Source organism: Amblyomma mixtum, chromosome 4, assembly GCF_055824585.1.
Source record: "Amblyomma mixtum isolate Tamu chromosome 4, ASM5582458v1, whole genome shotgun sequence".
In the NCBI taxonomy this organism is placed as follows: domain Eukaryota; kingdom Metazoa; phylum Arthropoda; class Arachnida; order Ixodida; family Ixodidae; genus Amblyomma; species Amblyomma mixtum.
The window spans coordinates 22,683,738-22,734,866 of NC_143015.1; the positions used below are offsets into that span (position 1 = coordinate 22,683,738).

The 51,129-nt window shown below is 45.7% G+C and overlaps 1 protein-coding gene, 1 long non-coding RNA gene and 3 pseudogenes across 2 annotated transcripts; 2 read left to right on the forward strand and 3 right to left on the reverse strand.

The window, feature by feature from the left end:
• Positions 1-4,126: 4,126 nt before the first annotated feature.
• LOC149345862 (uncharacterized) lies at positions 4,127-7,361 on the reverse strand (annotated as a pseudogene).
• A 1,666-nt stretch (positions 7,362-9,027) lies between these two features.
• On the forward strand, positions 9,028-11,011 carry LOC149345863 (uncharacterized). The gene is made up of 4 exons (XR_016292341.1): positions 9,028-9,334; positions 9,643-9,729; positions 10,688-10,779; positions 10,874-11,011. It is a non-coding gene; the product is annotated as an uncharacterized LOC149345863 (long non-coding RNA).
• A 6,240-nt stretch (positions 11,012-17,251) lies between these two features.
• Positions 17,252-19,082, reverse strand: LOC149345864 (uncharacterized; annotated as a pseudogene).
• A 5,270-nt stretch (positions 19,083-24,352) lies between these two features.
• On the reverse strand, positions 24,353-25,968 carry LOC149345865 (uncharacterized; annotated as a pseudogene).
• Positions 25,969-27,504: 1,536 nt separating this feature from the next.
• Positions 27,505-33,310, forward strand: LOC149345866 (uncharacterized). Its single transcript, XM_089586260.1, has one exon. The coding sequence runs from the start codon at positions 28,074-28,076 to the stop codon at positions 29,271-29,273; it is 1,200 nt and encodes a 399-aa protein (XP_089442386.1). The 5' UTR covers positions 27,505-28,073; the 3' UTR covers positions 29,274-33,310.
• The last annotated feature ends 17,819 nt before the right edge of the window (positions 33,311-51,129 follow it).

Here is a 51,129-nt window from a genome sequence, read left to right on the forward strand (position 1 = left end):
GCTCGTCCTTAGACTATGGATGTATAGTATACGGGTCTGCGAGGCAATCGTACCTTAAAAAGCTGGATCCAGTGCAGAACCTTGGTTTGCGCCTCGCAACTGGGGCATACAGAACATCCCCTGTAAATAGTCTTCATGTAGAAGCAAATGAGCCACCCCTCAACATAAGGAGAACAATGCTTACCTGTGCTTATGTACTTAAAATAAGGTCGTTGCCAAAGCATCTGTGTTACGCCATAGTTACCAAATGCCCATCCAGAATACTCTTTACCAATAAACCTCAAGTTGTCAGACCACTCCTGCTCCGCTTCGAGGAAAAATGTCAAGAAATAAACATACTAGACGCACTTCCCGATCCTGCATGGAGACCTGAGCCGTTGCCACCGTGGTACACGTTTCCTGATGTATGCGATTTCACACTAACACACATTCACAAGAGGCATACCCCACAGGAATACATACAGCAAGAGTTTTGTGCAGTACAAGAAAAATACAGGAATTATGCCGATTTCTACACGGACGGTTCTAAAACAGCACTATATGTAGGGAGTTCGATAGTACAAGGTAAATGGGAGAAAGTAGTCAGGCTGCCCCAGTGCGCTTCAATTTTCACAGCAGAATGCTTCGCCATTGCTGTAGCAGTAGATCACATAATCAAGAAAAACATAAAGAACAGTGTTATCTACACTGACTCCCTCAGCGCAATTACAGCAATAAACCCCAAGAATGCAGTCGAACCCATAATAGGAAACATAATACACAATACGATAAAAGCTCACACACAAGAACGTACAATAAAGCTATGCTGGGTTCCTAGTCACGTCGGAATCAGCGGAAACGAGAGAGCTGATGCATGTGCCGCACTTGCCTGCAATCGTGAAATAAAACAAGTAAACATACCGCATAGGGACTGCATGAGGTTGGTTCAAAATAAACTTAGAGGGAAATGGCAAGCTTCATGGGACAACGAGGTTCACAACAAGCTGCACTTGGTAAAGCCCGTCTTGGGTGAATGGAAGACCTGCAGGCACCAGGAACGCTTTATGGAAATAATTTTATGTCGTCTCCGCATTGGTCACACACACATTACACATAATTTCTTACTAACGAAACAAGACAAACCACTCTGTGAAAGATGTGGAGGCGAGCTCACAATAAATCATATTTTACTCTCATGTCCATACCTCGGAAAACTAAGGAAGAAACACTTTATTAAGTTTTATAAAGAATGCATTCCTTTACACCCTGCGTTGCTCTTAGGTGAAACTGCCATTGTTAACCCGTCTTGTGTTTTTAGCTTTTTAAAAGAAGCAGGTCTTCTTGAGAAACTGTAAATTTTAATCGATTGTTTCGCTTTTTACACAATACACTTCAGCCTTGTTCTCATCCTCGAGAAGAAGTCTGAGGTCTTTATTTGATTGGCTGGGAACCTCAATTTCCTTGCCCAGCCAAGGACCGCTGATGAGGTTACCCGGCCTCCTTACAAGCTTTTACTTGTAGATCTAAAATTTCTTCTCTCTCTTATTACTCGGTACAAGAAACTTTATACCCTGTACACCATTTTTTCACATAACAGCATAAATCTGCATAAAAGAAATATCCTATACCTTGAGCTTGGCGCATGATAGCCTTAGCTGCTTATGCGCCATTAAACCCAACACAACACAAACCAAGTTTGAACGTACGTCGAACCAATAGGAAAGGGTGCAACCAACTCTATGGCCGCCTCATATCCACTTCCGAAAAATTCTGCATTTCTGGAGCAATTATAATAGCAGATATTACCACTTCGACTATATCCGCACTGTCAAGGCATAACCATGTCTGATGACGTGCATGCAAGAAATAAAAACCACATGCTTGATTCACTATGAAGGGCTCCTTCAAGTACACGAGAGAAACTAGAACCTCTGGTGCTAACTAAAAGCACACTTGGTTTTTGCGTCATTTCCGGGCTTCAGCCGTGCTTGAGCAGTTCAAGAGCCGGGCGAAGTAGGTCAAGTTTTTCACGTTGACAGTGAAAGGCCGGAAGGCTCTGCCGGTTCAAGCGATACGAGTGCGCTCATGAGTCAGTGTGCCGACCTATGCACTGTGGTGACTCAGTGGTTACAGCGCTCAGCTGCTGACCTGAAAGACATGGGTGCGATCCCGGTCGCAGCGGTAAAATTCCGGTGGAGGTGAAATTCTAGAGGCTCGTGTACTGTGTGATGTCAGTGCACGTTAAAGAACCCCAGGTGGTCGAAATTTCCGTAGCCCTTCACTAGGGCGTCGCTCATACCCTGAGTTACTTTGGGATGTTAAAGCCCCATAAACCAAACCAAACCATTTCAGACTAAGAGTGCTGCCACCTGTGCCAAGTCTGTGCTGTGCATTTCATTTCAGGGGACATACTCTGTTTTGTACTAATGGCTGTCGTCGACAGTGAATGCAAGTATATTCTTGTGGATGTCGGTGCTGAAGGCCGGCTTAGCGACGGCGGCACATTAAAGAAAAGCGACTTCGGGCGCGACCTCACCGAGGGACGCCTGGACATCCCAAGAATGGGAAAACTGCCCGGGACGCAAGAGACTGCGCCCTTCGCTTTCGTGGGCGACGAAGCCTTCCAGCTTCGAGTCGACTTTATGCGCCCTTATCCATCAAGGCAGCTAGACAATCAGAAGAGGGTCTTCAACTACCGGTTAAGCAGAGCACGGTATGATGTGGCATTACTTAATCATGGTTGACAAGTTGTTAGTGAAAGAAGGTGGTAGAAAAGAGGCCTAATTCGAAAGAGGTAATTTCAAAATAACTGCAAAAAGTTTTGGAATTATTCAGGGATCGAATTATTGAAAGGTTATTCGATAGACTTTACATTAACGAGACCAAAGCGTCGCCTTGAATGGGACGCTCAAAGCAAGCAGGTCTTTAATGTTTTTGTTACTGTATCTCTATCCCCCTGCATGTGTTAATAAATAAACGCACTGGATATGCTACAACCCTTTTTTGCAGATTGTTATCCTTTTTTTTTTTTCAGACGCTGTGCAGAGAATGCCTTCGGCATTACAGCGGCCAGGTGGCGCATCCTGCTGCGCACTATCCCCCTGCACCCAAGTAATGTAGACTACATTGTCAAGGCTACCTGTGTTCTCCACAACTTCCTAACTGTCCGAAATCCGCACTCTTGACGGACAGGGAAGACATGTCTGGGAATGTTGTGGAAGGGCACTGGCGGCAACGCATGCAAGGGGTGTTGGGGGAGAACTGTGCGGAACGTCAGTACTTCCCGCTGGCTCCAACACGAGCATGTAACCATCCCACTGATGCTGCTGCGGCCAGGGACCAGTTTGCTGCGTACTTCTGCAGCACGGCTGGTGAAGTTCCCTGGCAGTGGCAGCAACCAGGAATATCAAAGGAGGCAGTAGACCAGGGTGCAAGACCAATCAGTGAAGGTAAGGTACTGTAGAGTATAAGAAAAATTCACAGGAATTCCTTAATGCGTTAGCTTTGGCCATGCATGAAGCTGTTTGCTGCCCTATCCAGACCCGATACCTGCAGGTCTTGCTATTCGGGAATGAACACATGAAAGCACTGCACTGACAGGAAACACAGTGAAGCCCACTTATAACGGGCACTGTTATAACGAACGCTGACTTACTGCGAACAAGGTTAGGCTACTGTCGAAATATGTATTGGGGCATTGGTGCTGTGTCTGAGATAAAACGAACAACCATGCTGGCAGCATTGAGAGCGGAATTTCTGCACACCGGCGATTTCATGAGACTTGCATAACAGATTGATGCCTCTTTACGCATAAAGTGCTTGGGCAATCAACAGCATGGCATCTGTGGTGCCTGTTACAAATTGTCTTTCCTCACGGGTAAAGGAGTTGTCTATATTTGTGAATCCCACAGCGTGTGTGAGGCACATAACCAAGCTGATGTTCCTGGCCATAATCTGTCACTCATCACAATTCTGCATTTTGTCATAAATGCAACGCTATTTTGGTGTCACATTTTAAGCATTTCAGAACCGAAAGAAAAATGCCAGACACTGCAGCTTCAATCCAGATCGCATTCATTGAAGAGTTGTAGTATTTTACAACGCATATCAATCTGTTGATGTTTGGGCACTCGCCTCAACATTTTTCCTACAGACAAACCAAAAAGGTCGTATTCGTCTTGTTCTTCGCAGCTCTGCAACACATTCGTGAGCCTTCCAACATGCTCTACTAATGCGTGATCAGCACCACAATCTCTTGGCCTTTTTTTTCTTCTCTGCTGTGCAGGCGCTGGTGACGGCACCGCTGCTGTTTCAGGCTCCAGCGAGCTCGCAGGCATCTGGAGGAATGACACCGACTGGCTCGATGCAGGTGATGCCAGTGCCTCGACGTGACGCGGTGCCAGTGCTTCATCAGTCACTGACACCTCGTGCACGACTCACGCCTGCAACGAGCTGTCCAGGTGCCACTCCTCCAATTCAATAATGGCCTCCGATGGGTCTGGAGCACTGTCACGATGCGCCGGCGAGCTGCTTGGCTCTGGAACAACGTTGCTCGGCCCTTGCTGACTCGACTGCTTGTAGTTTCCCGAGGTCCTGTATATAAAAGTGTACATATATATGCACCATGATGAGTTGTGTTTCAAGTCACTGTGTGCAAGAATGTATTGATACATGCTTAACAAGCTTTATTACATCTATTTATCATTTTGAGGCCATACAAAGCTCTTTGCTGAACAGACTGACCCTATTCACGCTCATGAGAGCTGTATATACTGTGGCGTCCTCATATACGGTTCCCTCTTGTGTTACATACCATTTTTTGAGCATAGTGCCTTGTGTATCCTTGCCTTTTTGCATTTTTACTGCTTTGAGACATTTGCCCCTTTATGTGCCCGATATGTTACTTTCGTTGGGGGCCTGTATCGTAATGTTATCCAAACTTTTTGTTTCGTGCACCATTGTTGAATCCTTTCGCTGGTTTTGATATGCATTAGTAATCTACTCACCTCTCCATGAACACGCGTATAATAGTAGCACAAAGGCGACAGAGTGCTTGTGGTGGCCACTGGGGTTTTAGTGTGCAAGCAATGCGACAAAAGTGGTGCCATAGTTAAACTGCCTGGTTGCAGGAAAACTTTCCTGCCAACTGGAAGTCCTATGAAACAAAGTTTGATACATTTCAGTTACATATGCATAGTGCTGACCCAAAGAACTATACGTGTAGAGTAGTTGCATATTGTATTGAAAATAAAACATGAATGTTCCTATTGTGATTGTACTTAGTTGTTGTCTCGCATATTAAGCATATTGTGCAGCTCATCGGCTTCTCTATACACTATCTGTATAAATAAAGGAGATGTGCACTATAACATGGCATTCCTGTCTCATTGATTAAATAATGAGTGTTTGAGTGAATAATGGCGAACCGCTCGTTACATTGCCTGTGATACTTAGCTTAAGAAGGGTGAGGCTTCAGGGTAGTCGGTAATTCACGTGCGATTCCACAGCGCAAAACAGGGAACAAGTACTTGTGTCTTTATCTTGTTTTGTGCCATGGAATCTCGTGTAGATCTTACCTGTGACAGTGCACATGATAAAAAAACATTCTCTCTGCAATATACAAAGAATATTGCAAACAGTGGTGCTCCTTTTGTACAAAGGGCCCAATTTTCCCTGATGACTATGCATAAGCATGGAACCTTCTTTAGGCCTTTGGGTGCGCACAGCACGTTCAGTATGTGTGTTATAGTCGCATACTAAATATATTATACGCCTCAAGTTGATGCAAAGCGGTGTTATTTTCTTGCAGAGTACAATATGTTCTGCATTTTACAGTGCCATTTGCTGAGTTTCTTGCTCTTAATGAACTGGTGTATGCGGCTCCTTCATTTTAACAGTATTTCACTCAAAAGGCTTTGTACTTGAAGTGCACAGGCAAGTAAGCCTGAAGGTATCTATCTTATTTCTGGTCATGTTGCTTTGTGTAATTCTGAATGTGATCTACACTATTACACTTGCAAGTGTGACTGCTTAAGCAGCCAAGAGTCAAGCTGTGATCACTGCAACATTGTTAACTGTCATTCCGGATTATTTGTCACATTCTCTTTACTACTAATGGAGCTCATATGCCCTCAGACATCTTTTGAGCACTTCTGCTTGGCTAAACATATCCACAAGGCCTGTCGCGTGCATTTCATGGGGAGGGAACTGTTTCAATACAAATGGTTGGCATGTTCATTCCCAAAACCACATAATAGCTACAAATTAAAAATGAGATCTTTGGATTTATTTCAGCTACCTGGCATTCCTGATCATGCACTGGAATCTGGGTAAGAGGGTATCCTTTTAAATAGAATGGCATGAGCCTTGGCTATGTCGTTAAAAGCACAAAGTACGCTGCAAAGAATTCCTCATGGGTACTAGAAAAAAAGGCACTGAAAGGAAGAATTCAACCAACAGCAGCAGTAAAAATTCCAGCTGCGATGTAGTAAACTGCCAACACTCGGAAATAAGACATCAGTGGTATTCAAGTTGCATGAATAGCCCAGTTACACAAAATGTATCTTGGATATTTCGGCTGCCTGTTAAAGATTACACATGAAGTACTGAGCAATTGAGACAGCATATGAACTGTGGGTGCGTTTAAGGTGCCCTGTTTTCATACACATATCGTTCGGTCACGGTGGCTCGGCATTCTGCCTGTTCAGCGGCGCAAACATGACATGGTGCAATCAGCAGCAATATGCTCATCTGCAGCTTTGTCACACAGAACATGCCGCATTTTATTGCAACATTAAGAACACGTCCGCTTCAGATGTAATCGCATCATGGTACAAATGCCTTCTTGCCGGTACGTCTCATCAATAGCGCTTGCTCCACGCATGCAGCGTTCCCGCCACGGCACTGCATGTGATCCTTATCTCGACCAGCTAGTTATGGCAATAAAAATATCGATGAACTTACGGCCTGGTGTCCATCGTGTCCCTCAAGAACAGCAATTGCTCATAATGAGCCCACACAACTTCCGTGGGCTCGATTTCGTCGGTGCCAGCGCCGCTCCTCCGTCCCAACTGCTGCGCGGTATACAGGCGGCGGAACTTGTCCCGCAAAGACTTCCACCGTTTTTGGACGGGGTCCAAGTTTTCTGCACGAGTGAGACGCGAAAAGTTTCAAGCACGTTTCAACTATGAAATCCTCATCATGAGCAAAAGCGTATGCCTACCTTTGCACGATGCTCCCGGCAGTACTTCCGCCACCACCTCATTCCATTGAGCTGCTTTCACGTGCTTGTTCTTGTGGAGGCGATCGCTCGCGAGCCACAGCGAGCGCCGCCTCTCAACGGCAGCAATCAGGCTTTCGTTATTTATTATATTTTGAGCCATCGCCACAGCCGGAGGTACAGCACTCGCAAGAAAAAACGAAGAAACAGCGCGAAAGGCCGTACCGGATGTTGCGTGAACTGCGCTCTCATTGGTGCACGTCGGCCACAAACCGGCAAGCCACTTCCGGCGCGCGCGAGACGCGGGCGCAAATATCTGACATTGTCAAATATCTGCGCCCTGCTCGCGCCTCGCTCGCGCTGGCGCCTCGCGCATGCGCAGACCGGTTTTGCAGACGCCCGTGCGCGTGGGCGCTTGGCGTGTACGCCTGAGAAGTGTCCATCGAGGTGGGGCTTTAGGTGATCGAGCACTGGTTGACATTTCATGTATTTTTAGGTTTCTCAAGGAAGCCAACGTTTTAAACAAACTCTAAGTACTTTTAAAAAGCTTCACCATTAACAAAAACTCTAACCTTGTGTTTGGCGCAGCATAGCCTCAGTTGCTTTTGCGCCATGAAAATCAATATAACTAACTAACTATCCTTCTTGCTTCACTACAGTCTCTTTGAGGCTTGCAATCATCTCTTCCTTCTGTTTTAATTCGCTTTCAGCCCACTCAATCTTCGCCTGCATCCTTTCCAGTTCTCCATTTCTTGCCGCCTGTTTCATCTTTTTCTTCTTTCTCTCAATAATTTCAAGGAGGTCACTTTTTGGCATTTTCCTCTTTTTGTTATCCTTTTCTTCCTGCAAAGAGAATGTTAGCTGCTCTGTACGGATCTGAATTGATTTCACATATAGCCATCATAGTATATAGAAAAACAGCCGTACCTCATGAGGACCCTCCTCACTGGTGCTCGATTCAATGCATTTCTGCACTCGGAGCAGCTTACTTTGAAGTTTTCTTTCGATTTCCATTTCGGAATGTGGAAATAATTATCTGGCAGTTTTAGACACGCATGCACAGTTTAATCTATGACATGTGCGCGCGGTAGCAACTCCAAGTCGGATGCCACTGCGCACTGCACCAAATTGAAGCTTGCTGTGATGATTATCGCGCAGCACAGGGTCATGCAATTAGGCATTTAATTTTCACCGTAATGCACTGGCCACAACCCGCAAACTTGCGCGGTTATTCTGACTGATCGATATATTAAATGAGTACGGCATTTACACACAGCTAGCAAATACAGCATGCCACCACCGTGGCTACATGCAACAATTAAAAAATGATACTGCGACAGCATAACTAATTTTTGGGCGACATGGTTGTTTTCAGAAACTGTGTCAATCGATCCACTGTTCTGCTATGCATACATATATGTATACGCGTCGCTGTGAAGATCACGAAGCTCTCCCGTACTACTCACCTCCAAGGGCCAAGATCCTTGCGGCGTAATAATCGCTTTCACACCATGGGTATCCGTCCACTTCACAAAATACGTCCGCGCTGTGAAGTCACTATTGCTTTGAGGGTTAAACCCTTTCATGTCATCAACTGGCAAAACTGCGCAGCTGTTGTTGTCTTTGTAGCGAACGCATGCATATGACGGCATACTGCACTGACTCGCACAACAACCACGACAAAAGAAAAACTGCCGCGATACCCACGTGCTTGGGTTCGAAATCAAGCAGGCCGGTCGAGGCAGGCGTCGGTGTGTACGCAACTACGGCACCAAGGAAAAAGTTAGTCAGCACAAAAAAATGTTTGACGTACTAAATTAACACCACTAATTTTAACGTTATTTTTGTCTTGAAAACTTGCAAGCATTTTGAAAAAATACGTAACTTTCGATATAGTACGGCCATGCGGCCATTCCATAGCTCTATGCCATGCTCTGCATTGTGGCCATGCCGAGTATGACGGGCAACATGCGGCTTTAGCTGCTTCGTGTATGTTTGTGAACTCCCGCAATGGAACGTGCGAAAAAGCGAACGTGAGGGCCGTACAAGACGTACTTGAACCCAAGTTCGCAGCACTGCCTGCCAAGAACAACGGCCCAGAGGCAGCAGCGAAGGGAGCCCGAAAGCGCCAACTTTGTAAGTGCGATATTGGCAATTGTGCGTGCACATAAACATAATTCTGCGCACCTCTGTAATTGCTTTTTGTCAACCGGAATTAAATTAAAAGGTTCTTTGCAGAGCGGATCTGGCACAGCGGATGTATTGTGCGCACCAAATGCCTTGACTGCACAGCCAGACTTGCCGGGAGAGGAGAGATCATCTCTGCAGGAGCAAACAACTGAATGCTTTCTGCAGTGCACTTGCATCATGTTCGTGAAAAGTAAACCAAATTGTGTGTACCTCTGTTCGCTAACGCTCTTTTTTACTGTGTTTGTGCTTTGCAGAGTGCACCTTGCATTGCAGATTCGCAAGAAACTCCATATGTGACCACGGGCTGCCTGGAACGTGTGAACCAACCGGCAGAACCGTTGGTAAGCAGATTGTGGCGTCTAATTTTAGTGGCATTAGTCTCATGATTCATGGACTTGTGGTAAAGCGAGAGCAAGTTTTCTGCTTAATTATTAACGACTTGTGAGTCTCCCTGCAGTTTATTTTTTAGTCGCAGCTGGTGGAATTAAGCACGAGTGACCCGGCCGGCACTTTCCGATCCTCAGGGCTACAAGTACACTTCGAGAGTACGTCTTGATATATATGTCGTTTTTCACGCGGCTTCTGAGAACTTCGGAGTCCAGAGCTTAAAAGATCGCAGTTCGCGTGGCTGGACATATATCAGAAAACGAAAGCAGTGAAGAAAGCTTACAAGTGGTCTGCAAGCCGCGCGCGGCTTCTTGCCTTTCAATAATTTATTTTGGGGGGGGGGCACTTACTATAGTCTTTACTTAGTGGGATTTTAACAATGCCAGAATTTCACGCCGTGATCTGGACGCATTTATTCTGAGTCTTATGAACTGAAAAGCTGGATATTAGTTGTCTTGCATAAAGAAATCTGGCCTTATGCCCCCGTTTTCAGTTGCTTGCATCCCAAGCAGCATTCGGGTTTCGTTGATAAATATTTGTAACATATGCATTGTGGCAGGCAACATCTGGGGTGCTTTCTTTCCTGAAAGACATTAGTTGTCTTGCATAAAGAAATCTGGCCTTATGCCCCCGTTTTCAGTTGCTTGCATCCCAAGCAGCATTCGGGTTTCGTTGATAAATATTTGTAACATATGCATTGTGGCAGGCAACATCTGGGGTGCTTTCTTTCCTGAAAGACTGTGTAAGACTACGAAGAGAATAGCTGTTTTCATGGAAAAATTTGAGTTTTCTGTAGCCAGGCAGAGACGGGAGGTCGGAGAATTTGAGCTTGGAAATTCTCCGGGCTGCCAGCAGAATAGATACTGCCTTGCATTATCCTAGGTCTGAAAGGCAAACATCTCTTTTGCACAGAGTGGACATTGTGGTGTCCATGAAAGCACCAGTTCGGAACAGCCGTGCCAGATGACAACCTGGCATATATGCATGGGCAGCAACAGTTCCCGGTAAGCAGTGCAAATATAACCTTATCTTGCAGTATATTTGTTTGATGCTTCAAAGTCCTTTGTACGCTCATAAATACTATGCCTGCATTTCTAGGAACCTCTTCTCGAAAGGGAGCTCCTGCCAAAGTCCCCAGATCATGTTTATGATCATGATTCTAATATCTCCAGTGTTTCAAGTATAGAAGACCTACCTGCATGCAGCCCCAGCTCCCTCAAGTGTGGAGGACCTGCCTAATCAAAGAATTTTATCCCCGCAGGGGGGCGTCTGCAGCACGCAGACGTTGGTGAGTGGCGACACCACGGGGTTAACCCGAGCATCCGCAGGGACATCCCCGCAGGGGGATGATGGTGAGCAATGCGTCACCACGGACCCGAGCATCCGCGCCTGGCCGTACGTGGCATCGCCGTCTCCGGGGAAAAGGGGATCCTGGTGGTTGAGCCGATGCCGAGCGTTTGGACCCTTAAGGCCCCTCGGCGGAGGCAACACACCACTTTGGCCCCAACTTCCTGTAGACGGCACCTCCGGCCTGACCCGACCGGGGGAAATCGGCAGTCGCCTTTTCCTGTTCTCCTCTCCATCTTTCACTGTCCTATCTCCTTTCTTACTACAACTTTCCTGTATCCTCCTCTGTTCTTTGCTTTTCCTTTTTTTCCTGGCGGCGAGGGTTAACCTTGTGTGGCCAACTACCCTTAGTTGCGTCATATTTGGTTATAGTTGAGGTGTACAGCTGGCGTGGGCAGGACCTGCTTGCAAGTTCCTGTCCCGTCCCCTGGTTGGGCTCCATGGTGGGTGGCTGACACCATGGCCAAAAGACTAGAATTTTTTATGGCTCCCCCTTTTTCCAAACCAGATCGCTCTCTCAAGAGAGGGTGGAACGAAGCAGAAGAGTTTTTTCAAAAAAGAAAAGTCAGTTTTCCTAAGTACCATGTGATTCATAGTGAAGTACAAGATAAGCAAGCTAGAATCCTGTCTCCCTTCCTAGTCTCAAAGCATTTGACAGAAGCCTTGGGCATTGGCTACAAGGTATCTAAAATGGCCAGCGGTGACTTACTACTCGAACTGCGTGACAACGTCCAACACTCAAAACTCGTAAACATTGTATCTGTTCGGGATATTCCTGTCTCCGTGACGTCACACCGATCTCTGAACACCGTCCGAGGCGTTATATCCGAAAATGACTTTGTCCGCATCACTGAAATAGAGGTGCTCGAAGGTCTGAGTGACCAAGACGTGATAGATGTTCACAGAATCAAGATCTGGAAGGATAATAAGGAAATAGACACAAAACACATGATTCTGACGTTCAACACCAGCACACTGCCCGACACAGTCGAAGTAGGATATCTGAAAGTTAACGTAAGAACATACATTCCCAACCCTCGCCGATGTTTCAACTGCCAAAGGTTCGGCCACGGCACACAAAGTTGCTGGGGTCAGAAAACGTGCACGAAATGCGCCTCAAAGGATCATTGTGATCAATTTGACGCAGCCCCGCACTGCGCAAACTGTGAAGGAGACCATGCCGCATACTCCAGGGCGTGTCCATCCTGGACAAAAGAATAAATCACCATAAAGACAAAGGAAAACATTTCATTTCAGGAAGCGAGAAGGCGTTTTGCACTCACCAACTCATTCTCCTTCACAACAAAACAAAACTTCGCCGATGTGGTGTGTGGGCGCGGCGCACCACACCAGGCTTCGGCACCCGTCCAGGTCACACGCAGTGAGCCTGTGGCGGGGCCATCCGCATCCCAAGGCAGAGCAGCTGACGCTACTCCGCCAACTGCAAGTCAAACTGCGCAGACCCCCGGGTCGGCGGGCCTCAAGACCTCTTCCCACAGGTCGAGGTCAAACTCGAACGTGAACGTGCCGTCTGCACGTTCGTCCAGCGCCTCCGCAGAGGCGATGGACACGACCCCGGGCAGCCCCGCGCCGTCCACGTCGGATGGTCGGCGGAGCTCCCTGGATCGATTAAAAAAAGACAGTCCCCGAGTCATGGGGCCATCAACAACTTGATTTACCTTTTCACCCTATAGAAACACAAAATTAAGATGGCTTTCATAATACAATGGAACTGTAGAGGACTTTTAAAAAATTACAGTGACATCAAAGACATATTAGGAGCACACGCTCCCGTCGCCTTATGTCTACAAGAAACAAATTTAAGTCCCTAAAAAAATAACTTTCTTCAGAATTACACTGTTTTCCGCCGCGATCAGGAGCAGACGAGCCGGCTGTCGGGAGGCGTAGCCATCATAGTGAAAAACGGTGTCCCGGCTCGAGAGCTTGAACTAAAAACAAGACTCGAAGCTGCCGCAGGCACTCTGGTTGCTCATAAAACCATTACAGTGTGCTCACTATATGTCGATCCGCACTTTAAATTAACACTACATGACTTGGAGGATCTTTTAGAACAGCTACCAGAGCCATACCTGGTAGTTGGAGATTTTAATGCACATTCATATTTTTGGGGAAGTGAGAAAACTGACGCTAGAGGCCATCTCGTAGAGGATTTTATTTTATGCAAGGACGTCTGTTTACTGAACTCTAATAAACCCACATACTGCTCCCCAACCTCGGGGAAAATGAGTGTTTTAGATTTGTCTTTTAGTTCACCGTCTGTTTTTAACGATTTTAACTGGAGTGTTTTAGACAATCCATATGGAAGTGATCATCTCCCTGTTGTAATAAGTCTCTCATCATCGCCAATAGTCGTTCCCACAAAACCACGGTGTTGGAAGCTACATTTAGCTGACTTGCAACGTTTTAATGCAGAAGCCACATTGGAGAAAATAGTTTTAGAAAATATTGACATCAATGAGATCAATGAAAAGTTAACGAATTGTATCTTAGCTGCCGCACGTTTAGCTATTCCTCAATCCTCTGGAATAGTAAAACAAAATCACAAATACTGGCACACAAAAGAATGTAAAGATGCAAAAAAGAAACAAAACAAAGCCTGGGGCATTTTTCGGAGATATTCAACACATGAGAATTTCATAAACTTTAAAAAGGCAAGAGCAAAAGCACGATACATCAGATGCAACACAGAAAGGGCATCATGGCAACAATACATATCCTCGATAAACAGCTCAATATCATGAAAGAAAATGTGGGAGCAGGTGCGGAAATTCACTGGAAATTTTACTCCTTTCACATTTCCAATGCTAACAACACCCGGTACTCAAACAACATTAGAAGAGCAGGCCAACATATTGGGTGAGCATTTTTCTACAGTTTCAAGAACTACACACACTCCTTTCAAAAGCACAAAACAATAGTAGAAAAACAAAAACTTCCCTTCAGAACATGCATACATGAAGACTACAATCAGCTTATTACAATGCAGGAACTAAACACAGTACTAACATCCGGTAAAAAGACAGCACCAGGCCCAGACAATATACATTATGCCATGCTTGCTCACCTCTCTGAGACTGCCATAGAGGCTCTCCTAAAATTTTTCAATAAAATATGGATGAGTGGAGAAATCCCCCAAGCATGGAAAGAAGCAATCATAGTACCCTTCCTAAAACCTGGCAAACCACCAACTAGCACCACCAGTTACAGGCCAATAGCACTCACTAGCTGTATAGCAAAATCATTCGAAAGCATTCTAAACATCAGACTAACCTTCATACTTCAGTCCCGGCAACTTTTAGATATACACCAGTGCGGGTTTAAAAAGACATGTTCCACAACCGATCACCTCGCTCGCTTTGAGAACACAGTCCGGGAAGCGTTCATCCACAAGCAACACTGTATCGGGGTCTTCTTAGACCTGGAGAAGGCTTGCGATACCACGTGGAGGTTCGGTATCTTCCGTGACCTAGCGGACCTAAGTATCCGCGGCAGGATGCTGAGCTGTTTGAGCGACTTCCTAACCAACCGCACGTTCAGAGTCCGCCTAGGTGCAACCTTCTCCAACACTTTTATTCAAGAAACTGGCGTACCCCAAGGGTGCATCCTCAGCATGACTTTATTCATCATCAAAATGAACTCCATAGGAAAATTAATCCCAAAATCCATAATGTACTCAGTTTAGGCAGGCGACCTCCAAGTAGCATGCATGTCTTCCAGCATACCTGCCTGTAAGCGACAGATACAAATAACAATAAATAAACTGGCCATGTGGGTAGATAGAAACGAATTGAGATTTTCCCCTCAGAAAACAGTAACGGTTCTGTTCTCTTTGAGATGAGGCCTACAGGCCGACCCCACACTATATCTAAACCAAACCCCATTACCTGTCAAACAAGAGCATAAATTTCTAGGGATAACTTTCGATAAAAAAAACTAACTTTCTTGCCACATATAAATAGCTTAAAGAAAAAAGGTTCCCAGAGAGAAATTCTCGTTCGCCTACATGAAAGGCACCAAGAAATAAGCATTGCAGAACTAAAGCCAGACAGTCTGCGGACTAGCTGGCATTACCCACTGAACTGCGCCAAGTCGTCTCTAAGTGTGAAATCTGTGCTAAACCGCCCCAGCAAAATGCTGAGCCTCTCCTGCCAACATCCACTCCCAAGCTGACTTCGAACATGGTCGGTGTACCTATCTTCCAACTTCGTCGCAAGCAGTATCTCACCTGTGTAGACTACCACTCTTGGTACGCGATATACTGCTTCTAGCTTCCACAACAACAGATGCAGTCCTAAAGAACTTCAACGGCTTTTCCGTTCATCATGACATTTCTGTGACTGGTTTGGGACAAAGCCCCTCATTTTTCGCGCTCGGATTGCATGAAATGTCATGACCCACATCACGAGCAGCCCGTTACATACATAAGCCAACAGGGAAGCAGAGCAAGCAGTGGAAACTGCTGAAGAAGCCTGAAGACCCCTATAATGCGTTGTTGGCCTACAGAGACGTACTGGGACGAACAGTCAAAGAGCAATACAGGCGAAATTTCAACCATTGACAGGCTGCCAGTGAGCTACCAATTCTCTCGCCCAGGACCTGACTTCGGGACACAGACTTCAGCTGCGAGGAAGAAATAATGCAGCAAGGCGAGACCGCGCGATCGTACTGGGCCCAAACAAGCCGCAGGAACGTGCGCCAAAATCAGTTGATGCTCACTTCCTTGAAGTCATCGCAAAGTCGAATGACGTCGCATCCATCTTCCAATTTCCTGTCCTGCGATCAGAGCACAGTTTGTGGCCGCCGTTGAAGTTCTTGACATTGGCACTGTCTTGAGTACAGTTACATTGGTGTGAAGCTGGTTGCTTTTGCAGGCTGCATTCACCTAAAACCCTTTGACTCTCCACGGCACTTTAGCGGCTGTGGGCACTTGGCTACCGGTCCCAATATCACAGGGCCGAATCTCGTTTGTGGTAGTGCGGTGCCGATGCTGGCAAAATGTACTCATATGCAGTACGATGTGATGCACGTTAAAAACCACAGGTGGGCTAAATTATTCTGTATCCCCTTCCCTATGGTGCCTGTCGTAGCCCATATCCAACTTCAGGTTGTTAAACTCCATATACCATGCCAAGTGACATATCCTTAGAGCCATGGCAGTGTTCTCTTTATGTAAATATTAGCTTCTTCGTTGTCTTCAGCTTATGTTTGGTATCCTCTTATTTATTTATTTATTAATTGGTCCTCAAAGGTCCCTTTCGGGACATTACAAAGGTGGGGATAACACAGCAAAAAAATATACATTAATGCAAAATGGACAAAAATTACATTGATGAATAGGCTTCCTCAATAGTGGTCTTGAACAGTCGATGATTCATGATGGTGGCCACTTCAGCAGAGAGGTCATTCCAGTCACGGGTAGAGATGTGATGGCCTGAAATAAACACTGCAGTTTTGGAAAAAAAGTTTTTTTTTGTTTTTTTTCAGACAAAAATGGAAGGAAACAGAAAATTTCAGAATGCAATTTTAAGGTTTTAAGATTGCTTGCTTTCAGTTTAGGTTTCCGTTTTTGCTTTGAAAACCATTACAGCGTGCATCGTTGAACGATTGGAGAGCAGTCGTCTTCGCTGGTGCCAGGAGTGCTTTTAAAACGTTCGTGCTGCGAGTACGCGAGTTGAAGGCCAGGTCACATATAAGATCCAGGCTTGACTTAAAAACACACCTTTAAGACGAACTCACAGCTGAAGTAGAACAAAATGGCTGCAAATTCTACACCGCGACACGTACGGCATAAATAACATAGGCTGCTGTGCACGTAAGCAGTTTTAGCCAAATAAAAGCTTAGTTTCTTGGTGACAGAGATTGGTTAGTATGGCTACACAGTAGCACCTGAAACTCTGGTAACACTAATCGAGATCAAGCGTGATGGACTCGCACTGCCATCTAACGAAATGTAGGCGCAACCAAGCAGAACCATTAACTACTACGCCTACAGTGGACAGTGCTGCCATCTGTACTCTGACAAAACAAACGCAAGAACGATTACTCGGAGCGCATGCCACTTCGTTAGCATGGTAGACGGTTCTGGTTGTGACAATGGTTCGCCTGCGGTCGAATGTTTGGGTGCACTTTTTTGTGCGAAGATCAAGCTTTCTTGGTAAAGCAAGAAAGCAAGAGCTGATTGTGAACGTCGAGACCAAAGCCATAGCAGCTTGTAGCTCCACAGCTTTGTACATCATTGTGGACATGGCTTTGCGAAGTGCGTGTGGTCGGGTCCCTTGTGTGATGAGCTGTGTCATGCCATGAGTGTTTCCTCTATTCCTTCTTGTTCTGCTCTTGATGGCTTCGCCATTTTTGCATGTCCACTTGCACGTTTGCATTTCGTGAAGTTAACCGTTGCAGTTGGTAAATTTTTTGTTGGCTTGTTCGCACAACTGCGGCAGGTGACCTGAGGCAATGTTCAGCCTGTCTGCAGTTTTTTTCTAATAGTGGTTGAAGTCATGTGATGACTTCATTGGGTCCAGTCATTTTGAAGTGTCCATGTATAGCGTTCAACAGCAGCAGGCAGCGTGCTGGGCTCTTTGTCGCTTTTCCCTTCAGTGAGCCAAGGGATATTAGTGATGCCATCAGGGTGTCCTGCACTTCTTGTGCAGTGGGGTCCTGATGAGGTAAGGCAGAAAGACGACATTGCAATGTGATCGCTGTCTCAACACGAGCTGAAGCATGGAATATAATTATAGATAAAGTACGAAATTTACCTTTCCCGCATTGTTAAACAGTTTTTCCCTTTCCTTATCTGTCATTTATAAGGTAGGTATGCATTTAATGGTTGCTTCATTTTTCGTGTCTGCCATATGCTGTCCATGTGTCTATACTTTTTATCAGTCTGGTTAAAACTCAAGAACGAAGCAACGGATGTCCTTCAAAGGAGGCTCTCCTGGCTATGGCATCGACCTATTTTCATGAAATTGAGCTTAATCTAATTGAGCCATGGTTAATCCCCTTTCATCTGCCACCCGCCAGGCTGACATCGTCAGGGGAGAATGATTCGACGGCACTGGTTGGAGTGCCTTTTTTGAGGTAATTTGGCACTCTGTTTTTGAGTTGTATATTAGACTATAGTAAAACTGCAGTAGGTCCACTCAAGTTAGGTAGCTCATATGGCTCCAATTATCCCACCAGCTGACGGACCGGTATTCTTAGAATGTGCGATCCCGCCTTTTGTCTGCTCAGTCTTGCACATCGCTTCCCCCTTGGCATGGGCAATTTTACCACCTCTAATCCTGGAAGTTGGGTAAGGTATGTGCACATCTCACTGCCATTACCACCTGCTACATATAGAGCAAGGAACAAGTTTGCTGCAACATGTCATGTTTTCTGAACTGATGAATATACAACTGCCTTCCACTTGCATTTGTATTGTACTGATTATTCTCTTGTACAGTTTTAGCCTTCTGAGAACGCTGCTTTGTATCACACCAACATGAAATCAGGCAACTTTTCCTCAGATATCATTTGCTTTGACGATCAGCTTAAATGGAAGAAAAATTCATAATGCATATGCTACAGCAATAATGCTGTTCAGCTTACAAGGAAAAAAGGTTGGCATGCATTCTGCATTTGCAATACTTTTGGGATGATTTTCCAGAAGGTTTGGCGGTTTTTTTTTCGCGTACTACAGAGATTTTGTGCACTGTCTGGACATACCTCAATTGGTGACGGTGTGTTCCTGGGGCCGTCTGCTGCACGTCCTCTGAATACGACATGAATATGTTTGCACGAATTTCTCTGCATAGTATTATCTGTGCACGAGCATGTCGCATCGTGGACACAGACGTGGCACATAGGGCATACGAATGTGCACTCTTGCTCCTTGCAGGTCCTGCTATGGATTTCAGTAACCACATAGCTGGTGGTTGAGGTTAACTGCGATTGCACTAGCCACTGTTTGATGCTGGCACATCCCACGAAATGCAGGTAGAGATCACTGACATCTTATGAACTTCTACATAAAAAGGAAAGTATAAAATAAGTTGTACTTGAGACGCTTGAACTTGAGAAAACGGTAATATGAGTTCAAGTCACTGGCTTACCGTAAATTGAAATGAAATCCACCCAGGAGGTTCTACATAAAAATAAAACATCACATAGCCTGCAGATACATATTTGTGCACAATGCACTCGCTTACCGTGAACTTGAGAAGCTAACCCATCCAGGGCATTTCCAAAAAAAAACCACTAAATGTCTCGAATGGCAGCAGACCAACGGGGAACAGATGTGCAGATGAGCTCCCGCAGAGTCATACAAAATTGCAAACAGCATAAAAGAACTCACAGCAGTCACATTACAAATTAAAGGCTATGATAGTCGCATGCCATGAAGTAAGCTGTTATTACTCCCATATTTTCACACTGAATGAAGTGCTACAAAATGAGCCCCAAACATATATTGTGAATGCGTTCTTCATTTCCTTTTTTGGCCGGCTCAAATTCATTCTTGACTTCTAGGTGCACAACCTCTTGAGTGGCGTGACCGACTCTGAATCACGCTGGTCGAGACCTTCCACGGCTGGTCCCCCTTCCACGAACACTTCACTGTCAAACAACCTCAGGTCTGGCGCGTGGCTGATGGCGGTGCGGAGCTGCCCCACTATACCTGCTTGCTCCGGGTGGCGCAGTAGAATGCCATTTCATGGTGGCACAGTTCGTGGCATTTGGAGTAGGGGAAGGAGGGATGTCGATGTTGATCTCTGAGAAGTCCAACTTGCAACTAGAGGGGCTGTGCTCTCCTTCATCCGACCTCACAGCCTGCGCGAATCTGTCTCAGCTGTGGTGAGGACATCTTCAGAGGGAGGTGCCCCGCCCCAGTCTTCCTCTTGTGCGCCCTGGGCACAGAAAAGATTTTGGGCACGCTGGACACAACCGTGCTTCTTTTTGTCCTTCTTACTTCCCAATCCTTCCGGGAGCTCTCGCCCTAAAAATCACTTTTGCCCGGCCATCATTTGGGCCTTTTTATTTTTCTTCTAATTGTTTTATCCTTAATCTTCTCTTGGGCATTGGCTTCTTTTATTTTCAACTGGTTCGGCTGCAGTAACTTCTGGTTTGGAGCGGGCTTCTCCTCAATGTTATTGTTTTTTTGTACTTCTTGAGAGCTTTACAATGATGAGAACCCTGGTCACATGGGCCCCAAAAGCTGTGATGCATGGATTGGTGCATCGTCTCCTCTGGTACACATGGTGTGCATAGTAGCGCCTTTCAAAATCGTGTGCCGGCAAACTTTGTCGGTACTGCGATCTACTGCGGCACTGTTCATTCGTATGCATTTCAGGTCTGTTTCACCATATATACATATGCACTGCAGTGAGAGGTAGTTACTTAATGGTCGCATTCAAATGCACGAGATACAAAAAAGGAGATTCATCAACGTAGTGGGCAGACCACAGTACAAAGAGCTTGGCACAAGTGGCAACACAAGGTAACAAATAAAGACGGCGAGCATTCACATGTAATTCACACATTACGCCTTGAGTCACACATTCACATTCATAAGAGGTTAGTTAGTTAGTTATATTGATTTTTATGGCGCAAAAGCAACTGAGGCTATGCTGCGCCAACCTCAAGGTTAGAGTTTTTGTTAATGGTGAAGCTTTTTAAAAATACTTAGAGTTTGTTTAAAACGTTGGCTTCCTTGAGAAACCTAAAAATACATGGAATGTCAACCAGTGCTCGATCACCTAAGAGTAGCATGGGGTGTAATGGGATGCTTTCCCTGTAAAATGTTGTGAAATATTTCTTTCTTAGTTCTTCTAATTTTATGCATGAAATTAAAATGTGGTTCACTGTGAGTTCAGCACCACACATTTCACAGAGAGGTTTGTTTTGTTTGGCTAGCAGAAAGTTGTGCGTGAGGTGGGTGTGTCCAATGCGGAGCCGACATAAAATAACTTCGGTAAAACGTTCTTGATGCCTACATGATTGCCATTCCCCTAAAATTGGTTTCACAGAATGTAATTTGTTGTTTACGTGATCTTGCCATGCGGCCTGCCACTTATTTCTGAGTTTACTGTTGATAAACTTTAAGCAATCCCTGTGCGGTATGCTCACTTGTTTTATTTGGCCATTCCGGGCTTGTGCAGCGCATACATCTGCTTTTTCATTACCTACGATTCCAACATGGCTAGGAACCCAGCAGAATTTAATGTTACGTTTTTGTTTTGTGATTTTAACAATGTTATGTATGATGTTACCTATTATGGGTTCAGCAGCATTTCTGGAGTGCAGTGCTTTGAGCATACTCAGGGAATCGGTGTAAATGATGCTATTTTTGATATTCTCTCTTACTATTTTTTCCACAGCTACAAAGATGGCATAACACTCAGCAGTAAAAACCGATGCGCATTCTGGTAGTCGCATTATCTGTTTGTTTTTTCCTTGGATTACTGCACTTCCAACGTGATTTTCTGTTTTTGAGCCATCGGTATAAAATTCAATGTAAGTGTCATACTTTTCTTGTAGTGCAAAGAATTCCTGTAATATGTACTCATTTGGCGTTTGCTTTTTATCTAAATGTGTCATTGTGAGGTCACATACTGAAGGCAGGCTGTACCATGGTGGTAAATATTCATTCCTTTGTGCAATATACGGTAGGGCATCTAGTATTGTTAGCTCTTCACATTTATCTTCAAAGCGCAGCAGTAATGGTCTGATAGAATGTGGTTTGTTGATGAATAATCTTTTAGATGGGCACTTGGTGACAACTGGATGACAGAGATGTTTCGGAAGAGAACGGATTTTTAAGACGTATGTGCATGTTAGTGCGATTCTTCGGTCCTCAAGAGCGGGCTCATTAGTTTCAACGTATAGGCTGGCTACTGGTGATGTTCTGTACGCTCCAGATGATAGGCGCAAACCAAGATTATGAATGGGGTCTAATCTTTTCAAGTAGGATGCTCTTGCTGAACCATATACTATGCACCCGTAGTCCAGCTTGGAGCGCACCAGAGAGCGATATATTTGTAAAAGGCTTGCTCTATCGGACCCCCACCGCTTCCGTGAGAGCACTTTTAAGATATTGAGGACTTGAGAAGCTTTCTTTTTAAGGTTATTAATGTGTGGTAGAAATGTGAGTTTCTTGTCGAAAGTTAGGCCTAAAAATTTGTGTTCTTGTTTAATTGGTAGCGCAGTGTGATTAAGGTATAGACTGGGATCGACCTGTAGGCCTCGTCGCAATGAGAAAAGAACAGCTACTGTTTTTTGAGGAGAAAATTTAAATCCATTTCTGTCTGCCCAAGAACCTAGTTTATTTAGTGTGATTTGTATTTGTCTCTCACAGGTTGATATACTGGAGGACGTGCATGCTATTTGTAGGTCATCTACATAAACTGAATACATTATGGACTTGGGTATTACTTTAGCTAAAGAATTCATTTTTACTATGAAGAGTGTCGTGCTTAGAATGCACCCCTGGGGTACGCCGTTCTCTTGGGTGAAAGTCATGGAGAGAGTTGCTCCTAGGCGGACTCGGAATGTGCGGTTAGTCAGGAAGTCGTTCAAGCAGTTCAACATCCTGCCGCGGATACCTAGCTCTGCTAGGTCACGGAGGATGCCGAACTTCCACGTAGTATCGTAGGCCTTCTCCAAGTCGAAGAAGACCCCAATACAGTGCTGCTTGTGGATGAACGCCTCCCGGATGGTGTTTTCTAGGCGGACAAGATGATCTGTGGTGGAGCATGTTTTCTTAAACGCACATTGGTGTTTATCTAGTAGTTGCCGAGATTCAAGTACGAAGGTTAGTCTAATGTTTATTACACTTTCGAAAGATTTAGCAATGCAGCTGGTGAGGGCTATTGGTCTGTAACTGCTAGGACTTGTTGGTGGTTTTCCGGGTTTGAGAAAAGGTATTATGACTGCTTTTTTCCACTCGTTAGGTATATTTCCAGTTATCCAGATTTTATTAAAGAATTTTAACAGTGCCTCTACAGCAGCCTCGGAGAGATGTGCAAGCATAGCGTAATGCACGTTGTCTGGTCCTGGTGCTGTCTTTTTTCCAGAACATAATACTTTATTTAATTCTTGTAGTGTGAGAGGCTGGTTATAATCCTCATGTACACCTGCTCCAGATGGAAATTTTTGTTTTTCAGCTATTGATTTGTGTTTCTGAAATGTGTTTGTGTAGTTGGATGAGCTTGAGATCTCAGCAAAATGCTCGCCCAGTATGTTGGCCTGTTCTTCTAAAGATGTTTGTGTCCCGGGTGCTGTCAAGAGAGGAAGTGTGAAAGGGGTATGGTCACCAGTAAATTTACGAACTTTTTCCCACATTTTCTTTGATGTTATTGAACTATTTATTGAGGAGACATATTTCTGCCAAGAGGTTTTCTCTGCATTTCTTCGCACATACCGCGCTCTGGCTTTTGCCTTCTTAAAGGTGAGTAGGTTCTCTGCAGTGGGATATCGACGCAGAGCGCTCCAGGCTTTCTTTTGTTGTTTTTTTGCTAATGTGCATTCTTTTGTCCACCACACTTTGTGTTTCTTTTGTGCAAGTCCTGTTGTTTGTGGTATAGCGAGTGTTGCGGCCGATATTATGCATTCAGTAAACTTCTCATTAATTTCATCTGTGCTAAGGTCGTCACAAAATTCCTTTTCCAGAGTGGCACTTTTTGTAAAAAGTGACCAGTCGGCGAGCTGAATTTTCCAGCGCCGTGGCCTTGTGGGGATGATTGGAGTCGACGATGAGAGCCTGATGATGGTAGGTAAGTGATCGCTGCCCATGGGGTCATTTAAAACATCCCATTTAAAATCGTTAAAAAGTAATGGTGATGCGAAAGCTAAATCGAGAGAGCTCATTTTTGCTGTGCTTGGACAGCAATATGTGGCTTTTCCCGTATTTAAAAGACAGACATTATTCGAAAGTATAAAATCTTCGATTGTTTGGCCTCTAGAGTCACAGCGTTCGCTTCCCCAAAACGGAGAGTGAGCATTAAAATCGCCAACTACCAGGAATGGCTCCGGTAGTTCATTTATCAAGCCTTCTAAATCTTGTATTGTTAATGTCATGTGCGGGGGAAGATATAGAGAACATATAGTTATGGTTTTGTAGCTCACGACGCTAACCGCAACCGCTTCCAGTTTTGTGTTAAGATTGATTTTTTTAGCAGGGACGCCGCTCTGAGTGACGATTGCGACGCCTCCTGAGAGTCTGTTAGTATGCTCGCGATCACGTCGGAATGTTTGATAATGTCTCAGGATATTCGTATGTTGTGGACCGAGGTTGGTTTCCTGAAGACATAAAGCTACAGGAAACATTGAGCCAAGAAAATGTGTGATATCATTGTAATTCCTGAGCAATCCTCTACAGTTCCATTGAAGTAGGAAAGTCATGTTTATATTTTTGAGTGAGGATTGAAGGGATTTACTTGTTTTCTGGGCCCGTTATTGGGGTCCTGTCTATTCTTCGCTCAAGAGAGCGGTTCCGCCGCTGCAAAGCGGGCGGATCGGGAGTTACCTCCATCACCTCACTAGAGGTGCTGGTGGACCGCGGGGAAGCCGCGGATGTGTTAGTGGCAGGCCTCCCCCGACGGGGGGAAGTCCTGCTGGGTGCCGACCCGTGAGCCGGCGCTCCCTGCTTTGGGGATGGCAGAGCAGCGTTCACTGTCTCTGCCTGGGGCGTTGATGGCACTGCCACAGGCTCCGTGAAGGTGGCCTGGGCAGATGCCGGAGTGCTGTGTGGTGCGCCGCCCCTGCGCACCACATCAGCAAAGTTTGTTTTTGTGGAAAAGTTGAAGCTGTTCTTTGCGTAAAACAGTCGTCGCGCTTCCTTAAATGTGATATTCTGTTTTGTTTTGATTGTAACAATTTCTTTTTCATTTTTCCACGATGGACATGACCTCGAATAGGCGGGATGATCGCCTTCACAGTTTGCGCAGCGAGGTGCTGCTCCTTCACAGTTGTCGGAAGCGTGTTCTTTTGATGCACATTTAGCGCAAGTTTCGCGGCCACGGCAGCTTTGAGACCCATGACCGTACCGTTGACATTTGAAGCACCTGCGTGGGTTTGGGATGTAATGTCTGACATTTATTTTGAGGTAGCCAGCTTCTATGGATTCGGGGAGTGTGCTTGAGTTGAAAGTCAGTACTAGGTGCTTTGTAGGTATCTCTTTGTTGTCTTTTCTTATTTTGATACGATACACACTTATGACATTCTGTTCTTTGAGGCCTTCAAGCATCTCTTCCTCGGTGAGGTGAATGAAATCTGCTTCGGATATCACACCACGGACGGTGTTCAGAGATCGGTGTGCTGTAACTGATACAGGGATTTCCCCGATGGACACTAGGCTGGAAAGTTTTGAGTATTGGGCAGTGTCTCTGAGTTCAAGGAGCAGGTCACCACTTGGCATTTTAGACAGTTTGTACCCGGGACCCAAGGCCTCAGTTAGACTTTTTGCAACTAAGAATGGGGACATGGTTCTTGCGGTTTTTTCAGTTTCTTCGCTATGAAGAACGTGAAATTTTGGAAATGGTTTCGGTTTTTCGAAAAACTCTGCAGTTGCCTCGTTCCGCCCTCTTTTATGAGGGCGATCTGGTTTGGAAAAGGGGGGAGCCATGAAAAATATGTGTTGTTCGGCCGTGGTGCCAGCCACCCACCATGGAGCCCAACGAGGGGACGGGACAGGAACTTGCGAGCAAGTCCTGCCCACGCCAGCTGTACACCTCAACTATAACCCAATATGACGCAACTCAGGTTAGTTGGCCACACAAGGTTAACCCTCGCCGCCAGGAAAAAAGGGAAAAAACTAAGAAGAGAGGAGGATACAGGAAAGTTGTAAGGAAGGAAATAGGGAAGTCAAAGATAGAGGGGAGGACAGGAAAAGGCGACTGCCGATTTCCCCCGGTTGGGTCAGGCCGGAGGTGCCGTCTACAGGAAGCTGGGGCCAAAGTGGTGTGTTGCCTCCGCCGAGGGGCCTTAAGGGTCCAAACGCTCGGCATCGGCTCAACCACCAGGATCCCCTTTTCCCCGGACACGGCAATGCCACGCACGGCTAAGCGCGGATGCTCGGGTCCGTGGTGACGCATTGTTCACCATCATCCCCCTGCGGGGATGTCCCTGCGGATGCTCGGGTTAACCCCGTGGTGTCGCCACTCACCAACGTCTGCATGCTGCAGACGCCTCCCTGCGGGGAATTCATAAGAGGGGTTTTCAATGAAATAGGTGTACAATCCGCCACACACACTGGGTCCGTATCAAATTAAATATGTCTACTTCACAGGCGACCTGAAGTGAAGGTCAGCATTTAACAGCTAAGACAGAGCACAATGTTTAATGCATGATTTCGCTCAGAGCAGACAACTGCAGGTTCAGTGTAAGTATACAAGTGCTGATTGAATGAATTAGTCGGAAAATTGCATACGTAGACTGAGTTTCAAAAAGGCACTAAGACACTTCGTTTTGGTGTCGGTAACCTTCCATGACTAAAGAGGTGGATCAGGTTCCCTCACAATGAAAATTCCCATTTCGGAGAATGCACAGGGAGTCGTGTACAGATCACTAATGACTTCAAGCTTCTTGCCAATTACCACTTTGTGTCCATGATCATCATGATACCAGCAAAGTTAATGACCATGACCATAGTTGAATCTGCCATGGTGCAAATGTTGTTGCCCAGTAACATCCTCAAAGTGACCAGGGGAAGACTTGTAAAATTAAATTGTGGCCACAGCACCGTTCTATCAATCACCACTGCTGTGCGTCTGCGAGTATTTTACTTCTTGTTGTGACTGCTCTCTTACACTAAAGAAGGTTACAGTAGACATGCGTGCAGCGATGCGATTAACCAGCTGTTCTAATGGCCTCTTAGAGTGCTTAACTTCTTTCGGTGGCGCACGTAATTCTTGGCAGGAAATGCACTAAAGTTATCAAGTGGACCATAGCTGATTACATCATCACTTAAATGGACCAATGAATGGATATTGTATCAAACTTTCTGCATTCCATAAAGTGGCTTGAATGTTGATAGCAAATTAGAAAGTCTTTTATGTAGTCACAGTACTGGTGACGTGTCTACACTTGAAAGAATTGTTATTTCAACGTGAAAAATAAGGAAATGACTGTAAATTTTTATAAACAACATGCCTCGGAGTACTTGCCTCCCATCTGCCAATGTCTGAAGGACCGTGCCTTGTGAGCAAACTCTTCGCACTGGGTGTCTGCCAGCAACAACAGCTGTTCTGAGATTTTTTCGACTGAAAAAGATAAACAATGTGCCAATGAACCTCATCCAAAGCAATATTAGCTTTTTTGTCACTTCAATATAAACCAAATGCATGTAGTGCAATTGAAATTTTGGAACTAAGCCAATTGGCAGTGTCCCCGCAGGGAGGCGTCTGCAGCATGCAGACGTTGGTGAGTGGCGACACCACGGGGTTAACCCGAGCATCCGCAGGGACATCCCCGCAGGGGGATGATGGTGAGCATGTGTCACCACGGACCCGAGCATCCGCGCTTAGCCGTGCGTGGCATCGCCGTGTCCGGGGAAAAGGGGATCCTGGTGGTTGAGCCGATGCCGAGCGTTTGGACCTTTAAGGCCCCTCGGCGGAGGCAACACACCACTTTGGCCCCAGCTTCCTGTAGACGGCACCTCCGGCCTGACCCGACCGGGGGAAATCGGCAGTCGCCTTTTCCTTTCCTCCCCTCTATCTTTCACTTTCCTATCTCTTTCTTACAACTCTCCTGTCTCCTCCTGTTTTCTTCGTTTTTTCCTCTTTTTCCTGGCGGCGAGGGTTAACCGTGTGTGACCAACTACCCTGAGTTGAGTCATATTAGGTTATAGTTGAGGTGTACAGCTGGCGTGGGCAGGACTTGCGTGCAAGTTCCTGTCCCGTCCCCGTGTTGGGCTCGATGGTGGGTGGCTGCCACCACAGCTGAATAACAATTTTCTTTTATGGATTCCTTTCCTCAAACAAATGATCGCCCTCAGAAACGAGGGCGGACCGATGTCACTGCGCAGTTCCTGCAAAAAAAAGAAGTCTTCCCCAGATACCATGTTGTACATAGTGAGGTAACAGAAAAGCAAGCAAGAATCATCTCTCCTTTCATAGTTTCCAAGTCTCTGACAGAATCACTGGGCCTTGGCTACAAGGTGTCGAAGCTAGCCAGTGGGGACCTACTACTGCAAATCAAAGACAAAACACAGTTTTCCAAGCTCTCAAACATAGCAACCTTTGGAGAAATACCTGTTTCCGTCAGTGCCCACAGATCCCTCAACACTGTCAAAGGTGTCATCTCAGAACAAGACTTTCTCACCCTGACTGAAGAAGAAATGCTGGAAGGTCTCAAAGACCAGAATGTCACAAATGTCCAGCGCATAAAAATCCGAAAAGATGACAAAGAAATTCCAACAAAGCACTTAGTTCTCTCTTTTGCGTCCAGCCAACTCCCCGAAACCATAGAGGTAGGTTATATGAAAATAGCAGTCAGACCATACATCCCAAATCCTCGCCGGTGTTTCAAGTGCCAGAGATTTGGCCATGGATCCCAGAGTTGTCGTGGCCGCCAAACTTGTGCTAAATGTTCATCACACGATCATGAGTCTGAAAATTGCAATGCAGCACCGCAGTGCCCTAACTGTGAAGGGGATCACCCCGCGTACTCGAGGTCGTGTCCGACCTGGAAAAAAGAAAAGGAAATAATAACCATCAAAACAAAAGAAAACATAACTTTCAAAGAAGCACGTCAACGATTCAGTCAAACACAAGGCACATTCCTCTTCACAGCAAGAACAAATTTCGCCGATGTGGTGCGACGGGGCGGGGCATCACACCAGGCTTCGGCACCTGTCCAGGCCACACGCAGTGAGCCTGGGGCAGGGCCATCCGCGCCCCGGGCAGATGCAGTGAAAGCTGCTCTGCCACTTTCGAAGAAGGGCCCGCCGGCCTCCGGGTTGGCAGCCCGCAAGGCTTCCCCCAGTCGGGAGAGGCCTACAAACCGCACACCCGTGGGTTCTCCGCGGACCTCCAGAGCCTCTAGCGAGGCGATGGACACAACGCCAAACTCGCCCCCGCTTCAGCGGCGGCGCAGCTCGCTTGAGCGAAAAAGAAAAGACAAGAGCCCAGTAATGGCACCCCCAAATCCTCTACTGTAACTTCCTTACGACACTCCCAAAAATCATCCAACATGGCGTTCCTTATACATTGGAACTGTCGTGGAGCATTAAATAACTATTCTGATATAAAAGAACTTCTAAACACATTTTCCCCTATGGCTTTATGCCTACAGGAGACAAACTTAGGTCCCAAACACCAGAATATCCTAAAGAAGTATCAAGTCTTTCGGTGCGACCGAGAGCAAGCTGATAGGCTCTCAGGAGGTGTTGCTATTATTGTGCAGAGTGGAGTTGCAACCCGTGAAATCAAGATAAAAACCAAGTATGAAGCTGTTGCAGTCACCGTCCTCCATTTTAAAACCATCACCATATGCTCGGTATATCTACAGCCGCATCTATCAGTAACACTGCATGACTTAGAAACACTTTTACAACAGCTACCAGAGCCGTATCTGGTAGTCGGTGATTTTAATGCGCATTCCTCTTATTGGGGCAGCGAACAAACAGATACTAGAGGCCGTATTTTAGAAGATTTTATTCTATGCAACAATGTCTGCTTACTAAATACAGGGAAACAAACGTATTGCAGTCCCAGCACTAGAAAAATGAGCTGTTTAGACCTGTCTTTTAGTTCGCCTTCTATTTTTAATGATTTTAACTGGGATGTTTTAGACAATCCGTATGGAAGCGACCACCTACCAGTTATCATTAACATGTCATCACCACCATCAGTAACCCTGACAAAACCACGCCGCTGGAAGCTTCATTTAGCCGACTGGGAACTTTTCCGAGCTGAGGCCAGCCTCGATAAAATATCCACAGAGTATTCTAGTATAGATGAACTCAACGAAATATTTACCTCATGTATTATTGCTGCAGCACAGTTAGCCATTCCTCAGACTTCGGGAACGGTACGACCAGGCCATAAACCCTGGTACACACAAACATGTAGAGAAGCAAAAAAGAAACAAAATAAAGCCTGGGGGATTTTCCGACGATACCCAACGCAGGAAAACTTTATAAATTTTAAAAAAGCGAAAGCTAATGCCCGGTATATACGCCGCATAGCTGAAAAAGAATCATGGCAAAAGTTTGTGTCATCAATAAAGAGCTCAATTACGTCGAAAAAAATGTGGGAACAAGTGCGTAGATTAAATGGGTGCTTCTCCGCTTTCACAATCCCTTTTCTGACAGACCCCGACAGACAAACAAACATCAAAGAACAGGCAGACATTTTGGGAGAGCACTTCTCTCAAGTTTCTAGTTCCCTCCACTATACCGACTCATTTCTAAAATACAAAAACACTGCTGAAAAACAAAGACTTCCCACGAATAGCAGGTTGAATGAGACATACAACAGTTTAATAACGTTTGAAGAAATCAATAGAGTACTCTGCACCGGAAAGCAAACAGCACCCGGGCCTGATAAAGTCCATTATGAGATGTTAGCCCATCTTTCAGAACCTGCCGTAGAAGCACTTTTAAAGTTTTTTAATAAAATATGGGTCTCCGGGAAGCTACCTGAGGAATGGAAGAAAGCAGTAATTGTACCTTTCCTTAAACCCGGAAAGCCACCAAGTTCCCCCGGTAGTTATAGACCCATAGCGCTCACAAGTTGTCTTGCCAAAACTTTTGAAAGTGTTCTTAATATCCGGTTAATGTTCGTCCTTGAATCCCGTACACTGCTTGATATACATCAATGCGGTTTTAGGAAAGCGTGCTCAACGGCCGATCATCTAGTCCGCCTTGAAAATACAGTACGAGAGGCGTTTATTCACGGACAACACTGCCTGGCAGTTTTTTTCGACATGGAAAAAGCTTACGACACCACATGGAGGTTCGGTATTCTTCGTGACCTTGCAGATCTAGGCATCTGCGGCAGGATGCTAAACTGCATAAAGGATTTCCTCTCTGACCGTTCATTCCAAGTCCGCCTTGGCTCAACACTCTCGAAAAATTTTAGTCAAGAAAATGGAGTGCCCCAGGGGTGTATTCTGAGTACAACTCTCTTTATTGTGAAAATGAATTCTCTTGCGAAAATAATGCCAAAGTCTATTATGTATTCTACATACGTTGATGATCTCCAAATAGCGTACACCTCCACGAACCTCTCAACATGTGAACGACAAATACAGCTGACGTTAAACAAACTGGCAATTTGGGCTGAAAAAAATGGTTTCAAGTTTTCCCCTCAAAAAACAGTCGCCGTTCTTTTTTCACTGAAGAGAGGCTTACAGACCGACCCCACACTCCACTTAAATGAAACAGTGCTGCCTATTAAAAAGGAGCATAAATTTTTGGGCGTAACATTTGACAGAAAACTTACATTCCTACCCCACATAAATAACCTAAAAAAGAAAGCCACTAAATCACTTAACATAATGAAAGTACTGTCTCGAAAACACTGGGGGTCTGATAGAGCATGCCTCCTACACATCTATCGCTCCTTGACACGTTCCATCTTAGACTACGGATGCGTAGTGTACGGATCAGCACGGCCATCTTATCTGAAGAAACTAGACCCTACGCATAACTCAGGCCTTCGCCTTTCATGCGGCGCTTACAGAACATCGCCCATAACCAGTCTCTACGTCGAGACAAATGAACCCCCACTAGAAGTCAGAAGAAACGCCCTTACATGTACATATGTTTTCAAAGTGAGATCCTTGCCAAAACACATCTGTTATTCCATCGTAACAAAGTGCCCTTCTAGAGTAATATTCAGGAACAAACCACAAGCTACCAGGCCTCTGATTTTAAGGTTCGAAGAGATATGCCAGAATCTTGGCATAGCTGACACATTACCTAACATGGCTCAAAGACGGGACCCACTTGCCCCATGGAATAATTTTCACACCGACTGCGATCTCACGCTTACACAGTTCCGAAAAACACAAACTCCCTCACAACACATCATCCAAGAATTCCTCGCACTCCAGGAAAGGTACAGTGGCTTTGAAACTTTTTATACTGACGGTTCAAAAACAGCCGATTGTGTTGGAAGTGCCGTAGTACAAGGAAGATGGGAAAAAATAATAAGACTTCCGCAGTATGCATCCATCTTCACTGCTGAATGTTATGCCATCTGGGTTGCGGTAGAGAAAATAGTAAATGAGAACATAAGCAACAGCGTTATTTTCACAGATTCGCTCAGTGTACTCACAGCGCTTCACATCAGAAATGCAGTCACGCCACTACTCGGCGACATCATATGTAACATAATAACAGCCACTGCCCACGGACTAAACGTCAAATTCTGTTGGGTCCCTAGCCACGTCGGTATAAAAGGAAATGAAAGAGCAGACGTATGCGCAGCTCAAGCCCGGAACAAACAAATCGAGAAAGTAGATTTACCGTTTAAGGATTACATGAAATTAGTACATTTTAAACTAAGGGATAAATGGCAGGCAACATGGAATAATACAATAAATAATAAACTCCACTTGGTTAAGCCTGTGTTGGGCGAATGGAAAACATGTACTCACCAGGAACGCATTAAGGAAGTCATTTTATGCCGTCTTCGCATAGGACACACACACCTCACACACAACTTCATACTAGCAAAACAAGACAAACCTATATGTGATGCATGCGGAGACGACCTCACCGTGAACCATTTGCTATACTCATGTCGAAAGCTCGAAACACTGAGGAAGAAACATTTCACACGGTTTTACAATGAACAAATCCCTTTTCATCCATCACTGGTTTTGGGAGAGAATGCACTTGTCGACTTGTCTTGCACATTTAACTTTTTACAAGAAGCAAATATTCTAAACAAACTATAGGTTACAACAACTCTAACACATAAATTCTAGAAACATGCATTTAACCCCGTGCTTTACAATTTATTGACATACCTCATCTTGCCTTACTTGTTTTTGAAACACCTCAGCCACTGTCTCATTCCTGAGAAGATGGCTGAGGTCCCTATTCCATTGGGTGGGAACCTCGAGATCCTTGTCCAGCCAAGGATGGCTGCTGAGGTTACCGACCCTATTTAAAGCTTTTACCATCAGTCACTTCTACAATTTTCTCATATTTTTACTAGGTTGCAGGAATTAACTTTTTAGGCCCTTTACACCACCGTTCATTTAGACTTTTGTACAACATCCTATATAAAACAATTTTATACCCTGAGCTTGGCGCATGATAGCCTTAGTCGCTTATGCGCCATAAAACAAAACAAAACACACACAAACATTTTGCTGCAGTTTCAAGTTCATCTCACTATACACAGTCTTTTTTAAAATACAAATACACAGCTGAAAAACAGAGGCTCCCAACAAGTGGAGGCACAAATGAAAAATACAATTGTCTAATTACCCTCCAAGAAATCAATAAAGTACTATCTGCCGGCAAAAAAACTGCTCCAGGACCCGACGAAATACACTATGAAATGCTTGCGCATCTTTCCGAGCCAGCCGTAGACGCACTTTTAAGATTCTTTAACACAATATTCATGTCTGGGAAAATACCGGAAGCCTGGAAGAAAGCTATTATTATACCGCTTCTTAAGCCTAGTAAACCCCCAACTTCTCCTAGCAGTTATAGACCCATAGCCCTGACTAGTTGCCTTGCCAAATCCTTCGAAAGTGTCCTAAATATAAGACTAACCTTTGTTCTTCAATCTGGTGAACTTCTTGATATCCATCAGTGTGGATTTAAAAAGGGATGCTGCACTACAGACCACCTAGTCCGCCTTGAAAATACTGTCAGAGAAGCTTTTATACACAAGCAACACTGTCTTAGCGTCTTTTTTGATTTAGAAAAAGCATATGATACTACCTGGAGGTTCGGAATCCTCCAGGACTTAGCTGAGCTTGGCATCCGTGGCAGAATACTGAACTCCATTAAAGACTTTTTATCTAACCGTTCATTTAAGGTCCGTCTAGGCTCAACCCTTTCGAGGGATTTTATTCAGGAAAATGGAGTGCCTCAAGGGTGTATTTTAAGCACAACTCTTTTTATTGTAAAAATGAATTCTCTTAACAAAATTATACCAAGGTCCATAACATATTCAGTCTATGTCGACGATCTTCAGATAGCGTGCACATCTTCCAATATATCTACATGTGAAAGACAAGTACAACTTACAATCAACAAACTGGCAACATGGGCAGACAAGAATGGTTTCCAGTTCTCACCACAGAAAACAGTAGCATTACTTTTTTCACTCAAACGAGGCTTGCACACAGATCCCACATTACACCTAAACCAAACCAAACTGCCTTTAAAAAAAGAACACAAATTTCTAGGCATCACCTTCGATAAAAAGCTTAATTTCCTGCCTCACATAAACGCACTAAAGAAGAAGGCGTCGCTATCACTGAACATACTTAAAGTCCTTTCACGCAAACACTGGGGTTCTGATCGGGTATGCCTTCTACAGATTTATCGCTCTGTAGTACGTTCCGTTTTAGATTATGGCTGCATAGTGTATGGATCAGCAAGGCCGTCGTACTTGAAGCGACTGGACCCTGTGCACAATATGGGTTTGCGTCTTTCAACTGGTGCTTACAGGACATCACCCATAAAAAGCCTTTACGTAGAAACCAATGAACCACCACTTGCAGACAGACGAACAATGCTCACATGCTCATACATCTTAAAGATCCGTTCCCAGCCTAAACACATCTGTTACCCACTCGTTACAAAGTGTCCATCTCGAACACTATTTACCAAGAAACCTCTAGCAATCAGACCACTTCTTCTCCGCTTTGAAGAGAAATGCCAAGAACTAGACATAATGAACATATTACCTAATATTGCCCGCAAACCTGATCCACTCCCGCCTTGGTACTGCCTACCGTCTGTGTGCGACTTCACATTAACGCAATTTCGGAAAAAACATACACCACATGAACAGATATTACAAGAATATTTAGCACTCAAGGAAAAATACAGAGAATATGAAGCATTTTATACCGATGGATCAAAATCGGCGCACTACGTGGGAAGTGCTGTAGTTCAGAATAATTGGGAAAAAATAGTACGGCTACCTGAGTGTACATCCATTTTCACCGCTGAGGGTTACGCAGTCTTGGTCGCTGTAGAAAAAATTATAAATGAGAACATTCAGAACAGTATCATTTACACTGATTCTCTGAGCATACTAACCTCACTTCACCATAGAAATGCAGTGACACCACTAATTGGTAATATCATACACAACATAACGAGCGCCACAATACAGGGACAAGACATAAAATTTTGCTGGGTTCCCAGCCACATTGGAATCACTGGCAATGAGAAGGCGGATGAATGTGCTGCGAAAGCTCGCAACAAAGAAATAAAGAAAGTGAACATCCCCTACAATGACTGTATGAAGTTGGTACAGTGCAAGCTAAGAAATAAATGGCAGTCGCAATGGAATATTGAACGAAATAATAAGCTCCACTTAGTAAAACCATTTATAGAAGAATGGAAGTCATGCTCCCACCAAAAACGTTTCATCGAAGTTATTTTATGCCGCCTCCGTATTGGACACACACATCTCACACACAACTTCCTACTTACAAAAGAAGACAAACCAGTTTGTGAAAAGTGCGGAGATGATCTAACAATAAACCACATATTATTCTCATGTACAGAACTCGAATCACTAAGAAAAATACATTTTACTACCTTTTACAAAGAACACATTCCTTTTCATCCAGCATTGATATTAGGCAAAGATGCACTTGTCAGTATACCGTGTTTTTAGCTTTTTAAGGGAAGCCAGTATTCTTCATCAACTCTAATCTACTCACCCTGTGCTTCGCTACATACAATTATACACCTCAGCCACTTTCTCAATCACGAGAAGGAGGCTGAGGTCTTTATCTGAGTTGTTGGGAGCCTCGAAATCCTTGCCGAGCCAAGGATGTCTGCGGAGGTAACCCAACCTTCAAAAGTTTCTGCTATCAGACATTTTTTAAAATTCTTGTCTTTCTTCAGCTAGTTAGTAAAAATAAGTTTTAGGCCCTTTACACCACCGTTTTTATCCACTTTGTTTTCAAACTCTGCTCAAGCATATTTTTTCCATACCTTGTTCTTGGCGCATGATAGCCTTAGCTGCTTATGCGCCAATAAACACAACACACACACATCCAAGCCTCCTTCATTTTTGACGATTTCGGGTAGAAGTGGAAGCTAACACCAGCTTCTTTATGTGTTTTGCACTGCAGCACTCCGAGCAGTAAGTCACCATGACTACGAATTAGCGCGTGAAAACGAACGAAAACAGTCAGCATGCCGGCAGCCAGGCTGATGGAGTCCTTGCCATGACGTCACACTATGGCGATCGCAGCGGCGCCAGTGTTCGTTCTCGGGGCTAATGTGCAAATCAGTGCTCAAAGGCCAGGAGGCACTCCACTTCAGCTACTGCAGAAGTTATGAGCTTTTGCTGTAGCCTCGCCACAGGTGTTTCAGGGAGCTTTTGACGGCTCTATAACTTCCTCCAAGGTGAACAAATGTGAAGAAGTTCTCTGCATGTCTTTCGCTTCGCCCCCTGTGTCAAGCCCACAGTGACGGGATTTGAAGGCACAGGCTCCTTTCCCAAGCAATGCAACCCTAGGAAGCCGAGCACCAGGCCGGGGCATAGCTTGTACCCATTTTGAGAAAGCCGGTGGGTACCCGGCTGGCGGGTAACTGATGCTGACTGCTGCTGTTGCCATGAGCCAACGAATCAGTGCGAGTTAAGCGTTCTGTGGCAAGAACTGCAGATGACGGTTTATATACACCATGGCGCTGAGAGAGTTTTCCCTGCAGAAGGGCTTGCTTTCTTATGTACGAGTGAAAGGCCGTTGCGCTAGGGCGTGTGCACAGCCACTGCCAGCGTTAGGGGCTTTGCTCGCATTCGATCCACGTTGGCCAAAGGGTACACCTTTTATCAGGCTGCGAGGTCATTCGCAACTGGGCTTGGCCGGCAAGGGGCAGAGCGGTGTTTATGGACCTGCTCCCAAATGTACACTTCTAAAGAAAGCCGAGCGCCAGGCAGGGAATGCTTGTACCCATTTTTACCGGTGGGTGTCCGGCGATGGGTTTCGAACCAACCACCTCCCGCGGCTGAGACGGGCGCTGCGAGAGGTACTGACTGCTGCTGATCCTGCTATGTGCCAAGTGTGAGAGCTCTGCGTTCTGTGGTCAGAACTGCAGGTGATAGTGTGTAGGCACTGAGGGAGTTTTTAGGGCTGCTTTGTCCCCGCCACGGTTTTGACGCGATGGGTTCGATTCCCGCGGACGCCGGTCTACCCTGCCGGTCAATCCAATAAGAACAGGCAGTCCTTCGGCCTAGTGCTCGGCTCTCCATGGGTGCACTGCATAGGAAGGACAGCCTGCGCCTTGAAATTCCCACCGAATGTGGGATACAAAAAAAGGCCACAAGTTGGGCTTCTACTACACGATGCGGGTTTTGGGTTGCTTGACGGCAGAACGTCTGATCCATCAAGGCAACTATAGTCTAGGACCCTATTCCCAAGCATCACCCTTAAAGAGCCGAGCACCAGGCCAGGGGAAATCCTGTACCCATTAAGCAAACCAGTGGGTACCCGGCGGCACTAGGGATCGAACCCAGGACCTCTTGAATGCGAGGCTGACGCTCTACCAAAAGGCCACCGTTTCAGGGGAAATCTTGTACCCATAAAGAAACCAGTGGGTACCCGGCAGCACTGCGGATTAAGCCCAGCACCTCCCGAATGCGAGGCGGATGCTTTACAACAAGGCCACAGCCTCGCATTCGGGAGGTGCTGGGTTCGATCCACAGTGCCGCTAGGTACCCTCAGCTTTTGCTGCACCAGGAACCTCATTTCTTTTGAAGGAGGCACTCTGTAGCTACAGCAAAAGCTATCAGGTTTCACTGTAGCCTCGCCACAGGCCTTTCAGGGAGCTTTTTTTTGACAGTTCTATAACTTGGTTGGTTGGTTTATGGGGTTCAACGTCCCAAAGCGACTAAGGCTATGAGAGACGCCGTAGTGAGGGGCACCGGAAATTTCGACCACCTGGGGTTCTTTAACGTGCACTGACACCGCACAGTACACGGGCCTCTAGAATTTCTCCTCCAAAGAAATTCCAGCCGCCGCGGCCGGGATCGAACCTGCGTCTTTTGGGTCAGCAGCCGAGCACCATAACCACTGAGCCACCGCGGCGGTGAACAAATGTGAAGAAGTTCTCTGCATGTCTTTCACTTTCCCCCTGTCTCAAGCCCACAGTGACGGGATTTGAAGGCGTAGGCTCCTTTCCCAAGCAATGGAACCCTAGGAAGCTGAGCACCAGGCCGGGGCATAGTTTTAACCCGTTTTGAGAAAACCGGTGGGTACCCGGCCGGCGGGTGCCTGATGCTGCTGTCGTGAGCCAACGGGGACAGTGTGTATGCGTTCTATGGTTAGAACTGCAGGTGATGGTGTATATAAACCGTGGTGCTGAGGGAGTTTTTCCTGCGGAAGGACTTCCTTTCTCCTGAAAGCAAGTGATAGGGCGTGCGCTCACCCAGTGCCAGCATTGGGGCTTTGCTCGTGTTCTAACCACGTTGGCCGAAGGGTACCACCTCATCAGTCTGCGAGGTCGTTCGAAACTGGGCTTGCCCCGCAAGGAGCGCAGCGGGGTTTACGGGCTACAGAAAGCCGAGCACCAGGCTGGGGACACTTGTACCCATTTTTACCTTTGGATGTCCGGGGGTTGAACCAACCACATCCTGCAGCCGAGACGGGCGCTGCGGGAGGCGCTGACTGCTGCTGATCTTGCTGTGTGCCAAGTGTGAGAGTTCTGCGTTCTGAGGTGAGAACTGCAGGTGACAGTGTGTAGACACTGAAGGAGTTTTTAGGGCTGCTTTGTCCCCGCCGCGGCCCCCAATCTACCGAGCAGGTCAATCCAATGGGAAGAGGCGGTCCCTCGGCCTAGTACTCGGCTGTCCAGGGGGTACACTGCATGGGATGGACAGCCTGCGTCTCGAAATTCCCGTCGAATGTGGGCAAGAAAAAAAATGCCACAAATTGGGCTTCACCACACGAGGCGGATTTAGGGTTGCTTGACGGCGAAACTTATCCCTGATCCGTCAAGGCAACTGTGGTCTAAGACCCGTTTTCCAAGTATCTCACCCCTAAAGAGCCGAGCACCAGGCCAGGGAAATCTTGTACCCATTGAAGAAACCAGTGGGCACCCGGTGACACTGTGGATCGAACCCAGCTTCTCCCGAATGCAAGACACGGCCACCGCCTCGCATTCGGGAGGTGCTGGGGTACAAGATTTCCCCGGAAGAGGTGGTCTTGTGGTAAAGCATCCCAGGACATACTCTGGCAGCTTAACAAGGACATAATTGAAGCTGACGAGGGAACAGGAACGAAAGCAATATTGAATTTACACCTTATTAAAGCTTTCGACAATGTTACCCACAAAGCCATTTTGGCAAACTTGTCGGAAATCAACCCCAGAGAAAGGATACTACATGCGATCCTTCCTCACTAGCAAAACAGCAGTGATAACGGTCGGAACAAAAGAGTCTGTCCCAATCACACAAGGAAGTAAAGGAACACCACAGGGATCTGTCCTGTCCCCCTTTTTTTTTAACCTCTCCCTCATCAAATCCCAGACCTAGTTAGTTTGTTAGTTATATTGATTTTAATGGTGCAAAAGCAACTGAGGCTATGATGCGCCAAACACAAGGTTAGAGTTTTTGTTAAAGGTGAAGCTTTCTATGCTTAGAGTTTGTTTAAAATGCTGGCTTCCTTGAGAAACCTAAAAATACATGAGATGTCAACCAGTGCTCGATCACCTAAAAGTAACATGGGGTGTAATGGGATGCTTTGCCTGTAAAATGTTGTAAAATAAAAATGAAAAAAGAACAGCTACTCTTTTTTGAGGAGAAAATTTAAATCCATTTCTGTCGGTCATCTACATAAACTGAATACATTATGGACTTGGGTATTACTTTAGCTAAAGAGTTCATTTTTACTATGAAGAGTGTCATGCTTAGAATGCACCCCTGGGGTACGCCGTTCTCTTGTTCTCCTGGGTGAAAGTCATGGAGAGAGTTGCTCCTAGGCGGACTCGGAATGTGCTGTTAGCCAGGAAGTCATTCAAGCAGTTCAACATCCTGCCGCGGATACCTAGCTCTGCTAGGTCACGGAGGATGCCGAACTTCCACGTAGTATCGTAGGCCTTCTCCAAGTCGAAGAAGACCCCAATACAGTGCTGCTTGTGGAAGAACGCCTCCCGGATGGTGTTTTCTAGATGGACAAGGTGATCTGTGGTCGAGCATGCTTTTTTAAACCCACATTGGTGTGTATCTAATAGTTGCCGAGATTCAAGTACGAAGGTTAGTCTAATGTTTATTGCACTTTCGAAAGATTTAGCAATGCAGCTGGTGAGGGCTATTGGTCTGTAACTGCTAGGATTTGTTGGTGGATTTCCGGGTTTGAGAAAAGGTATTATGACTGCTTTTTTCCACTCGTCAGTTATATTTCCAGTTATCCAGATTTTATTAAAGAATTTTAACAGTGCCTCTACAGCAGCCTCGGAGAGATGTGCAAGCATAGCGTAATGCACGTTGTCTGGTCCTGGTGCTATCTTTTTTTCCAGAAGATAATACCTTATTTAATTCTTGTAGTGTGAGAGGCTGGTTATAATCCTCATGTATACCTGCTCCAGATGGAATTTTTTTGTTTTTCAGCTATTGCTTTGTGTTTCTGAAATGTGTTTGTGTAGTTGGATGAGCTTGAGATCTCAGCAAAATGCTCGCCCAGTATGTTGGCCTGTTCTTCTAAAGATGTTTGTGTCCCGGGTGCTGTCAAGAGAGGAAGTGTGAAAGGGGTATGGTCACCAGTAAATTTACGAACTTTTTCCCACATTTTCTTTGATGTTGTAGAGCTGTTTATTGAGGAGACATATTTCTGCCAAGAGGTTTTCTCAGCATTTCTTCGCACTCCCCGCAGGGAGGCGTCTGCAGCATGCAGACGTTGGTGAGTGGCGACACCACGGGGTTAACCCGAGCATCCGCAGGGACATCCCCGCAGGGGGATGATGGTGAACAATGCGTCACCACGGACCCGAGCATCCGCGCTTAGCTGTGCGTGGCATCGCCGTGTCCGGGGAAAAGGGGATCCTGGTGGTTGAGCCGATGCCGAGCGTTTGGACCCTTAAGGCCCCTCGGCGGAGGCAACACACCACTTTGGCCCCAGCTTCCTGTAGACGGCACCTCCGGCCTGACCCGACCGGGGGAAATCGGCAGTCGCCTTTTCCTGTCCTCCCTTCTATCTTTCACTTTCCTACTTCTTTCTTACAACTCTCCTATCTCCTCCTCTCTTCTTCGTTTTTTCCTCTTTTTCCTGGCGGCGAGGGTTAACTGTGTGTGACCAACTACCCTGAGTTGAGTCCACGGCGTAAGAATACATTAAGGTGTTGACACTGCGCTCGGCGGCGCGACCAGGACTTGTTCGCCGCTCCCTGCGCTTCTCTCGAACGCTGACAGATGGCGCTACGCACCCGGGGCCCCTAGTCGCCGAGCTTCGGCAGCCGTAATGCAGATGCCACGGGATCTTTCGGTGCCGCTGCGTGTACGCGTGCTTTGTGAAGTGCGGCAAGACAACGAAGGATTGAAACTGCTGTCGACACCAAATAATTTTGGGCTACTTCGTGTTTTTCTTGCTGAGACTGCATGAATGGGCGGAACAGCAGCGAGGACGCAGCCCTGTGCTGCTTCCGAGCTCGTTATCGAAATGCGTTCATAGCAAATTTTTTTTTCGTTCATCCGCACGACTGCTGTGAGCATAGTTAACTACACTGCCTCTTAAATATAAAAGGTCGGACTCAACGCGCCCACATTTGGCCTGAAGAGCCTACGCATACATTCAAACATTGCTTGAGCAGTGTATTGCGCCAATGCTGCGAGATGACCGCCGTGTTGAGAACATGGTTAACTTCGGCCACCTGGAGTTCTTTAATTTGCACAGAAACCTCAAGGACGTTTCCGCATTTCGCCTGCATCAGAAATACTTACTCCGCAGCCACGAATAGAACCCGCACTCTTGTGCTGTATTGCAGAACGCCACTGCCGCTATACACGCGAATGCCGGGACCAAAACAAAAATCCAAGTGTGCATTTGCGGCTTTTTAATAGCAAGTGCAGTCCACAATTAGGTACGCGAAACGCAAATAGTTACTGGAAATGCCACTGGCATTGTTTCTGCCAATCTTATCCCTCAGGTCGGCACCGACGATGCTGAGTGGTTGTCTCTAGCACTAGGCCCGAGAACGTAGGTGTAATGCCGGCTGCGGTGGCCGCGAAACAACGCAAAAGGTGCCCGTGTGCTGTGTGATGTGAAGAATCCCATGTGGTCTAAGTTTGGAGCCCTCCATTGCGGCATCTATTAATGCCGATATGCCCCTTCGGGACATTAACAGCACAATTTGCTTTTTTTTTTGCTCAAATGCGGCCTGAATAGCCATTCTGTTGAACAAACAAATTTATTACTACAAGTAGCCTCTCTGAGAGATGTGATTTCCTGTAGTCACTAGGTTACGCACAAAACACAGTGAATCACAACCTACTGGGCTACTTTCGTGTAATCAAGAGCCAAGACCGTGACTGCAATTGTGATGATCACTGCATTCGTTTATTTGGACGATACACTGAGCGAATCATCCTCTATCATCTAGGATGAGCACAGCTTGGCCTGTTTCTTTTTTTCTTGACACTGCTTTGTCATGACTGCATTGGTGTGCTTACAATGCTGCCTCATACGCATGCTGACGTAATAGTGGAGGAGCTGTGCGAGTACTTCTTCCTTGTGATCAGCACATGGGAATGTCATCGTGTATGTATCTATCACTGCGTCTATGGTGTCCCAGTACACCGTGTGGCAGTCTGCATAGTCAACAAAAAAACCGCTCCGTATGCTTTAGAAGGTCAAATATGTTGACGTTAGGGTGGGTAAGACCCCCTCTGGTTCCCCGCAGGGAGGCGTCTGCAGCATGCAGACGTTGGTGAGTGGCGACACCACGGGGTTAACCTGAGCATCCGCAGGGACATCCCCGCAGGGGGATGATGGTGAACAATGCGTCACCACGGACCCGAGCATCCGCGCTTAGCTGTGCGTGGCATCGCCGTGTCCGGGGAAAAGGGGATCCTGGTGGTTGAGCCGATGCCGAGCGTTTGGACCCTTAAGGCCCCTCGGCGGAGGCAACACACCACTTTGGCCCCAGCTTCCTGTAGACGGCACCTCCGGCCTGACCCGACCGGGGGAAATCGGCAGTCGCCTTTTCCTGTCCTCCCCTCTACCTTTCACTTTCCTATTTCCTTTCTTACAACTTTCCTGTATCCTCCTCTCTTCTTTGTTTTTTCCTTTTTCCTGGCGGCGAGGGTTAACCGTGTGTGACCAACTACCCTGAGTTGAGTCATATTAGGTTATAGTTAAGGTGTACAGCTGGCGTGGGCAGGACTTTCTTTCAAGTACCTGTCGCGTCCCCTTGTTGGACTCCATGGTGGGTGGCTGGCACCATGACCGAAAAACTACATTTTTTTATGGCTCCCCCCCTTTCAAAACTTGATCGCTCTCTCAAGAGAGGGCGGACCGAAGCAGATGACTTTTTCCAGAAAAGAAAAGTATCCTTTCCAAAATTTCATGTCATTCACAGTAAAGCAGAAGAAACACAAGCAAGGATAATATCCCCATTCCAAGTCTCAAAACGCTTGACGGATGCCTTAGGCCTTGGCTACAAGGTGTCAAAAATGGCCAGTGGTGACTTACTTCTTGAACTGCGCGACAGCATACAACACTCAAAAGTTGCAACAATTGTATCCATTGGGGACATCCCTGTCTCTGTGACCCCACATCGGTCTCTGAATACTGTACGAGGCGTCATTTCTGAAATAGATTTTGTCCACCTTTCTGAAAAGGAAATGCTCGAAGGACTTACTGACCAAGAAGTTATAGATGTCCACCGGATCAAGATCCGGAAGGATGGCAAAGAAGTGGACACCAAACACCTGATCTTGACATTCAACATGAGCACATTACCCGAATCCATTGAAGTAGGCTACCTGAAAATAAATGTAAGACCGTATATTCCCAACCCACGCAGATGTTTCAACTGCCAGAGATTTGGCCACGGCTCCCAGAGTTGTCGCGGCCGCAAAACTTGCGCAAAATGCTCTTCGAAGGACCACCAATCCGAAGAATGTGTTGCTAACCTACGGTGTGCAAACTGTGATGGCGACCATGCTGCCTACTCCAGGGCTTGTCCGTCCTGGAAAAAAGAGAAAGAAATCATTACTCTCAAGACTACGCAAAACATTTCTTTCAAAGAAGCAAGAAGGCAATACTCTCAAACAAACAAATTCACCTTCACTGCAAAAACAAACTTCGCCGATGTGGTGCGTGGGCGCGGCGCACCACACCAGGCTTCGGCACCTGTCCAGGCCACACGTAGTGAGCCTGTGGCGGGGCCATCCGCGCCGTCTGGTGGAGTAGCTCACGCTACTCCGCCTACCTCAAAGGAGGGGACGCAGACCCCCGGGTCGGCGGGCCCAAAGACCTCTTCCCACAGGTCGAGGTCAAATTCGAAAATCAATGTGCCTCCTGCACGGTCGTCCAGTGCCTCCGCAGAGGCGATGGACACGACCCCGGGCAGCCCCTCGCCGTCCACGTCGGACGGTCGGCGGAGCTCCCTGGATCGGTCAAAAAGAGACAGGCCCCGAGTCACGGGGCCATAAACAACTTGATGTAGTTTTTTCAATCAGTACAAACACAAAACTAAGATGGCTTTCATAATACAATGGAACTGTAGAGGAATGTTGAGGAACTACAGTGATATAACACACATTCTAGGGTCAGTGATGCCTCTAGCCCTATGTCTCCAGGAGACCAATCTTGGTCCACAACATTCAAATATCTTAAAACATTACACAACTTTTAGGCGTGATCGCGAACATGCAAATAGACTCTCGGGAGGCGTCGCAATCATCATCCAAAGCGGCGTCCCGGCTCAAGAAATCAAACTGAAAACAAAACTTGAGGCGGTTGCGGTTAGCGTCATCAGCTACAAAACCATTACAATATGTTCTGTATATCTTCCCCCACACATCACATTAACATGCCAAGATCTAGAAGGCCTGATCGAAGAACTGCCGGAGCCATTCCTGGTAGTTGGCGATTTTAACGCTCACTCTCCGTTTTGGGGAAGCGAACGCTGTGACTCTAGAGGCCAAACAATCGAAGATTTTATACTTTCGAATAATGTCTGTCTTTTAAATACGGGAAAAGCCACATATTGCTGTCCAAGCACAGCAAAAATGAGCTCTCTCGATTTAGCTTTCGCATCACCATTACTTTTTAACGATTTTAAATGGGATGTTTTAAATGACCCCATGGGCAGCGATCACTTACCTACCATCATCAGGCTCTCATCGTCGACTCCAATCATCCCCACAAGGCCACGGCGCTGGAAAATTCAGCTCGCCGACTGGTCACTTTTTACAAAAAGTGCCACTCTGGAAAAGGAATTTTGTGACGACCTTAGCACAGATGAAATTAATGAGAAGTTTACTGAATGCATAATATCGGCCGCAACACTCGCTATACCACAAACAACAGGACTTGCACAAAAGAAACACAAAGTGTGGTGGACAAAAGAATGCACATTAGCAAAAAAACAACAAAAGAAAGCCTGGAGCGCTCTGCGTCGATATCCCACTGCAGAGAACCTACTCACCTTTAAGAAGGCAAAAGCCAGAGCGCGGTATGTGCGAAGAAATGCAGAGAAAACCTCTTGGCAGAAATATGTCTCCTCAATAAATAGTTCAATAACATCAAAGAAAATGTGGGAAAAAGTTCGTAAATTTACTGGTGACCATACCCCTTTCACACTTCCTCTCTTGACGGCACCCGGGACACAAACATCTTTAGAAGAACAGGCCAACATACTGGGCGAGCATTTTGCTGAGATCTCAAGCTCATCCAACTACACAAACGCATTTCAGAAACACAAATCAATAGCTGAAAAACAAAAATTTCCATCTGGAGCAGGTGTACAGGAGGATTATAACCAGCCTCTCACACTACAAGAATTAAATAAAGTATTATCTTCTGGAAAAAAGACAGCACCAGGACCAGACAACGTGCATTACGCTATGCTTGCACATCTCTCCGAGGCTGCTGTAGAGGCACTGTTAAAATTCTTTAATAAAATCTGGATAACTGGAAATATACCTGACGAGTGGAAAAAAGCAGTCATAATACCTTTTCTCAAACCCGGAAAACCACCAACAAGTCCTAGCAGTTACAGACCAATAGCCCTCACCAGCTGCATTGCTAAATCTTTCGAAAGTGCAATAAACATTAGACTAACCTTCGTACTTGAATCTCGGCAACTACTAGATAAACACCAATGTGGGTTTAAGAAAACATGCTCCACCACAGATCATCTTGTCCGCCTAGAAAACACCATCCGGGAGGCGTTCATCCACAAGCAGCACTGTATTGGGGTCTTCTTCGACTTGGAGAAGGCCTACGATACTACGTGGAAGTTCGGCATCCTCCGTGACCTAGCAGACCTAGGTATCCGCGGCAGGATGTTGAACTGCTTGAACGACTTCCTGGCTAACCGCACATTCCGAGTCCGCCTAGGAGCAACTCTCTCCATGACTTTCACCCAAGAGAACGGCGTACCCCAGGGGTGCATTCTAAGCACGACACCCTTCATAGTAAAAATAAATTCCTTAGCTAAAGTAATACCCAAGTCCATAATGTATTCAGTCTATGTAGATGACCTACAAATAGCATGCACGTCCTCTAGCATATCAACCTGTGAGAGACAAATACAAATCACACTAAATAAACTAGGTGCTTGGGCAGACATAAATGGGTTTAAATTTTCTCCTCAAAAAACAGTAGCTGTTCTTTTTTCATTGCGACGAGGCCTACAGGTCGATCCCAGTCTATACTTGAATCACACTGCGCTACCAATTAAACTAGAACACAAATTTTTAGGCGTAACTTTCGACAAGAAACTCACATTTCTACCACATATTAACAACCTTAAAAAGAAAGCTTCTCAAGCCCTCAATACCTTAAAAGTTCTCTCACGGAAGCGGTGGGGGTCCGATAGAGCAAGCCTTTTACAAATATATCGCTCTCTGGTGCGCTCCATGCTGGACTACGGGTGCATAGTATATGGTTCGGCAAGAGCATCCTACTTAAAAAGATTAGACCCCATTCATAATCTTGGTCTGCGCCTATCATCCGGAGCATACAGAACATCACCAGTAGTTAGCCTTTACGTTGAAACTAATGAAGCCGCTCTTGAGGATCGAAGAATCGCCCTTACATGCTCATATGTCTTAAAAATCCGTTCTCTTCCGAAACATCTCTGCCATCCAGTTGTCACCAAGTGCCCATCTAAAAGATTATTCATCAACAAACCACATTCTATCAGACCATTACTATTGCGCTTTGAAGACAAATGTGAAGAGCTAACAGTACTAGATGCCCTACCGAATATTGCACAAAGGAATGAATATTTACCACCATGGTACAGCCTGCCTTCAGTATGTGACCTCACAATGACACATTTAGATAAAAAGCAAACGCCAAATGAGTACATATTACAGGAATTCTTTGCACTACAAGAAAAGTATGACACTTACATTGAATTTTATACCGATGGCTCAAAAACAGAAAATCACGTTGGAAGTGCAGTAATCCAAGGAAAAAACAAACAGATAATGCGACTACCAGAATGAGCATCGGTTTTTACTGCTGAGTGTTATGCCATCTTTGTAGCTCTAGAAAAAATAGTAAAAGAGAATATCAAAAATAGCATCATTTACACCGATTCCCTGAGTATGCTCAAAGCACTGCACTCCAGAAATGCTGCTGAACCCATAATAGGTAACATCATACATAACATTGTTAAAATCGCAAAACAAAAACGTAACATTAAATTCTGCTGGGTTCCTAGCCATGTTGGAATCGTAGGTAATGAAAAAGCAGATGTATGCGCTGCACAAGCCCGGAATGGCCAAATAAAACAAGTGAGCATACCGCACAGGGATTGCTTAAAGTTTATCAACAGTAAACTCAGAAATAAGTGGCAGGCCGCATGGAAAGATCACGTAAACAACAAATTACATTCTGTGAAACCAATTTTAGGGGAATGGCAATCATGTAGGCATCAAGAACGTTTTACCGAAGTTATTTTATGTCGGCTCCGCATTGGACACACCCACCTCACGCACAACTTTCTGCTAGCCAAACAAAACAAACCTCTCTGTGAAATGTGTGGTGCTGAACTCACAGTGAACCACATTTTAATTTCATGCATAAAATTAGAAGAACTAAGAAAGAAATATTTCACAACATTTTACAGGGAAAGCATCCCATTACACCCCATGCTACTCTTAGGTGATCGAGCACTGGTTGACATTTCATGTATTTTTAGGTTTCTCAAGGAAGCCAACGTTTTAAACAATCTCTAAGTATTTTTAAAAAGCTTCACCATTAACAAAAACTCTAACCTTGAGGTTGGCGCAGCATAGCCTCAGTTGCTTTTGCGCCATAAAAATCAATATAACTAACTAACCCCCTCTGGTCTTCACATTTGTTAGAGCTGCTTCAGCAAAAGAATTATTTTTTACGCTGAAGGCTGACAAGCAAGCAGCGCAGCTGGTAACTCTTCGCATCTTTCTGCAGAAAAAACCGGTGACATAATAAAGTTGCAGTCTGTAATTTGCCCTCCGAACGATATCTTCACATTCCCAGTCTTCTACTGAAACTAGATCGTCTAGCTTTTCTTTAATTTGATTGATGAATCCAGGGCATGATGCCACTTTGTCGTCTGTTCTAATGAGGGCCCTGAAATATGACGCATCCAGCAATGGTTCCTCACCCTCGACGACTTTGCAATTGCCATACTTCGGAGGTTTAAGGATACTGTAGATCGACAGCGTCTGGTAAAGCTGCATAAAAGTGGGCATCGAAGGGTGATCATTCTGGCTTCCTGCCAACCGTATTTTGCCAAAGAACCGCTCGATAGGATCTTGGTTCATTTTGTTGGTTAGGACATATTTGAAGTTGTGGCAATCAAGCAGCACCTCACAAAGATCCAAAGTGGACTTCAATGTGACTCGAAGTCCCTCGCAAGTGCTCTTTGTCAAGAACATGTCTTTTATAATGTTGCCACTTTCCAGTTCTCTTTCCCAGCTGTCCAGCCAGTCAATTCCATGCTTGAGAATTGCGAGGTCTCGGCTGTTCCTTGTAATCCCTTCTGCTGGAAATCGCCTGTTCAGTGCATCAAACAAATTGTTTAAAAACAACGTGAATTCTTGAGTTTTCTCGCTGCCTATGAGTTTGCGGATACCTTGTTCCCGATAAAACTGAATACCCGCCACCATGGAGCGGCTAAAGACTTGGGTGGCTAACTTCACACGCATCTTCTCACAGTTACTCGGGTATATGTGAGAGTGCGTTATTTTCGGGCAGACTTTTAGGCCCCCCGCGTTGGCAACGTCTTCCTTGTAGACTTCAGCATAGTACTCCCACTTGATCCACTGTCCTTCGTTTTTCAAGTATCGCAGCTGCTTAAGTCTATTTCTCACACACTTAAACAAGTGTGGAGTGTCAGAAAACGCAAAAACTTCTCTTTCAGGGTCAACTGGGTGCGTGAACGAGTTGCAGCTCTCCTTGAGGCTTCCATTAACACCTAGAATGTTCCACATGCTCCTGTTTGTTGACGCGCCATCACAGACAAACCCATGAATCTTTGCACCGGCTTCTTCGAGCATCACAATAGCTTGGAGAAGCAACTGAGCGAGAATGGAGCCTTTGGTTGCATTTTTTGCTGCGAACACCCCTATAGGTTGAGCGTAGCTATCGCCAAAAGGACAGAACATGAAAACGAGGGCGTGATCAGCGAGCTCATCAGCGTTTCCAGCGTCTGTTGCCAGCCCTACATATGTATCAACAAGATTTGGGTTTATCTTTTGTTTCAGCTTAGATTTCACGCTCTTCATGACATTAGGGCCATCACTGAAAAAGCAAAGAAACCCTTGTTTTGGCAACTCAGTTAGGGCATCCTCTATGCACCCTACAATTATATCCCCAGTGGCACGACCGAGGTTAAAAGAGTTCAAGTGCTCGACAACAACTTGCTTTGCACTTTCGGAGAAATATCTAACCAGCAAATCCAACTGCTGCACACGCTGTTCAGGTTTTGGAGTTTCGTCAATCATTAACAAAAAAAAACATTTGGCCGACACAACTCTGTCAAAAGCTTTGATTTGAAGTAAGGCCCCAGACCATCTGAGATGACATAAGAGAGTTTTGCCCTTCCACAGGTAAAACTCTTGGCCACATTACTGTCGGGAAACATCCTTTTATAGATGTGTGTTGCTGTGTCACCCCATGAGTAGGGAATGCCTTTTGAAACAACAGGCATTGCAAATATGGTTTCAGCCTCACAAACTTGGTCTTGCAACGAGGAACAAGGCCTCCCCCGTGAAAAACCTATCGTGGCTTGCACGGTCTTGGGCGCCAGTAGCACACCACTAGAATCTCTATGCTTTGCCGCGACCTCCACATGCTTCTTCATGTTTGCATGGCGCTTGACAGCAGCAGTACCATGCTGAGCACAGCAAATTGTCACATTGCACAAGATGCAAAAAGCATCTGTGTCCTTGATGCCTGCCCTGCACCAACCACTGATCACATCATTGTTGCAGTCCACTTCATTCAGCACCGAGGCATTGAATTTCGTGCACCGCCCTGTGAAGAAAGAAAAAAAGTTCATTTTATAAAAGGCAGTATGTTCACTACTATTACAGCAAACTACAAACTACAGTCGGGAACTGATTTTTTCGGCCTCCGGAGGAACCAAGAAAGTACAAATAATCGGGCATTTAGAAATAAAATTTATCCACTGCAAT

Excerpts from the sequence above, each read along its gene's own strand:
- LOC149345866 (XM_089586260.1), top strand. The coding sequence starts at position 28,074 with ATGGATTCCTTTCCTCAAACAAATGATCGCCCTCAGAAACGAGGGCGG.